This window comes from Pan troglodytes, chromosome 3, assembly GCF_028858775.2.
Source record: "Pan troglodytes isolate AG18354 chromosome 3, NHGRI_mPanTro3-v2.0_pri, whole genome shotgun sequence".
Classification (NCBI taxonomy): domain Eukaryota; kingdom Metazoa; phylum Chordata; class Mammalia; order Primates; family Hominidae; genus Pan; species Pan troglodytes.
The window spans coordinates 166,642,774-166,703,721 of record NC_072401.2 but is presented as its reverse complement, the minus strand read 5'-3'; the positions used below and the strand labels follow the sequence as shown (position 1 = coordinate 166,703,721).

The following is a 60,948-nucleotide window of genomic DNA, read 5'->3' as shown; positions in this document are numbered from 1 at the left end:
CCTTAAGTGATCTGCCTGCCTCGGCCTCCCAAAGTGCTGGGATCACAGGTATGAGCCACAACGCCCAGCCTAGTTTCTATGCAATTACTGCTGACTTCTAAATTTATATATCCAGCTAAGACTAATATTCGGAATTTGAGTGATACAGCCAATGAGACAGGAAAATCTGATTGTATCAGTTCCCTGGTTCAAGCTTCTCGTTGGCTTCCCATTCTTCTTAAGGTCCCAAAATGTACTAACAAATTTATGATCTACTTTCTTCCTATCATTCAAATTCTAATACTGGCCTTATTACAGATTAGTTCGTATAAAAAGAAGTTACATAAACTAGTATATGTAGGCCAAAGAAATCTCTATAGATATATACCAAAAATGTGTGCACGTGTACGGATAGGTGAGGTTACACTAATAATTTTTATTTATATGCCTATTATTTGATTTTTAGTAAGCATGTAAAATTACTAGTATAATAATCAAAAATAGTTACCCAAATGGAAACCAAAAGCGAAATGTGGCCAGGCACAATGGCTCCTGCCTGTAATCCCAGCACTTTAGGGGCGGGTGGTTCACTTGAGCTTAGGAGTTCGAGACCACCCTGGGCAGCCTGGGTAGAGACCGTCTCTACTAAAAACCCCAAAAAATTGCCAGGTGTGGTGGTGCAGGCCTGTGGTTCCAGCTATTTGGGAGGCTGAGGTGGGAGGATCGCTTGAGACTGGTGTGGTAGAGGGGCTCGGAGGTTGCAGTGAGCCGAGATCACGCCACTGCACTTCAGCCTGGGTGACAAAGCAAGACCCTGTTTCAAAAAAAAAGTGAAGTGTAATCCTGAAAAGTTTATAACATAATTCATATAGAAAACTAGGTATTAAACAATAGAAGAGGCTGGCCTGGGCGCGGTGGCTCATGCCTGTAATCCCAGAACTTTAGGAGGCTGAGGTGGGCAGATCACCTAAGGTCAGGAATTCGAGACCAGCCTGGCCAACATGGTGAAACCCCGTCTCTACTAAAAATACAAAAATTAGCTGGGCGTGGTGGCAGATGCCTGTAATCCCACTCACTAGGGATGCTGAGGCAGGAGGAATTGCTTCAACCCAGGAGGCGGAGGTTGCAGTGAGCCGAGATCAGGCCATTGTACTCCAGCCTGGATGACAACAGCAGTCTCAAAAAAAAAAAAAGAGGCACCATGTTTTTTCTTACACTATCTTATTAAAAGAATATATGATATTCATATATATGGTACCTATATTATATATATGTATATATATACCTGGTTGCCTAGTGGCTAGAAAAGATTTATATATGGATGGGTGCAGTGGCTCACGCCTGTAATCCTAGAGGCTGAAGTGGATGGATCACAAGGTCAGGAGTTCAAGACCAGCCTGCCCAAGATGGTAAAGCCCCATCTCTGCTAAAAATACAAAAATTAGCCAGGTGTGGTGGCAGGCAGCTGTAATCCCAGCTACTTGGGAGGCTGAGGCAGAGGTTGCAGTGAGAAGAGATCGCACCACTGCACTCTAGCCTGGGCAACAGAGTGAGACTAAAAAAAAAAAAAAAAAAGAAAAAAGTGTATATGTATATACACATGTATATATAGCCAATGCAGATCCTATTTGATAACAAATATTTAAAGGCGATCAAGTTTGCACTGGGTCCAATTCTAAGGAAATGGACAGTTACTAATATTTATAGCTCAATAGCTAGTTTCTCAAATCTTAAGAAATTTAAAACTAGTCAACATACACAATTTCACTGAGTTTTAGATGGGAGAGTAGGGATAAATATGTTCATTCAACTGTAAGTGGGCCCAGTCAAACTTCAGGTAGAAGTGGCAGTCATACAGAAACCTTAACTCAGAACATATGGATAAAGGGAAACATTTTTGCTTGTTCTTTTTATTTAAAGTACAAAGAATAGTACATAAAGTAAAACGTCCATCACCTAGACTTGACAATTATCGACATTTTGTCACATTTGCTTTGTTTATTTCTTTTTTTTTGGCTGGAGCTCTTTAATAAAAATCATAGAAATACAATTTCACCCCTAAATATTTTACTCTGGATAAGAGCATTTCCTCAATCACAATGCTGTCACACCTAGCAGAATATACAGCTCCCTGTTATCACCTAACACCCTGCCATACTCACATTTCCCTCGCTGAGTCAGAAATATCTTTTTTTGGGCTGGGCATAGTGGTTCATGCCTATATTCCTAGCACTCTGTTTGGGAGACCAAGGCAGGAAGGTCACTTGAGGCCAGGAGTTCAAAATGAGCTTGGTCAACGTAGTGAGACCCAGTCTCTACTAAAAAATAAAATAAAATAAAATAATAAATAAAAATTGCCTGGATGGGTGGGGCGTGGTGGCTCATGCTGTAATCCCAGTGCTTTGGGAGGTGGAGGAGGGAGTATCACTTGAGCCTAGGAGTTTGAGCCCAGGCTGAGCAACAAAGTGAGACCCTGTCTCTACAAAAAATTAAAAAATTTAAAGTTAACTGGGTAGCAGGCGCCTGTAATCCCAGCTACTTGGAAGGCTGAGGCAGGAGAATCGCTTGAACCCGGGAGGCAGAGGTTGCAGTGAGCTGAGATCGCGTCATTGCACTCCAGCCTGGGTGACAGAAGCAAAACTCCGTCTCAAAAAAAAAAAAAAAGTTAACCGGGCACGGTGGCATGTACATGCCTGGGGTCCCAGCTACTCGGGAGGCTGAGGTGGTAGGATTGCTTGAGCCTGGGAGGTTCAGGCTGCAGTGAACATGATCCTGTCACTGCGCTCCAGCCTGAGTAACAGAGCGAGACCCTGTCTCAAAAAAAAAAAAAAAAAAAAAAAATTGGCTAAGTGTGATGGCATGAGCCCACAATCCGAGCTATTTAGAGGCTGAGGTGAGAAGATCCCTTGAGCCCAGGAGTTCAAGGTTACGGTAAGCTATGATTGTGCCACTGCACTCTAGCCTGGGCAACAGGGTGAGACCTCATCTCTGAAAAAATCGAAAAATAAATAAAATAAAGTAGATAAGGGCTGGGCGCAGTGGTTTACATCAGTAATCCCATCATTTTAGGAGGCTGAGGCAGGTGGAACCACTTGAGCTCAGGAGTTCAAGAACAACCTGGGCAATATAGTGAGTCCCTGTCTCTATTTAAAAAAAAAAAAAAATATATATATATACACACACACACACACACACACACACACACACACACATATATAAATTAACTTTGGCGCATACACACACATATATAATTTCACCTTCATAACTTTCATGCAAAATAAAGTATTATGTCCATTTTACGCCCAAGTTTAAGCCCACTACCAGACATTAGCAGAACCTGGATATAAACCCAGATCCTTCTGGTTAAGTTAGTGTAGCATCCTAAGAGTTTATACATGGACCTGTGGACATCTCCTTTTTCATAGTCAGAGGGAAAAATAATACCTTATTACTTTCTGTGTAATAAAGCATTCCATTGACAAACCATTTAAGGGTTTGGTTTGTCAGTGATTGAAGGCACCCCTGGACATCTCTTTACCACTGGCTGAGTCATCTTAACTAGGATACTTTGTCTTGAAACTGTTTTCTTGGTTTTAAACTATTTTTTTTTTAACAGCACACTGCCTACATCTCAGAGTTGTTCTGAAAATACTGCAATTCCTGGGACATAGTTAGGGCTCAATAAATGTTAGCTGTCTTTTTAAGAAAACATTCTGAGTAAATATAGGTATACTATCCTGCCCAGTGATTCATCTTTTAGTCTCTGACATGGTATCTAATGGTAATGTCCATTAGTAACAAGATTTTCCAGTTCTCTCCAGTGTCATAATAAGTCACTGTATTCCAAAGTACTATGCACAATAGCAAAGAATACAGGAAGAAATGAAAATTTTGGGAGCAGAAACCTAATGTAGTGAGTGCCACCAGTAGGTGGCTTCTGGGGATAACAGAAAAAACTGTCAAAGCCCCACATGTTAAAGGCTAAAAATGCTTACCCTCTCCCTGTGGTGCCCACTCCATCCCTTTAAATTGTGCCCTGTGGTTTAACTAAGGGTTACAACCTGCTCCCTGCTTAGTATGTGTCAGGAATAGCACAATCCAACGTTTATACAGAGGAGACAAAATTGGTAAGTTTGTTCTGGTTCATCCCTTGCAAGCTCCATCTGCAGTTTCTGAAAAACAGAAATAATCACCCTTATACTCAGCAATGTGCCAGGTCCATGCACATGATAGGTAACCCCCACGACATTCCTGGGAGGGAGCCATTCTTAGCACTGTTTTATAGATAGTTGTTAGAGCAATATAAAGTTTTCTTCTTGGAAACTGTAAAAGAAAAAAGCTAGAGGGATTGTATTCATACATATGTTAATACAATAGCCTCTGCATCTTCCATTAAGAAAAAAACAAAAACAAAAAAAAACGACGACAACTAGTAAAATAGTAAAATAGTTCACCCTAACAGGTGGGTTTTCATTCACAAACTGTCCCTGTACAGATTCTGAGAGGTTGTGAATCTGGTCCTACATAGAAATAAGGCCGAAGAGGCCCAGTAAAAGTGTCACTGAAAGTACAGATGTGAGATTTCTCAGCCATGTTATAGAATGAGATCTCACCCATCTCATAGTCCAGGAAAATGCCAATGGCCCTGGCTTTCACCTCTAACAACAGAGGGGTTGGAAAAGCCCCTGGTGCATGATAGCCATCATCTTGCAGCTCAATTCTCCAACATTCCTGCTGGGCTGATGAGGGTCTCCTCGCCTTTGTGGGAAGAGAATCTTTGCAAATGCCAATAGCCCATTCTGACTTATCCCCCACTTCAATCTCCCAGAAATGCCTGCCAGAATGAAAATACGGAAAACCCAGAACAACTGGCTTGACTGTAAATCTTTTTGGGAAACCAGGAACCTTTTGTTTTCTCTTTGTAAATCTCACACGTTTTTTATCTTCAGATACAATCAGGTTAGGGTGTGCTGTTTCAGGGTCTAGAATTATTTCTACTTTAAACTTCTTTATAATTCTCTGCAGAGCAGAATATTGGGGAGGAAAACTGCAGCCATCTCTCTTTAAATGAATTGAAAAGATCGATGGGCTACTCTCATTTTCAGATTCGTAGAAAATTTTAATTTGTGACAGCAGTTCCAGTTCAGACAGCTCACTGAGCTCTACTACCTTACTTAACTGGCTTTTGAGTGTGGCACTGTAGTTTGAAAATGCTGTTATGTTTGCACTGAGTTTCTGTTGATTGTCCTTCTCTTCTTCAGCTAATCTGGAGAGAACTGCCTGTTGCTCACGGTCCAAAAACTGGTTGAGGTGCTCAAATTCAGAGGATAATTCCTGCCTTTGGTTTTCCACCATCTCTCTCAGTTCTAAGGGTTTTTTGCTTTGAGTGCTTATTAATTTTTGGAGGTCTGCCAATTGCTTTTTCAGGGGCTGGATGTAACTGCAGAATCTTTTCCTATAATGAATGGCAGCTTTCTCTATGGGCCTCACATGGTGGCCCTGGTGGTCAGGGGGCTGAGTGCACAGCGGACACAACACCATCAAGTCCTCCTTGCAGAAAACGCTCAGGGGCTGGTTGTGTTTCTCGCACAAGGTGGTCTCTTCCTGCTTCCTTTTATTACTCTTGGTGCTCTGGAGTAGCTTGGCAATTTCAATCATCCTTCCCAGCTGGGTGTTGCTCCTGAAGTGCCCCTCTTGACACTGGTGACGACAGACAGGGCAAGGGAACAATTCCTGTAGATCCAGCCAGGACTGTTGGATGCAGGAACGACAGAAGTTGTGCCCACATTCGATGGTGACGGGGTCACTCAGGTAATCCAGACAGATGGAGCACTTAGCTTCTGCTTGGAGTCCGGTCAGAGCTGCTGCCACTGCCATTGGGCTGTCGGTGAAGGTCTGGACCAAGGTGGGCTTTCTTCAAGAGGTTGAGTTCTGTGGGTACTCTTCAGTGAGAAGCAGATATGCTCTCAGATCTCACTGTCCTTCCTGGAGGCAGCTGATGACCTCACTACAGTCCCACTGATTTCTCACATTGGTGGCAGCCCTTGAAGTCCTTTGAATCTTCGGACCCTTTAATTCCAACTGCCAAAAGGAGTCCCACACACAGCCTGCCGGCAGTCACAGGTCAGCCAGACAACTGCTCTTCCAGCCTTTGGCTGCTCAGAGAAAATGGTGCCAAGCTAAGCAGCTGTTAGGAAAACAGCTGTTGCCTCAAATCATTGGTTGCTGTGGGTGAGAAGATATTTCTTTCTTAAGAACAAAACAAGATGAAACAAACCTGAATTTATTTCAGGTGGTCCTAACCTCCACCACATTCTAGCCAAACACAAATTATCCTCCCCTAGCCCCAGTCTTTGATTTCCGTGCCTTTATTATTGTGCCCTAGCTATTCCACATAGTTGGAACCACAATCCCCACATCCCATCTACTTACCAGTCATCCTAAGTGGGGTTGTGGGAACAGCTTAGGCCCTGAGGCATAGAGACCACCCAAATTAAAATACAGCCTTTGTTACCTATCTCTGTAACTTGGAGAAATTTGCTTTACATCCCAAATTCTTGGAATCAGGTAAATAATGACAATCTCCCTTTAAACTTTTGTCTTGATAAGTTATTTCTAGCCTGGGCAACGTAGACTGAGCCTGTCTCTACAAAAAATAAAAATAAAGAAATAAAAAAATAAAAAAAAAATTAGTTGGGCACGATGGTGCGCACCTGTAGTCCCAGCTACTTGGGAGGTTGAGGCAGGAGGAATCCTTGAGCCACAGAGGTCAAGGCTCCAGTGAGCTGTCATTGTGGCACTGCACTCCAGCCTGGGTGACAGAGTGAGACTTTGTCTCTAATTAGAAAAAAACAAAAAGTCTTTCTGATGGCTCAAAATCACATCTACCAAATTTACCTTGCTCTTACATCCTTGCTTCTCTACAGTTGAATAGGCCACAGAAGACCTATCTATTTGTGAAATGAAACCCAACGAGATAACACATTGAATATAAACAAAATTTGCAAAAATACTTTCAGTATTTACTATTAAAATGTCATGTCTAAATGCAAAATACCTACAAGATAAGAAAATAAAAAGACAAAAACTGAACATATTCCCAGTGTATGGGAACATGCTCTCCAAACGAGCATAGAAGCAACAGTTATGTAGACATTCCAACACTGTAGACTGTGAAGTAGAAACAAAGGCTGAGCTTGGTGGCTCACGCCTGTAATCCCAGCACTTTGGGAGGCCGAGGTGGGAGGATCACTTGAGTTCAGGAGTTCGAGACCAGCCTGGCCAACATGGCAAAACCTTGTCGCTACTAAAAATACAAAAAAAATTAGCCTGGCATGGGGGCACATGCCTGTAATAGCTACTTGGGAGGCTGAGACATGAGAATCGCTTGAACCCAGGAGGCGGCGGTTGCAGTGAGCTGAGATCGCGCCATTGCACTCCAGCCTGGGTGACTAGACTGCTATCTTTGAGATAGCTTTTGAAGCACACAAACAAAAAACAAAAAAATACTTAAAAAGTTTTTCCTTTGCCATTGTAATTCGACAATGCTAATCCTATAAAAATGCAGATGACTTGAACAAATTTTCAAACATATATACAAATATTTTTGTTGTTGTTGAGACAGGGTCTCTTTTGGTCACTCAGTGAGTGATCATGGCTCACTGAAGTCTAATTTCTTGTTATTTTTTCTAGAGGTCTCGCCATGTCACTCAGTCTGATCTCAAACTCCTGAATTCAAGAAATCCTCCTGTCTCACCCTCCCAAAATGCGAGGATTACAGGTGTGACCACTGCACCAGGCTGAAAATGTGATTTTCAGTACTAGTTTGAACTTAAAAAAGAGGAAGCATTGGAAAATGTCTAGTCAGTATTGGCAGAATAAACTATATTACATGTGTGTAACATACATTCTATACAAGGCAGTATCAAGCAGATTTTAAAGCAAAATAATAGCACCAAATATACTGATGCACACAATATATCCTAGGATAAAAAAAAGCAGGCATCTTCCTACTCCTTCCACCTATTTTTCACTCTGTTCACAGCTATCATCTCTTTCCCTTGGACCAAGGGGCCACCACATTCAGAATTTTGTATTTTAGAAAATGGATTGGCCGGGCGCAGTGGCTCACGCCTATAATCCCAGCACTTTGGGAGGCCAAGGCGGGCAGATGACCTGAGGTCAGGAGTTTGAGACCAGCCTGCCCCAAATGGTGAAACCCCGTCTGTACTAAAAATACAAAAAAATTAGCCAGGCATGGTGGTGGGCACCTATAATCCCAGCTACTTGGGAGGCTGAGGCAAGAGAATGGCTTGAACCTGGGAGGCAGAGGTTGCGTTGAGTCGAGATCGCATCATTGCACACCAGCCTGGGCGACAGAGCGAGACTCTGTCTCAAAAAAAAAAAAAAAAAAAAAACAAGAAAAAAAAGAGAGAGAGAGAGACAGAGAGAGAAAGAAAAAGAAAATGGACATGGTACATAGATTGTCTATTATGTGAGCATGCCCAGAAAGGTTTCGGAAACACTCTATTATCAATCCCTGTGGTCCAAGGCCTCAGTAATAAAAACACACTTTTATCAGACAGCATAGTCCATGGCATCAGAAATTACTCCCAGGATCTAGTGAAGGGACAGTCCTGAAGACAGACCTTTCTTTGGAATATGCAGGGATCCCTCAGCTCAAGTCTGCTGATTTCACCCTTACTGGAGGGTCTCAGGAATCACTTCTTTAAAAAAAAAAAAAATCATTTTTATTAACTTATTTATTTTTAATAGAGATGGGATCTTGCTGTATTGCCCAGGCTGATCTTGAACTCCTGGCCTCTCAAAGTGTTGGGATTACAGGTGTGAGCCACCTCGCCAAGCTGAAAATATATATATTTTAAAGAGATGGGGTCTCCCAGCCTGGCCAACATGGTGGAACCCTGTCTCTACTAAAAATACAAAAATTAGCTGGGTGTTGATGGGTGTAGATAACTGATGCCTGTAGTCCCAGCTACTCCAGAGGCTGAGGTGGGAAAGTCGCTTGAACCCAGGAGGCAGAAGTTGCAGTGAGCTGAGGTCGCACCACTTCATTCCAGCCTGAGCAATACAGTGAGACTCAAAAAAAAAAAAAAAAAAAAAGGGAGAGAGAGACAGCGTCTCATATGTTGTCCAGGCTTGTGTTGAACTCCTGGGCTCACGTGATCCACCTGCATCGGCCTCCCAAAGTGCTGAGATTACAGGCGTGAACCACCACGCCTAGCATACTTCTTGATCAAGCATAAATTTCTGGAGCAGAGTGCATTCTCTTGCCCTGAGGCATCTCTGGACAGCAGATCCAGAGTCCTGCAAAGCTCAGGTCCTGCCACTATTTTCTTTCCTTAGCTCCTCCTCTTTGTTCAGATTTCAGGCTTCCCCTCTGGCCTCATCTTCCAGCGTCAAGGTTCAGTATCAAACGCCTCTCCTTTGTAAAATGTAGTTATCGCCGGGCATGGTGGCTCACGCCTGTAATCCCAGCACTTTGGGAGGCCAAGGTGGGTGGATCACCTGAGGTTGGGAGCTGAGACCAGTCTAACCAGCATGGAGAAACCCTGTCTCTACTAAAAATACAAAACTAGCCAGGCATGGTGGTACATGCCTGTAATCTCAGCTACTCGGGAGGCTGAGGCAGGGGAATCACTTGAACCTGGGACATGGAGGTTGCGGTGAGCCAGGATCGTGCCACTGCACTCCAGCCTGGGCAACAAGAGTGAAACTCCTTCGCAAAAAAAAAAAAAAAAAAAGTAGTTATCTTACCAGGCACAGTGGCTCACGCGTGTAACATTAGTGCTTTGGGAGGCAGAACTGGGAGGATAGCTTGAGCCCAAGGAATTCAAGACCAGCTCTGGGCAGAGTGAGACCCCATTTCTACAAAAAAAAAAAATTTTTTTTTAATGGTTGAGTTTGATTCCTGGTGTTCCCTTATTAACTGTGTGGCCTTGGAGCTACTTAACCCCTCCTGGCCTTAGTCTGTCCTTTGTAAGCAAGCAATAGTGGTTAAATAAAGGAAGATCAAGTCCATAAACAGCCTGATGGGGACCTCAGGGCCTCGGATCAGGGCTCTAACCCCCCACCCCACCCCCAACTCTATACACAAACCATCCCTCACTGCTACATCCTGGAAGGTAATTCCACACTCGCCATCAGACCAGCATTTCTGGGAATGTTCCCAGACAGATATCAGTCACCTCATTTTCTGACTCCTTAGGATAGGGTGGGCTCTCAGCTTAACTTTTTTTAGTAAGCATTTCGGTGACTTAGGACAAAACTAGTAAATAAATCAGGAACCATAATAAATAAATGGCGTGCATTTTAAAATAACCTCATGCCGCAGGCGCGGTAGTTCATGCCTGCAATCCCAGCACTTTGGGAGGCTGAGGCAGGTGGAACACTTGAGATCAGGGGTTCGAGACCAACCTGGCCAACACGGTGAGACTAAAAATACAAAAATACTAAAAATGGGCCAGGCATGGTGGCTCACACCTATAATCCCAGCACTTTGGGAGGCCACGGCGGGCAGATCACGAGGTCAGAAGATCGAGACCATACTGGCCAACATGGTGAAACCCTGTTTCTACTGAAAATACAAAAAATTAGCTGGGCATGGTGGCACATGCCTGTAGTCCCAGCTACTGGGGAGGCTGAGGCAGGAGAATCACTTGAACCTGGGAGGCGGAGGTTGCAATGAGTTAAGATAGCCACTGCACTCCAGCCTGGGCAACAGAGCAAGACTCTGTCTCAAAAAAAAAAAAAATACACAAATTATCCTGGCTGGTGGACAGTGCCTGTAATTCCAGCTACTTGGAAGGCACAGGCAGGAGAATTGCTTGAGCCCAGGAGGCAGAGGTTGTAGTTAGCCAAGATCACCCCAGTGCACTCCAGCCTGGGTCACAGAGCGTGATTGCGTCTCAAAAAAATAAATGAAAATAAAAACATTAAATAACCTGATGCCGAATTCAGGTTCCCTTGTGAGGTGCAAGCTCCCTCTAGGCACAGAGCAGGTGCTCAAGAGGTCACGGGTTTCACTACACTCCAGCCTCCGGCACCCACAGAATGTCACTTCCCAGCTTACCTGGAGCAGGGGGAGCTCTGCGGCGGTCCTTTATCCGTGCAAAAGGCCACACACTAGATACTAACTAAACACACATGGAAAGTGCAGCTGTGAGGACTCCACCCAGCTAAGACCAGCTTCCACCTGGAAGTGGGAGGGGTAGGGGCAAGAGAGGGTGGGGGAGGCTTCCTCCCTGTAAGCACTTAAGTGTCCTTGGCCTTGATCTAAGAACTGTGGAGTCTTTTTTGTAATAACTGAATAGGGCAGGTTTGCATTTGCTCATGCAAATAACCAGAGCCCGCCTTATTTAGATGAGTGAAAAGGAACAGAGAAGTTGAGAAAGACTAAAGGAGATTTCAACCCAGAGACTGCAACTGGGCTACCTGCTGAAAGATATCCCTTACAAGCCTGAGCAACATGGTGAAACCCTGTCTCTATGAAAAATACAAAAAATTAGCTGGGTGTGGCGGCAGGCACCTGTAATCCCAGCTATTCGGGAGGCTGAGGCAGGGAGAATTGCTTGAACCCAGGAGGCAGAGGTTGCAGTGAGCCGAGATGGCGCTACTGCACTCCAGCCTGGGCGATAGAGTGAGACTGTCTCAAAAACCAAACAAAATAGGAATCTTGATTTCTCCTCAACTCTGAAGCCAGAAACCTGGCCGTCTCCCAGTCTTCTCCACCTCAATCAATGGAATCTTTGTTCACCTAATATTTGAAGCAGAAAATCAAGAAGACATCTCTGATTTCCCTCATTTCTTTTGCTCCCTACAAATCCACCATCAAGTCCTGGTGTCCTGCCCCACACTGTGTCCCTGAGCTCTGACACACCCTCCTTGGGGACACCTGGGAACCCTCACCTGGTTAGCTGACCCTGGCTGTCCTCCCTCATCCCCCGCCCCTCAGAATCCAGTGCTGTCACCTGGGATGCTAATTTGGGGGCTGTGTTTGGCTTCATGTGTGTCCTGTGAAGGCAGAAGACAGATTGACAACACTGGCCATACACAGATCCTCAAGAAGCCATGAGTCCTAAGGGGCAGGCAGAGAAAGAGTCATCTGTCCAAGAGACCAAAGAGACTGAGGGGCAGCTGTCCGGGGCCCGCAGCAGGGTCCCGCTCCTAGGGGATCAGGACAACTGTAAAGGGACTGATAAAAATGCGTGGGAGCATTTCAGAGGAGTATCAGGGGCAAAGGCCAGAGTGGCTGTAATGGGAGACAAGAGATAAACACTCATTATAATTCCTAAAGGTAATCAGCCCAGAGCCTGAAGTCAAAGTAAAAGAATAGATTATTTGGATTAATTTACATTTCTGAGGGTAAGTGATCCTTTCTCAATTCTGTCCTTCCCACCCATTAGCTGATTCCATTTGGTTTTGGCCCCACCCTATGATTATAAAGGAAATAATCAAAATACAGCAATTTTTCCTCCAAAGGAGTTTTAATGCCAAAATGAGTGAGAGTTCTGTCTTAAAAATGAAACTGAGTGGCCAGGCACGGTGGCTAACGCCTGTAATCCCAGCACTTTGGGAGGCTGAGTGGGGGGTGGATCGCCTGAGCTCAGGAGTTCAAGACCAGCCTGGGCAACACAGCGAAACCCCGTCTCTACTAAAAATACAGAAAATTAGCTGGGCGTGGTGGTGCACGCCCATAATCCCAGCTACTCGGGAGGCTGAGATAGGAGAATCCTGGGAGGCGGAGGTTGCAGTGAGCTGAGATCATGCCACTGCACTCCAGCCTGGGTGACAGAGCGAGACTCTCTCTCAAAAACAAACAAACAAAAAAGTGAAACTGAATGTTTTCAATCCTCTAAACTATAATTGAGTTTTAATATAGTATATTTTAAATGTTTAATATTTTCTGGGAAAAGAACAAATAAATAGAGATGAAGACCATCAGAGAATTGCAGAGTGCTGTGTTCTGGTTGTCTCTTGACATACTCCCTGTGTGCTCTCAGACACACCCCGGGGACTTACACTACCATTTGTCTGTAGAGGAGACCCAAGCCTATATCTCATCAATAGATTACTAATATCTTTCCCAATTCTAAATGATTTCAGTCATGCGGTGCCATTTATTAGCTCCTCAATCTTGAGCAAGTAATTTATAATCTCCTTGAATTTTATTTTTCTCACCTGTAATATGAGGACGTGCATGCATATATATTTGATCACAGTTAGCCCCTGGCATTGCTTATTAGTATTAAGAAAAGAATACATTGATCTGTAGATCTTGTTTAGAGCCTGAATTAAACAAACTAACTCTAAAACACACAAATTTTGAGACAGCCTGCGGAATTTGAAAGGAGAAAAGATATTTGATGATACTTAAATTACATTTAATTTTTAAAGGGTGATTATGATATTACTGTTACTTTTTTTTTTTTAATTTGAGATGGGGTCTCAGTATATTGCCCAGGCTGGTCTTGAACTCCTGCCTCAAGTGATCCTCCTGTTACTGGAGTGGGTCTCGATCCAGATCCCAAGAGAGGGTTCTTGGATCTTGTGGAAGAAAGAATTCAGGGCTAGTCCATAGAGTAAAGTAAAAGCAAGTTCATTAAGAAAGTAGAGGAATAAAAAATGGCTACTCCATAGACAGAGCACCCCAGGGCTGCTGGCTGCCCATTTTTATGGTTATTTCTTGATGATATGCTAAACAAGGGGTGGATTACTCATGTCTCCCCTTTTTAGACCATATAGGGTAACTTCCTGATGTTGCCATGGAATTTGTAAACTGTCATGGCACTAATGGGAGTGTAGCAGTGAGGACGACCAGAGGTCACTCTCATCGCCATCTTGGTTTTGGTGGGTTTTGGCCGGCTTCTTTACTGCAACCTGTTTTATCAGGAACGTCTTTATGACCTCTATCTTGTGCCGACCTCCTATCTCATCCTGTGACTCAGAACAAGTAAGTGTCTGGGAATGCAGCCCCGTAGACTTCAGCCTTATTTTACTTAGCCCCTACTCAAGATGGAGTTGCTCTGGTTCAGACACCTCTGACGCTCCCACCTCAACCTCCCAAAGTGCTGGGATTACAGGCGTGAGCCACCACATCTGGCCTATTACTGTTATTTTATTTTATTTCATTTTTTGAGACAGGGTCTCACTTTTGTCAACGAGGCTGGATGTGGTGGTGCAAACACCGTTTGCTGCGCCTCGACTTCCCAGGCTCAAGTGATCCTCCCATTTCAGCCCCCAAAGCAGCTGGGACTACAGGCTATATTACCATTATTTTTAAAAAGATTCTTTATCCTTTAGAGATATATGCTGAAGTATCTTTGGATCAAATGATATGATGTCTTCAAATGATATGATTAGCTTTAAAAGAGTCTAAGTATAGGAGGTCAGGACCAGCATGTACAGATAAAACAAGATTGGCCACATGTACATGACTGTTGAAATTGAGTGATTCAAGAGATCTTTGCTATTTTTTTATTTGTGCATATTATTGAAATTTCTTTTTATAAAATTGGGTTTATGTACTTGGTTTTATAGACAGGACCTCGCTCTGTCACCCAGGCTGGAGTGCAGTGGTGTGATCATGACTCACTGCAGTCTCTACCTCCTGGGCTCAAGTGATCCTCCTGCCTCAGCCACCCGAGTAGCTGGGACTACAGGTGCACACCACCACGCCAGGCTAATTTTTTTTCATTTTTCCTAGAGACAGGGGTCTCAGTGTACTGCCCAGGCTGGTCTGGAAGTCCTGGTCTCAAGTGAACCTCCTGCCTCAGCCTCCCAATGCTCTGGGATTACAGGCATGAGCCACTCTGCCTGGCTTTGACATTTCTTATAATTAAAAAAAAAAAAAAGCAAGTACAAGAAAAAATAAGAATATATGTAAATATATGGAATATATGGAATTAATATCTATATTATTTTTACACAAACATCATAGTATAAAAATATCTAAACACACAGAATATGAAATCATAATACTATCACCCAAAAATACAGTCAGCCCTCAGTATCTGCCAAGTTCTGCATCCCGGGATTCTTCTCTTTTCTTTTTTCTACACCATCGGGAAATTAAAGTCTGCATCCCAGGATTCAACAATCACTAATGGAATATTTTCCATCAACTGAGGCAGAACCCACCCATATTGAGGCAAACTGTAAGGGATTTGAGAATCCGTCTGAATTTTGTTATCCAAGGGAGTCCTGGAGCCAATCCTCTGCAGATACCGAAGGATGATTGTAATCATATTCTAAAGTATGTATATTGAGACATTCTTTTTGTTTTTTTTTTTTAAAGAGGGAGTGTCGCTGTGTCACCCAGGCTAGGGTGCAGTGGTGCTATCATGGCTCACTGCAGCCTCAAGCTCTTGGGTTCAAGCAATCCTCCCTCTTCAGCCTCCCAAGTAGCTGGTACTACAGGCATGGACCACCATTCTGGCTTTTTTTTTTTTTTTTTTTTTAATAGAGACAGTCTTGCTAAGTTTTCCAGGCTGGTCTTGAACTCCTGGGCTCAAGAGATCCTCCGGCCTCAGCAGCAGTATATTTTTTCAAAAAGTATATTATAAACCTTTTTCTAGAGAATACATTTAGTACTTTCTCTCTATATATTATATACATATAAAATACTCTATTTAGTACCTCTTAGGGTCATATAGCATCATGTAAGTACAGTATAATTTATTAAATTACTCTCAATATTTAGGCTGTTTTAAAATTTTGGGAAAAGTTCCTTGCAACTTCGGCAAGGATTTCCTTCCTTCCTTCCTTCCTTCCTTCCTTCCTTCTTCTTTTTTTTTTTCTTTTTTTCTTTTTTTTGAGTTGGAGTTTCATTCTCGTTGCCCAGGCTGGAGTGCAGTGGCGATTCTCCTGCCTCAGCCTCCCAAGTAGCTGGGATTACAGGCATGCGCCACCACGGCCAGCTAATTTTTGTATTTTTAGTAGAAACGAGGTTTCTCCATGTTGGTCAGGCTGGTCTTGAACTCTTGAGCTCAGGCAATGTGCCCACCTCGGCCTCCTGAAGTGCTAGGATTACAGGCGTGAGCCACCGCGCCTGGCGTGAGCTACAGTCTCGACACTGCACTCCAGCCTGTGCAACAGAGACCTGTCTCTAAGTTTTATATATAAATAGAATTTACCTATAAGGAAGAGACTTCCAAGGCAGCCTTGTTTACCTATGGTCCATTATGCACAACATTCAGTATAATCAGCAGCCCGAAAACCAAACAGACCCAAGGATAAAAAATGCAAATCAATGTTTGGAAGATCTTGAATTTTTGTGTCCAAAGAAATCTGTGTTATTTAATACCAAAATATCCCATTAGCTTTCTACATTCTTCCTGTGTTTCCAAAAAGGCAGGGAGGTGATGGGTGTTTTCCTTGTGTCCTGAATCCTTGTCAGTTAAATGATTTCTCTCAACCAGCTTACACTGGTAGGAAGTAAGCAGTAAGTCTAGATTCCAACCCATGTAATCCAAATAGTTGAATCCAAATAGTTTGCTTTCTTTACAGCTCCAGTCTGCCCAAGTAGAGTGATTTGGGGTGCCCAGGGTGTGGGAGGGAGGAAAAGAGAAAATGAGGCCTGGAGGGATGGGTGGTCATTAAGTGTGGGAGGGAAAAAATGCAGTTAACTTGATAGGAAGAGGGGCCTTCGGGGGCGGGGAGCCAGCAGAGGGCCGGACATGCCATCTTCTCACCTACAGAAATGAAATAGGGCCAGCTAGGCAGCCAGTCTTCCCACTCCCTCTGAGTGTCCTATTTGTATCTTTTCCCCTCCAGGGTCAAAGATCTTTACTTTAAAACACAGCACTTTCTTCAGTGCCCTGGGCTGTGTCTTGTGGCATTCCTTTCATTAGTTTCGATTGTTTATAAACAATTACAAGATACTATGTTTCAATTGTTTCAATTGTTTATAAAGAATTACAATTTCAATTAGTTTCAATTGTTTATAAACAATTACAAGATACTATGTTGAGTAAAAGATACTATGCTGAGTACAAGATACTATGCTAACTAAGGCTTTGGTCAAGCGGATGGATAGCTTCGGCCTCTGCTTTCACTGAGGAGGGCATTTATAAATCTAGTCACAGGACAGACACTGCAAGAGCCATTTTACTAGGTGTCCTGAGTGTTTTTTTGTTGTTGTTGTTTGTTTGTTTGTTTTCAGACAGGGTCTCACTCTATCGCCTCACCTGCGTGCTGGAATACAGTGGCACAATTAGGGCTCATTGCAGCCTCTTCCAAATCCCAGTCTCTAGTGATCCCCCGACCTCAGCCTCCCGAGTAGCTGAGACTACAGGCATGGGCCACCATGCCTGGCTAATTTTTTCCATGTTTTTGTAGAGGCAGGGGTCTCACTATGTTGCCCAGGGTGATCTCTCTAACTCCTGGGCTCAAGAGATTTCCCTGTGGCCTCCTAAAGTGTTGAGATTATAGGCATGAACCATTGCACCCAGCAGTCCTGGGTGTTCTGATACCGCAGAACAGTGGACTACAGGAGCAGATGACAGGCTTACCTCCCCTAGTGTGACCCAGCTTCCTGGGGAAATGGCTAAGATCAAGCTAAGGCCTCAATCTAAGTCAGCGGTAACCAATCTTTTGGCTTCCCTGGGCCACATTGGAAGAATTGTCTTGGGACACACATAAAATACATTAACACTAACAAACAGCTGATGACCTTAAAAAAAATGCAAAAATGGGCCGGGCACGGTGGCTCACGCCTGTAATCCCAGCACTTTGGGAAGCTGAGGCAGGCAGATCACAAGGTCATGAGTTCAAGACCACCATGACCAACATGGTGAAACCCCATCTCTACTAAAAATACAAAAATTAGCCAGGTGTGGTGGCAGCATGCCTGTAATCCCAGACACTCAGGAGGCTGAGGTAGGAGAATCGCTTGAACCTGGGAGGTGGAGGTTGCAGTAAGGAAAGACGCAGAGGACGCGGAGGCTGCAGTGAGCTGAGACTGCGCCACTGAACTCCAGCCTGGGTGACAGAGCTAGACTCTCTCAAAAAATAAATAAATAAATGAATGCAAAAAATCTCATGTTTTAAGAAAGTTTACAAATTTATGTTGGGCTGCACTCAAAGCTGTTTTGGGACGCATGCAGCCTGTGGATTGTGGGTTGGACAAGCTTGGTCTAAGTAGTGATCATCTGGGTAAAGGAGACTAGATTTGCACAGCATGTATAATGGTAACTTTGTGCCGTTTTACCAACATCTCCCCACTCTCCCGCCTCCCAGCCCCTAGTGACCACCATTCTCTCTGCTTCTATGTATTCAATCTTTTTAGATTTCACATATATGTGAGATCACACCATAGTTTTATTTATTTATTTTTTGTTTTGCTTTTGAGACGGAGTCTCGCTCTGTCACTCAGGCTGGAGTGCAGTGGCGTGGTCTCGGCTCACTGCAACCTCTGCCTCCCAGGTTCAAGCGATTCTCCTGCCTCAGTCTCCGGAGTAGCTGGGACTACAGGCGCATACCACCACGCCTGGCTAATTTTTGTATTTTTAGTAGAGACGGGGTTTCACCATGTTGGCCAGGATGGTCTCGATCTCTTGATCTCGTGATCCACCCTCCTCAGCCTCCCCAAGTGCAGGGATTACAGGTGTGAGGCACCACGCCCAGCCACCATAGTTTTATTTCTGTGTCTGGCTTATTTCATTCAGCCTAATGTCCTCCAGGTCCACCCATGTTGTCACAAATGACAATATCTCCTTTTTTTTTTTTTTTTTTTTTTTTGGCTGTAAGTTTATTCAGTGCAAAATAATCTTCTCCAATTTTACTGAGGTGGCTGACCACGTCCACGACCAAATCCACCTCTAAACGAATTCGGTTGCTGACCCAGCCCCAGCCTCAGCTTTCTTGTTGGCACCAGGGGGCACAGCACTCCATCGGTAGGTATCTCTGTCGGCTTTCCCTCTTGTGAGTCTTGCAGGTCGCTCAACCTACAGATCTTTAGGCTGAGGCCTGCCACTCTCTGGACGGCTGCGGCGTAGAGTGGCAGGCCCAATCTCTTGGGGGTAGATGAAGGTAATCATGGAGATACTGGAGGTAATCATGGAGATACCTTACCTCATTGGTAAGGTACCAGTAGAAATGTCTCCAGGCCTGGTGGCTCATGCCTGTAATCCCAACATTTTGGGAGGCTGAGGTGGGCAGATCACCTAAGATTGGGAGTTCGAGACCAGCCTGACCAACATGGAGAAACCCCGTCTCTACTAAAAATACAAAATTAGCCAGGCTTGGTGGCCAATGTCTGTAATCCCAGCTACTCCGGAGGCTGAGGCAGGAGAATCGCTTGAACCTGGGAGGTGGAGGTTGTGATGAGCTGAGATCGCGCCACTGCACTCCAGCTTGGGCAACAGAGTGAGACTCCATCTCAAAATAAAGAAATAAATAAAATAAAAATAAATAAATACGTAATTTAAAAATCCCATATTTCCATCAATCAGCATTCAACATTCATCAGGATTTCAGTAATTCCTGTTTTCTCCTCCCTTTAATTGCTGTCAATGGGGGGAAGTACCCACTCCAACAAATATGGGTATAATCTTAAATAACCTTTATTATATTTAACAAAACAAGCAATGCTTCCTCCTTGGTATCATTTTATACTTAATATGTATTGAAAATTCCCCAAGTGCCTCATAAAATGTCTTTTTGGCTGGGCACCGTGGCTTATGCCTGTAATCCCAGCACTTTGGGAGGCTGAGTTGGGTGGATCACCTGAGGTCAGGAGTTCAAGACCAGCCTGGGCAACATGGTGAAACCCCATCTCTACTAAAAATACAAAAATTAGCTGGGCGTGGTGGCACATGCCTGTAATCCCAGCTACTTGGGAGGCTGAGGCAGGAGAATCGCTTGAGCCTGGGAGGCAGAGGTTGCAGTGAGCCTAGATTGTGCCATTGCACTCCAGCCTAGGTGACAGAGCAAGACTCCATCTCAAAACAAAATAAAATAAAACAAAATAAAATAAATTTAATGTCTTTTTAAAGTTGGTTTGTTCAAATCTGGATTGAAAGAAGTTTTATGTTTTACATTTAGAAATTTTATTGGTTTCAACTAAAAATATAACATTGCCTTGTTGAGGAGAGTAGGTAACTGTCCTATATTATTTCACACATTTATGTGTCATTTCCTGCGTCACTTAACTTATTCCTTGACCCCCATATTTTCTGTAAACTGAGAGCTAGTTACAAAGGCTTGCTAAATTCAGATTCAACTTTTTTTTTTTTTTTTTTTGAGACAGAGTCTTGCTCTGTCACCCAGGCTGGAGTGCAGTGGCATGATCTCGGCTCACTGTAAGCTCCACCTCCCGGGTTCACGCCATTCTCCTGCCTCAGCCTCCTGAGTAGCTGGGACTACAGGCGCGCGCCACCATGCCCAGCTAATTTTTTATTGTATTTTTTTAGTAGAGACGGGGTTTCACCGTGTTAGCCAGGATGGTCTCAATCTCCTGACCTCGTGATCCACCCGCCTCAGCCTCCCAAAGTGCTGGGATTACAGGCGTGAGCCACCGCAACAAGAATAATTCACAGATGATGTAGTGTGTAGTTGACTCTTGAACAACATGGGTACAAGCTGAGCAGATCCACTTACACAGATTTTATTCTGCGTCTGCTACCTGAGACCAACTTCTCCTTTTCTTCCTCAGCCTACTCAACGTGAACATGATGAGGATGAAGACCTTTATGATCTACTTTCACTTAATGAATAGTAAATATATTTTTCCTATGATTTCTTTCCTTTTTTCTTTTTTGAGACAGGGTTTCGCTCTGTCACCCAGACTGGAGTGCAGTGGCGCAATTATAGTTCACTGCAGCGTTGGCCTCCTGGGCTCAAGTGATCCTCCTGCCTCAGCCTCCCAAGTAGCTGGGACGACAGGTGCTCACCATGCCTGGCTAATTTTTAAAATTTTTTGTAGAGGTAGCATCCCACTATGTTGTTCAGGTTGGTCTCAAATTCCTGGGCTCAAGTGACCTCCCATAGTGCTGGGATTACAGGTGTGAGCCTCTGTATCCAGCCTTCAGCATTTTTTTTTTTTTTTAATTTTTTGCCTTCCTGAGCTGTAAACATCCATTTTTAATAAGGGTTTAACTTTCTCATACCAGAAGCAGGGCTTGGTTGCCCTTAATACTGTTGCCAGTTTTCTACTTCTGTTCCTCAATGTATTTGATCCAGGTATCTGCCTTATACAACAGCCTCCTGGTGACCACCGCCCTAATGGGATATGTAGATAAAACCTACTTGACTCACTCCACTGACCTGCACAACCCACAGAGACTGTACAAATTTGCTGCAAGGACTACCTCTCATACAGTGTGACCCCACAGAACTCATGTCGGCTTATCCCAAATCCACCAACTAGAATGTCCCTTGGGAAATGCACTGGACCGCAGTAAAGGCCTTGGCCCATTGGTCTCTCTCTCTCTCTGGCTCCTCAACTGCTAGGTGAGCAGCACTGCCCCTGCAGCCTTCTCATCAGCCCTCAACAGTACCATCTTCTCTCATGGACCTGTAATAAAACTGTTTCTGTTATTTAACGTGTTTTTGTTGCATTGCCTCCTCTGTGTCAAACTCTACCAACACATGGACCTAACTTTTCTCCTGGTCAGGGCTCTCCTACAGAGTGGCTGTCTTGGCATGAATAAGCTGGAAATAGGTCCGACAAGAGCCACAAGGGTGTTTGCCAGTATAAACAAGTTTCCTATGAGAGGGACTCCTGGTCACAGATTGGACACTTAGGCATTAGGCCATCCACCAGGATAAAGAAATATCCCATCAAAGGCACCCTGTAAATATCCACTACCAAATCCCCTGGAGTTGAGGTAGGACAGGGCTGGAGCGTATAGCCACTCTCTGGAGAAACCCCAAGATCAAAGTAGAGGAAATATACTTCCTCTCTGAACTTACTCCAGTATTTTTCTTCACTCACTACTTGTCACTGGCTTCCTTGCTATTACAGCTTGACAGTCCCTTCCCCATACACTTTCTCAAGCCATTCACTCTGAAATGAAATTTGATGAGGATGCTATTTCCAAGCCTACTCCCTCAACTGTTTGCTCAGATTCCACATTCTCCAAGATACCTACCCTGACCACCCACTTCACATAGCTAACTCTCCTTCATGCACAGCACTCTCATACAGGTGACATTGACCTACTTTTCCCTGTCACCACAGTATCTGATCAGCGTCTAACAAACTATAGCGATTCTTTGTGTTTATTATTTTATTGTTTCCTTTCTCCCCTCCAGGAAGTATGCCGCTTAAGGATGGAAACCTTTGTTTTGCTCATCTAATACAATTCCAAATTGAAGGCAGACATTGAGCATCCCTAATCAAAAAACATAAAATCCAAAATGCTCCATAATCTGAAACATTGAGTGCTGCCATGACACCCAAGTGGAAAATTCCACACCGACACCTTTGCTTTCTGAGGGTTCAATGTACACAAACTTTGTTTCATGCATATTATTAAAATAATTACCTGCAAGCTATGTGTATAAAATGAATTTTTTGTTTCAAATTGGGTCCCATCCCCAAGATATCTCATTGTGCATAAGCAAATATTCCAAAATCCCCCCCAAAATCAGAAAGCTGAAACACTTCTGGTTCCAAGCATTTTGGATAAGGGATACTAAACTAAGCTTTGATTACTCAGTAAAATAAACAAAGTTCAAACACTAGGGCTATAAAAGATCATAATCCTTTGATTATGAAAAACAGTGGTATCCAAGCATCAAGAATCAGACTGATATCAGACTTGTCAAAACCATCAAGTTTTAAAAATTAAAATGATTCCAAATATTCTCTTTAACTGTCACCTAAATATGAGCAAAGTCATTTGCAAACTAGTAGTCTGCTAAACTTTATAACGCTGCAACATTTGGGTTGATGGCACCCCAAAATGAAAAGATAAAGAGGAAAACAGAGGCTTAAACCAAGAAATAATCCAAGAGCAGACGTCAATTCCTAGAATGGTAGTGACTGGAAGTGTACTGGCTTAGTGTAGTTGGTCTAGATTGGCAGGTGATATACAGAAAGAAAAAAATTGCTGTTAGAGATTATTTATGGATTGTGCATAGGTAAGTATATGTGGGGAAAGGATTTAAACAAAGTGAAATCCTCATTACCCATAAAAATAAGTCAATTGTTTCAACTGAGACACACGAAAGAACAGAAACAAATTATGAGAAATATGGAGGTAAACAGAAGAATCCACTAAAAAGAAAGGTATGTGGCAAGCATGATATTCAAATAATGTATGCAACTTTAAATAATTGGCTTAACTAAAAAAAAAATTATAGGCAATTTGAAAACATTTTATTGGACATGTTAAGTAACATAATTCTAAAATATTTTATCTTAGAAATCAAAGCACCTGACAATTGATATTCATAGAATATATGAAAGTGGCATTATGAACATCTTATAGTTGCCAAAAATTTAGGAGAAAAATCGACTCTGGTTTTCAGTGGTAAAACTTAAAGAGTCCAGAAATGAGATTAAATTTACTGGCTAAGTTACCTACAAAAACTGAAACAGACTCATTTACCAGTTCCTTATCTTTCAGAATCTGATACTGAGCAGACTTTAAGAGGTTTGGAATCTGTTCCAGTATAGAAATAAGGCCAAACGGCTTCTGTGAAACAATCGTTAAAAGTATAGAGAATAGACCTATCATTCATATTATAAAAGGAAAGATCACCCAATTCATAGTCCAGAAAAATACCAATCTTACTGGGTTTTACTACTGGGAGAAGCTGGGTTGTCTTAGGACCTGACGCAACATAACCACTCTTCATGTATCGCCCAATTGCCCAGAATCCGCCCAGAACTGATGGCTGATCCTGCCAGTTCCTAAGAAGACAGTCTTGACACACACCCAATATCCATTTAGGTTTGTTTCCCACTTCTACTTCCCAGTAATGTCGGCCAGAACTAAATCTCTGAGAGCCTAGGACAGCAGGGCAGACATAAAATCTCCTTGGGTCATAACAAATGTTTCGTTTTTTTCTTTCATATCGCACAGCTTTTCTATCCTCAGAGACAAGAAGTTGAGGGTGTGCTGTGTCAAGATCTAGAATCACATCTACTTGAAACGGCTTGATAATTCTGTCCAAGCCAGAATATTGAGGAGGAAGACTGAAACCATATTTTGTTAATCTAAATGAAAAGAGTTCAGGGCGTTTTAGGTTTTGATACTTGTGTTGCATACTCTTAACATGTGTCAGTAATTCCAGGTTTGACTGCACAGACTTGCCCTCTACCTCCCTCAGTAGATGTTTTAACGTGGAAACATAATCTGAAAGTTCTACAAGGTTTTCATTTAGTTTTGCTAAAATGTTCATCTCTTCATCTTGTATCTGCCTAAGAATCATCTCTTGTTCATTCTGTAAAAACAATCTTATTTGCTCAAACTCAGAATTTATTTCTTCCCTCTTATATTCTACCTTCTTTTTCAGCTCCACTGATTTGCTGCCTTGCAGAATTATCACTTTTTCAACTCGTTCTATATTATTCTTCAAGGGCTCAAGGCTACCTTCTAGAATTTCTCTGTGATAAGAGGCAGCTTTCTTAATAGGGCAAATGTAGTGCTTCTGGTGTTTAGTGGAGAAACTGCACTGTGTACATAAGATCTCTAGATCTTTAACACAGAAGAGGGTCAGAAACTGATTGTGTTTTTCACACACGGCATTCTCTTTCCGCCTCTTTCTCTTGCTCCTCCTAATCTGGAGTTGTTTAGCAATTTCAGTCAAATTACGGAGCTGGGGGTTCCTCCTGAAGCTCTTGTATGGAAAGCAAAAACGGCAGACAGGACAGGGAAAGGTATCATCTAGATCCTTCCAGGATACATTGAGGCAGGAGCGACAGAAGTTGTGCCCACAGTTGATGGTCACTGGGTCTTTCAAGTACTCCAGACAGATGGGACAGCTAGACTCCTCTTGGAGGTTCACCAGGGCTGTCACAAACTCCATCGAGCTGCGAACAAAGGTAATGCATAAGGTAACCTCCCTTTGATCAGTCCTGCCTCTGTAGAGTGCAAACCCAGTGAGAAGTGGATACCCCTCCCAGACCTTGTAGATTGATCAGGTTTAGGTTTCACTAGCCTAGCATGCTGATGGTACCCACTGAAGTCTTGTTTAGTCCCCTGCTCCTTAGCTTGGAGGATAATAATTCAAAGCTTACAGCTCTATTATACATGAGCCCGTCTGAATCTAAGTGTAATGATTTTCTTCTTCAATAAACTAGCCACAGGTTATAATACAGCGGTCATCCCTGTGGATGAGAAAAGATTTTTAATTTCAAAATTTCCTGGATTTGGAATCACAATATAATAACTGGTTCAGGCAAGAATAATCACTAACTGTAAAAACTACTGGGTAAAATTTTATGGGGGAATGATATTCACATTCTCAAAATTTTACTCTAGGATTATATTTTAATTACAAAGAGAAAAATAAGTACCTTTGTAATGTAGAGAATACCACCTTAACCAATGATGGGGCAAACTGATGACCTGCAATGGGGAGCAAAGCATTACCATCTATGGAGAACTTTTGCAGAATATATATATATAAAATACATAAAATTCTACTATATGTAATTGTGCATTATATATAAAATTCTATTATATATAACATACAATTGCTATTATTTTTTGAGATGGAGTTTCGCTGCCACCCAGGCTGGAGTGCAATGGCACGATCTTGGCTCACTGCAACCTCTGCCTGCCAGGTTCAAGTGATTCTCCAGCCTCAGCCTCCCAAGGAGCTGGGATTAAGGCGCCCACCACCACGCCTGGCTAATTTTCGTAGTTTTGGTAGAGACGGGGTTTCATGCTGGCCTCAGACTCCTGACCTCATGTGATCTGCCCTCCTCGGCCTCCCCAAAGTGCTGGAATTACAGGTGTGAGCCACCGCACCTGGCCTATAATATAAAACTATATATAAAAATGTATGTATGTATATATAACAATGAAGAAATCCAAATCATACAAGATTCAACACGAAAATGGTTCTCAACAGCACAAATGACAACAGTGCTGGGAAAAAAAGCAGGCTTTTTTTTTTTTTTTTTTTGAGACAGGGTCTTTCTGTGTCACCCAAGCTAGAGTGCAGTGGTATGACCATGGTTCTTTGCAGCCTCAGCCTGCAGAGTAACCACGACCACAGGCTTGTGCCACCAGGCCCAGCTAATTTTTAAAATATTTTGTAGAGATGGGGGTCTGTGTTGGCCAGGGTGGTTTTGAACAATCCTCCCACTTTGGCCTCCCAAAGTGCTGGGATTATAGGTGTGAGCCACTATGCCCAGCCTGTTTCCTTATATATGAGGGGAAAAAAATGTAATTCATTCTCTTAGCTTGAATTCTAGACTGGGAAAAAAAAGTTGCAATAAGGTAGATAGTATAGGACAAATTGAAAAAATGGAGTATGTACTATTTATTAGATATTAGTAATACATCAAAGTTAAGCTTCCTGAATTTCCTAACTGCACCATAGCTGCAAAAGAAAATGTCCTCATTCTTAGGAAATACATGCTTAAATATTTACTGGTGAAGGGGTCATGATCTTTATAAACACCTCTCTTTTCCTTCGGGTCACCTCACAAATCCTATCTGCTGCTCATCAATCTGACTGCCTCCCACCCCACCCTCTAGTCTCTCACTATCCCATCTCTTTACTTTCCTAGAACTCAATCATAATCTGAGATTCTTTTCTTCAGGTATTTGTTTCTCTTTTGGCCTTAGCTGGTGAATGAGATAGACTGGAAGTAGGTACTTAGTCTACCTTATTCATAGGGAGGTAGTAGAAAATCAGTAAAGATCTTCAAGAAAGTGAATCATGAACAAGTGGATACATGAATGAATAAAATCCAAAAATAATACAAATAGAGAATAATGTCAATGTTACAAAAGATAAAATTTAGGTTGGGAAACTGTTCAAAATTAAAAGAGAGCCCCACTGCACTCAGCCCATTTCAGAATTATTCTAATATGAATAGAATCATTCATCTTAGATTTAATGAAACAGGAGCTAGGCACATTGGCTCACACCTGTAATCCCAGCACTTTGGGAGGCCAAGGCAGGCAGATCATGAGGTCAAGAGATGGAAACCATCCTGGCCAACACGGTGAAACCCCATCTTTACTAAAAATAGAAAAACTAATCAGGCATGGTGGTGCTTGTCTGTAGTCCCAGCTACTTGGAAGACTGAGGTGGGAGAATCATTTGAATCTAGGAGATGAGGTTTCAGTGAGCCAAGATCACAGCACTGCACTCCAGCCTGGGTGACAGAGCATGTCTCAAAAAAAAAAAAAAAAAAAAAAAGAACGAAAAGAATTAATGGAACAGGTTATATGTAGTTGTCACACATTTTAACATCTATTCCTCACCCATTTCAATCCAACACACTTCAGTAGCACACACAGCTACATCAGGCTTAGGGTCCTGAAGGAACTGTGAAAAGTAAGTTGGGCTGAACTTGTCCTGCCTTCCTAGATACACCTGCAAGTAATCCCAGTCTATAGGTAAATTCATTCCTTTTCCCTTTGACTCCAAGTTACTTACCAGATCTTCTGACCACTGTCATCCATGTGAGTGCTCTTAAATAGCTGTGCTAGGTCAGTGTGTGGATGGTAGAAATGGACTGGTGAAAAGTGCATTCTCTAACATACACTGACTCACAGCTGTATCTTCCTCTGATCTAGTAGGGTTCAGAATTTGTTTAACCATTCTATGTAAATGTCTCATCTTTGCAAACACTATTTCCTTTACCTAGAGGATCCTTTCCTCACCTTTTCCCCAAGACTGATCTCTCATGATGTTCGGAAACAGCTCAAAAGTCTCATTCTCTGGTAAGGTTTACTATGTGTCAGGAACAATGCTTTCCACACAATAACCGATCTCCTTAATTAAACCCTCACAACAACACAGGAGATCTGTCACAGGCCCTGAGTGTACCTCTCTGGTCTCCCGGATAGGCCAAAAATTCCACTATGACCACTCTATCTAGGATATTTCTCATGGCTGTGTTTGCAGGAAGCATCCTTGAAAGAAGATGTAAAGTGTCAATTTGGGACAAAGAACAGGTTTGCTAAAAAAATAGATTCCCAAGCTTGGGGTTCACTGGCTATGATGCAAACCTATATTGTGTACGACATCTACCATAGTCCCTCCGCACCACCTCTGTGGGACTTGGGAGGCGTGGGGAACCAACACCAGCATGATGCTCATGCTGCCAGCTGTGCCAGGAGTAATGCAGTTCTTTGTCTCCAATCCAAGAGTGTTATGTCTTCTGAAAGTATCCATTAAATATTAACAGGATAACTTAATAGCTTGCAAGTAAGGTAAAACCCCAAACCCTGAAAGTTTGGTTATTATCTTCAATTACAAACATGGAATTTAAATGTGTAATGATTTGGCCAGGTGTGGTGGCTCACACCTGTAATCCCATCACTTTGGGAGGCCGAGGTGGGTGGATCACCTGAGGTCAGGAGTTCGAGACCAGCCTGGCCAACATGGTGAAACCCCATCTCTACTAAAAATACAAAAAATTAGCCAGGCATGGTGGCAGGTGCCTGTAATCCCAGCTACTTGGGAGGCTGAGGCAAGAAAATTGCTTGAGCCCAGGAGGCGGTGGCTCATGCCTGTAATCCCAGCAATTTGTGAGGCCAAGGCAGGCAGATCACGAGATCAAGAGATGGAGACCATCCTGGCCAACACGGTGAATCCCCATCTCTACTAAAAAATATAAAAACTAGCTGGGCATGGTGGCACATGCCTGTAGTCCCAGCTACTCAGGAGACTGAGGCAGGAGAATTGCTTGAACCCGGGAGGCAGAGGTTGCAGTGAGCCAAGATCCCGCCACTGCACTCCAGCCTGGCAACAAAGCGAGACTTAGCAAAAACAAAACAAAACAAAACAAAAAAAGTATAATGATTTGATAGGCGTATCCAAAGTCCTAATACAAACTGGTGTGACTACTGGTGTGATACTAAATCACTAAGCATGCTATCCGTTTTTTTGTTTGTTTGTTTTGTTTCGTTTTGAGACAGTTTTGCTCTCATTGCCCAGGCTGGAGTGCAATGGTGCAGTCTCGGCTCACTGCAACCTCCGCCTCCTGGGTTCAAGCGATTCTCCTGCCTCAGCCTCAAGGAGCTGGGACTACAGGCACACACCACCACGCCTGGCTAATTTTTGTATTTTTAGTAGAGATGGGGGTCTCACCATGTTGGCCAGGCTGGTCTCGAACTCCTGACCTCAGGTGATCCACCCACCTCAGCCTCCCAAAGTGCTGGGAACTGGGATTACAGGCGTAAGCCACTGTGCCCAGTCTTTTTTTTTTTTTTTTGAGACAGAGTCTCACTCTTGTCTCCCAGGCTGGAATGCAATGGCACGATCTCGGCTCACTGCAACCTCTGTCTCCCAGGTTCAAGCGATTCCCCTGCCTCAGCCTCCCCAGTACCTGGAATTACAGGTGCCTGCCACCATGCCCGGCTAATTTTTGTATTTTTAGTAGAGACGGGGTTTCGCCATGTTGGCTGGGCTGGTCATGAACTCCTGACCTCAAGTGATCTGCCTGCCTCAGTGTCTCAAAGTGAGACAGATGAGAAAGTCTCTACAGATGTGAGCCACCACGCCCGGCCTAAGCACACCATCTTTTCTTCTATTCACATTAGTCCATAGCCTTGAAAACCTTTATGAAAGTGTTTCATATAGTGTTCTGTTTAACCCACCTGGATGGACATCCACAAATTGTCACTATATCAAATAATCTAATGAGGGGGAAATTAAGATTTTTTAAACTTAAAAAAACAAACAAACATGTAAGATGATGTAAACAGATATCACACAAATTATTAGGTAGCGGTCTCTAATGAGATGGGTGTTTCACTCCAACATTCACTTACCTACATCTATATGTCATTGATCAACTAACTTAATTTCTCTGAGTTTGTTTCTATTTCAGAAAGCTGAAAGCATTAAATGAAAAAAAAAAAATGTAAGGATGTTACAGTGCCTGACCCAGAACAGATGCTCACCAAGTGGTATTGTGCAGAAGAATGAGCACAGCAGGCCTAAGACTGCCACCCTTAGAAGGTTGCTTGCAAGGCTGCTACTTGGCTCTTGTCTGGCAACTTTGATTTCCAGAATTTATAAGGAACTTATGAGGAAATGGATCCTGCCATTCCCTTATAAGAATGGCTCACTATTGGTCGGGTGCGTGGCTCATACCTGTAATCCCAGTACTTTGGGAGGCCAAGGCGGGCAGATCACCTGAGGTCAGGAGTTCAAGACCAGCCTAGCCAACATGATGAAACCCTGTCTCTACCAAAAATACAAAAACTAGCTGGGTGTGGTGGCGCATGCCTGTAATCCCAGCTACTTGGGAGGCTAAGGCAGGAAAATCGCTTGAACCCAGGAGGCGGAGGTTGCAGTGAGCCAAGATAGTACCATTGCACTCCAGTCTGGGCAACAGGAGCAAAACTCTGTCTAAAAAAAAAAAGAAAGAAAAAAAGAAAAAAGAGTGGCTTACTACACCTACAGTGTTTATACAAACAATGAGGTTTATGATGAATAGCTGCTTTCCTTCTGAGAAACTAGAATTTTGATATAAGCTAGGAAGGAGCCTGCATGATCTCTTCTCAATAAAAATTCCGGAAAGACAAATCTTCAATGAGCATCTTTGGTATATAACAGTTCACTCATTTATCACTTTGTCTCCAGAGAAATTAAGCAGGTCCTGTGTGACATCACGTAGAGAGGACTTTTGGAAGCTTATGCTTGGTTTCATCCAGACTTCATCCCACACACCATTTTCCTTTGCTGATTTTGCTTTGTATCCTTTCACTATAATAAACCATAATTGTTGGCCAGGCACGGTGGTATGCATCTGTAATCCCAGCACTTTGGGAGGCTGAGGCAAGAGGATCAATTGAGGCCAGACATTCAAGACCAGTCTGGGCAACAGAGCAAGACCTCATCTCTACAAAACTTTATGAAAATCAGCCAGGCATGGTGGCATGTCCCTATAGTCCCAGCACTGAGAAGGCTGGGGTGAGAGGATTCCTTGAGCCCAGGAGTTCAAGGCTTCAGTGAGTCATGATTGTGCCATTATACTCCAGTCTGGATGACAGAGCGAGATACCTCAAAAAAATTGTTATAACCTCAAATAATACTATGCTGAGTCCTGTGGTCATTTTAGCAAATCACCAAACCTAGGGGTGGTCTTGGGGATACTAATACAGGTATTATTACAAAATCTTATAAAATTTCCAAGTGAAAAGAGCATTTAGAAATCTAGCCAAACTGCCTACATTTATGTCATTAACTGTCGTAGTATATATAGTATAGTACTATTTTGGTCTAAAAGCTACTATATCTCTCACTGCTCCTAATTAGAAAAGGTGTTAACTGTTCATAGCAGTAGTCGGGCAGAAAATGTCATGTACATTCCAATTTTGAAGAGACAGTAAGGTATTATTACATCTTAAAAATTATAATATTTTTCAATCATAAGGAATTAAAATAAAATAATAATGTGTCCTTTAACTCTTCCCACCTTCCAATTTAACATTTTCGTAAATAACAATGTCATTGCAAAAGCTCCTAATCCTTGTTTTAACACACCATGTTTAATGGATGCTTTGGGGCTGAGTAAATTTGAAAAGGAAGTTTTAAGCATTCTGAACAAAGCTGTACAGCCAATACATTGCAAAATATGACTGGAATTTTTTAAATTATAAGAAAGAACCACATTGCTGTAAAAAAGGGTATTTCATGGACGGGCGCAGTGGCTCACGCCTGTAATCCCAGCACTTTGGGAGGCCGAGGGGGGTGGATCATGAGGTCTGGAGTTCGAGACCAGCCTGACCAACATGGTGAAACCCCGTCTCTACTAACAATACAAAAATTAGCCAGGTGTAGTGGCGTGCGCCTGTAATCCCAGCTCCTCAGAAAGGCTGGGGCAGGAGAATTGCTTGAACCCAGGAGGTGGAGGTTGCAGTGAGCCGAGATCATGCCACTGCACTCCATCCTGGGCGACAGAGTGAGAGTCATCTTAAAAAAAAAAAAAAAAGTGTATTTCATTTAAAATAAAATGGTGCAGGGAACATTCCTGCATAAATCCTGGAACTCAATGGTTCGTCCTTCCCCACACACTCCAGCTTCCCCTAACCCATCTTCCAGACTCGCAATGAAGTTTAAAGAACAGCATTATAAGCCACTCTTCTCAGTCCAAGCTATAAACATTAGCCTACTATAGTAACTATCTTCTGATACCTGAAGACAAGGCCCCTGTCTCCCAGCATCTATGGGAGAGTTGGGGCCTGACTTCCTTAAGTGCCAGTGAGCAAACCTGGGTGTGTTTCACATGACCCAACCACCCCTTTCCCACTTTTTGTAATTTTTCACTTCCCTGACTCTACTGAGCACCAACTCACTACCTTTATTCCCCAGTACCCCTTTGAAGCACTTGGTCACCTCTGTACAAATCACAGTTGAGTTCTGTTCATGCTGAATTCTCCCTATTGCAATAGTACAGTACTGATTAAAATCTGTCCCTATGACTACCCAGTGTCTGGCTTTATTTTTGACATGCTCTATCCCCTCAATCAATTCCATAACTCTATAGTTTCCAAACACAAATCTAATACTATAACCTTCCGATTTCCAATGGAATGGCTTTTCTTACTCTTAAGTATTACAAGACTCACCAACATCTGGAGTTTACTCTTTTCCTGGCTCCACATATCTATCATACTGCAGATTACAGTTGAGATTTTTACATTTATTTTTGTCAACCTTTGGTTAAGGACACTGGAGAGTACAGTTCACGGTCTGAATTCTTCCTTATTTTCCTCACAACTGAATTACCAACTCTGATTCTTATGCTGGTGTACAATGTGTGTTCAATAATTATTAGGCTAATAAATCAAATCTGCAGTAGATTCCCTACTCTCAAAATTCAACCTCTACTGCTTGAGATCTTGTCACATTAAAAAAAAAATCCGGGCATGGTGGGGCGTGCCTGTGGTCCCAGCTACTCGGGAGGCTGAGGTGCGAGGATCGCTTGAGCCCGGAGGCAGAGGTTGCAGTGAATGGAGATCGCGCCACTGCACTCCAGCCTTGGCGACAGAGTGAGATCCTGTCTCAAAAAGTAAAATAAATAAGATAATAGAGGTTGAATTTTTCTTTTTTTTTTTTTTTGTAGAGACAGGGGTCTCACTATGTTGCCCAGGCACGAGCGTGAGCTAGAACTCCTGGGTTCAAGCGATCCTCCCGCATCGGCCTCCTCATGGGGTTACAGGTGTGAGCCACCGCGCCTGGCTCCTACTCTGATTCTTGTGCTGGTTCATAGTGTGGGCTCAGTGAATATAAATCAAACCTGTGGGAGATTCCCAGATCTCAAGATTCAACCTCTATTACTTTAGATGATACGAAACGTAAGTGAGCCTAAACTTTCTCATCCGTAGCAGTTTCCTGACAGTCAGATCCTTGTGAGGACGGAAGGAGACAAAATCCGCCAGAGAAGTGCTGGCGCTGTAGGGTGGGAGGTCCTTCCTTAACGCTCCCACCATAATTTTTGGAGATCACGTGGCCACTTCCCAAACTGGTGTTCAGATCAGAATCTTCTTTAAAGTTCAATCATCGGGGTCCCACCGCCTCCGCAGCGAAAACAGAATCCGGCCGAGCACGGTGGCTCACGCCTGTAATCCCAGCACTTTGGAAGGCCGAGGCGGGCGGACCACCTGAGGTCGGAAGTTCGACACCAGCCTGGCCAACATGGAGAAACCTCGTCTCTACTAAAAATACAAAAATTAGTTGGGTGTGGTGGCGAGCGCCTGTAATCTCAGCTACTCAGGAGGCTGAGACAGGAGAATCGCTTGAATCCGGGAGGCGGAGGTTGCAGTGAGCCGAGATTGCGCCACTGCACTCCAGCGTGGGTGACAGAGCGAGACTCCGTCTCAAAAACAAAAAAAAGGATCCACAGTCTGAGCTCAGTCGTGGATAGGTCGCGACCCCGAGGTTTGGGCACAGCTGATACTCAGGAAGCCCCTGCCCAGTTAAGTAAGCCTCCCGCCAGGCCCTACTGCGCCTTTCCTGCGGCCCTCCCAGCTTACCTGGAGCAGTTGGACCGGCGGCTCAGGCCTGATGCTGTGCAGGACCCATGGAACCCCGCGGGGCGCAGAGCGGAAACCCTCACAAAACCCCGGGCGCCTTGGTTTTCGAGTTGTAGGCATACAATTGACCCGCGCGATGGTTGGCTGCTCCACCGGAAGTGGGCGGGAAAGGCCTGAGCATGCTCAATGCCGCAGGGTGCAGGGAGCGTGAGAAGATTCTGAGGAGAGCCTAGGGCGGTTCCCTCCGTGGTGGGGTCCCTGATGGCTTCAGTGGGTCATTTAAATCACAATGGCAATCTTTTCAGATTTTTCATTCCTATGAGCAACTTTTTTTTTTTTTCCTTTTTTTTTGAGACAGGGTCTGGTGCGGTCTCGGCTCACTGTAGTCTCGACCATCCGGGCTCAAACGATCCTCCCACTTCACAGGCGTGCGCCACCACGCCCAGCTGATTGTTGTATTTTTTGGTGGAGACTGGGTTTCGCCACCTTCCCCCGGCTGGTCTCGAACTCATGGGCTCAAGCGATCCGCCTGCCTCGCTGTGAGCCACCGCGCCCGGCCAGGGTGGTTAGTTTTAAAATGCAAGAGGAATAATCAGCTCTTTGGATCAGTTTGCGTCTCTTGTTGAGATTAGGCCCCACCCTACCAACTAAGACTCACCAAGGTCTCGCCTGAGGAATTGATATTTAAAGTAGATTTTAAGGGACAAGTATGAGTTTGTTGGACAAACTTGACGGTAAAATCTTCAAGGCTGAAGGATTAGTAATTGTGAGGAGCCTCTTAAGTCTTATAACTTGGTAAATGAGACACTGAAAAAGGCTAATATTTGCAGAAGAAATCATAGAATTGGCATAGCATTTTTTTTTTTTTTTTTGAGACGGAGTCTCGCTTTGTTGCCCAGGCTGGAGTGCAGTGGCACGATCTCGGCTCACTGCAAGCTCTGCCTCTCGGGTTCACGCTGTTCTCCTGCCTCAGCCCCCCGAGTGGCTAGGACTACAGGCGCCCGACACCACGCCCGGCTAATTTTTTATATTTTTTAGTAGAGACGGGGTTTCACCGTGTTAGCCAGGATGGTCTCGATCTCCTGACCTCGTGATCCACCCGTCTCGGCCTCCCAAAGTGCTGGGATTACAGGCGTGGGCCATCCCGCCCGGCCGGCGCACTTTTCTGTTTAAAATTTAGGGCTACTTGGCCAGGCGCGGTGGTTCACACATGTAATCCCAGCACTTTGGGAGGCCAAGGCGGGCGGATCAGCTGAGGTCAGGAGTTCGAGACCAACCTGGCTAAAGTGGCAAAACCCCGTCTCTCTAAAAATATAAAAAATTAGCCGGGCATGGTGGTGCATGCCTGTAATCCCAGCTACTCGGGAGGCTGAGGCAGGAGAAGAGCTTGGACCCGGGAGGCGGAGGTTGCAGTGAGCCAAGATCGGGCCACTGCACTCCAGCCTGGGCAACAGAGTGAGACTCAGTCTCAAAATAAAAATAAAAAATAAATAAATAAAATAACTTAGAGCTACCTTCCCAGAAAAATACCCTCTTGTGATGAAGTCTGAGATTTGATGGAAGAGTGGGAAGTAGGAACAGGGAACAATAAGTGAAATCTTCAAATCTTCACACCTTAGTGCAGAAGATGCAATCAGAGAGGATGATAAAGGCTGTGGTTGGGAGGACACTGATCTGGAGTCTGACCAATGGGATGAAGGAAAGGAAACTCTAAAGGCTTAAGGCTGAATGGGGCCAGATTCCACCATAAAATTAAACCAAAGGCTGGGCGGGTGGCTCACGCCTGTAATCCCAGCACTTTGGAAGACCAAATGGAGAGGATTGCTTGAGGCTCGGAGTTCAAGACCAGCCTGAGTGACAGAGCGAGACTGACTCAAAACAGAAACAGAAAAGATGGATTGTATTGTGCTCCTGCCCTGGATGGAGGACCACGAATCTGTTCTGCAAGGACATAAGGAGCTCATGGTCCTCTGTGAACCCCTGACTAGTGCACACAGGGCATCTCTGAGCCTCTGCTGGGAACAGAATATCTCAGTAAGAATCACCTTAGGGGTACAGGTGAGGGAGACTCAGTAAAAGGCATGGAGCCTTCAGCAGGACCTAAGCTGGGGGTAGCCACATGGGAAAGAACCTTGCTGACTCATGTATTTTAATTTTTAGCAATACTTATGTACTTTAGAAACACATAAATTTTAATATATATTTAAAATTTCACATAATTATAAACATTTTTATTGTATTATAGTAGCATGATATGTATATATTATATGTAAATATTTTACATATGTATATATTACCTATAAAAATTACATATTTTATTTAATGAAAATTAAATTTTTTCTTATGGTATTATGTTAACATATGTATGTACACATAAACATGTGCAGTTCACTTTTTAACTCTTAAATCTTCAATGAGGAAGTTCTTTTATCATATGGGAATTGAAGAGTTATACTTCTTGGAAGGAGCTTCACGCCAATTTACTTGTGGTCCCTCTAATTTTGTCAAAGGTGCTCTCTGTAAACAGAATATCTATCATTACAGTCAGCAGAAACATGAGAAACAAAAAATCTTTGGAATATCTTGAATTTGTGCCACATAAAACTCCTATTAAAAAATCTATATTCATATTTATCCTTACATTAAATTAAAAGACATTGAGAGGCACTATTAGCAATCATTTTTGTATAATCATCAGACATCTACCTTTCCAAATTGAATTATAATATTTGATAAAAGTATGTGCTTGAAATTAGAACCTAGTTAGGTGACTATTTTGTATTTGATTAGTTTGACTTTTAAATCTACATAGATCCCCAAGTTTCTCCTGCACGTTTTTATTTTCTTGCTTTTCTTGGTTGAAGAAACATGGTGGATATTCCTATAGTTGCCAAGAGTTTGGATTTTACTAATTGATCTCTTTTTTTTTTTTTTTTGAGACAGAGTTTCATTCTTGTTGCCCAGGCTGGAGTGCAATCGGCTCACTGCAAACTCCACCTTCTGGGTTCAAGCAATTCTTCTGCCTCAGCCTCCTGAGTAGCTGGGATTACAGGTATGCACCACCACGCCTGGCTAATATTTTTTGTTTGTTTGTTTGTTTGTTTGTTTGTTTTAGTAGAGAAGGGGTTTCTCCATGTTGGTCAGGCTGGTCTCGAACTCCCGACCTCAGGTGATCTGCCCGCCTTGGCCTCCCAAAGTGCTGGGATTACAGGCATGAGCCACTGCACCCGGCCTGGCTTTTACTAATTGACTGCTGAGATGGTCCTTAGTAGTTTTCTCTGTCCCTGCATATCTTCTAATAGGTTATTTGACAGAGAGGCTTCTTTACATTTGAGTTCAGTTTTTTTGGTGAAACTATTTCTCAGTGTTGTGTTCTTTCTTCAGGAGGACTATAATGTCTGTTTTACTCACTTTTTATGATGTTAGTTAACACGGTGATTTGCCTAAATCTATTAATAAATTTGGGGTTGCAAAGTTGTGATGGTTTTGTCTTCTAAATCATTTTCATTATTAGTGAAATATAGCTTTAGTAGTAACTTTTCTTATCTTTTGAAAAACCTGAAGTACTGTTCACGGCAGGAAGGAAAAAAATCTGCTTGATTGAACATCCTTTTAAACTGGGACTATCGTCTTGTCCACAGAAACAATAGAGTACCTTGCTCTTGGAGCTCTTTCTTACCTAAAGTACTCCACAGTCAACCTTCAACTGGGGCGGACTGCTGAATACAGGAGGAGAGGGTGACAGGATGATCAATAATTGGTTGGGGTCAGTGGCTCTTGAAGCTTCTTCAGAGCCTGCAGGGAAGGAGGCAAGAGTAATCTTGAGGAGGCGGTGTCTTTAGATACCTCTAAAGATACTCCCCATCTGCCATTTCATCCATTTCACTTTCCATGATTTCAGTTACATGAGGTCAACCATGGTCTGAAAATATTAAATAGAAAATTCCTAAATATAAGTTTTAAGTGGCTTGTCTTTTTTTTTCTTTTTCTTTCTTTCTTTTTTTTTTTTTTTAGTAGAGACGGGGTTTCACTATGTTGGCCACACTGGTCTCAAACTCCCAACCTCGGGTGATTCGCCTGCCTTGGCCTCCGAAAGTGCTGGGATTACAGATATGAGCCACCGTGCCCAGCCGGCTTGTCACTTTTGAGTAGCATGATGAAATTTCCTGCCATCCTGCTCCATGCTGCCCAGGACAAAATCATCCCTTCATCCAGTGTATCCATGCTGCAGATGTTCCCCACCCACGAGTCACTTCCTGGCTTTCTCAACCTAACCGTCACAATATCACAGTACTTGGATTCAAGTAACCCTTATCTTATTTAATAATGGCCCCAGTGTGCAAAAGTAGTGATGCTGGCAATTGATATATGCCAAAGAGAAGACTTAAAGTGCTTCCTTTAAATGAAAAGATGAGAGTTCTCCATTTAATAAATAAGGAAAAAATCAAATGCCGAAGTTGCTAAGATTTGCAGTACAATGAGAGATTTGGAGAGAAAGACCACATTCACATAACTTTTATTGAATGTATTGTTATATTGTTCTATTTTATTATTATTGTTGCTAAGCTCTTACTGTGTCCAATTTATAAATTGAACTTTTTTCTTTCTTTTTGTTTTTTGTTTTTTTGAGTCTCACTCTGTCGCCCAGGCTGGAGTGCAATGGCGCGATCACAGCTTACCACAACCTCCGCCTCCCAGATCCAAGCGATTCTCCTGCCTCAGCCTCCTGAGTAGCTGGGATTACAGGTGCCTGCCACCACACCCAGCTAATTTTTGTATTTTTAGTAGAGACGAGGTTTCCCCATGTTGGCCTCAAACTCTGGTCTCAAACTCTGACCTCAGGTGATCCGCCTGCCTTGGCCTCCCAAAGTGCTGGGATTACAGGCATGAGCCACCGCGCCCAGCCAAATTTTTTCATAGGTAAGTATGAATAGGGAAAAACATAGTGTGCATATATAGGATTTGATACTATCCTCAGTTTGGGTGTCTTGAGACATATCCTCTGTGGCTAAATGGGGGCTACTGGCTTTCAGGAAGAAGAAGGAGAATTGAGGAGTCACCAGCTTCTAATTTTTTTTGGCTCCTAGAGAACAAGCCTTTCTAAGGGAGATTCCTAAGGCAGAAACTCTCATGGCACAATGGCCTTTGCAGCCTCCCTGGCTGAGCTCCAAGCAGAGGCCAGCTGCCCCATCTGCCTGGATTATCTTACAGACCCAGTCTCCACTCACTGTGGGCACAACTTCTGTGGCTCCTGCATCCACCAGGGCTGCAAAGACCTACAGGACGTCTTCCCTTGTCCTGTCTGCCTCCACCACTGCCCTGACAGGAACCTCAAGAGCAACATGCAATTGCACCACATGACTGATATTGTCCAGCAGCTTCCCACCATGAGGAGCAAGAGGAAAGGGCAGGAAAAGGAGCCCCTGTCTGAGAAACACAGTCAGGGTCTGGCCCTATTCCTTGAGAAGGGCCTGGAGCCTTTCTGTCCTTGGTGCAGGGTCTCTGACCACCAGGATCAGCCCCTGATGCCCACTGAGGAAGCTGCAGCTATGCACAGGAGGAAGTTCAAAAGCTACCTTGAGCCTCTGAAAAAGCAAGCTGAAGTTGCTGAAATGGGGTGTGAAATGCACATTTCAGAAACTTTTGAAGTGATGGGGAAGGCGGAAAAGTGGAGGAGGGACATATTCTTTGAATTTGAACAATTAAAGTATTTCTTGAGAAAAGAGCACATTGTAAGTTGTGCCAGGCTTCTTATTGATGAGAAGGATGTTGGGAAAAACAAAACAGGCCTGGCGCCTGTAATCCCAGCACTTTGGGAGGCCGAGGAGGGCGGATCACCTGAGGTTGGGAGTTCAAGACCAGCCTGACCAACATGGAAAAACCCCGTCTCTACTAAAAATACAAAATTAGCAGGGTGTGGTGGTGCATGCCTGTAATCCCACTGTAATCCCAGCTACTCAGGAGGCCAAGGCAGGAGAATCGCTTGAACCCGGGAGGCGGAGTTTGCAGTGAGCCGAGATCACGCCATTGCACTCCAGCCTAGGCAAGAAGAGCGAAACTCTGTCTCAAAAAACAAAACAAAACAAAACAAAAAACCCCAACCAACTGAAAACAAAAGCTAAGTTTCAGACCATATTTTCACATTAAAAAATATGCTTTGTGTCTGGGCAGGATGTTGGGTGACCATAGTCCCAGCTACTCAGAAGGCTGAGGCGGGAGGATCATTTGAGCACAGGAATTAGAGCCCAGCGTAGGCAATTTAGAAAGACCCTGTCCCCCACCCTCCAAAAATGCTTTATGAAATAACAGGGAAGTATTTGCAAGCTTACCCAGGGTTTCTGAGAGGTATTGAAACTATCCATAGTAGGTATGAAAATCTGAAGACCCCTGCAGTGTTGTTCTATGACATAAAGAATGAGCCAGGCATGGTGGCTCACACCTGTAATCCCAGCACTTTGGGAGGCCGAGGCGGGTGGATCACGTGAGGTCAGGAGTTCAAGACCAGCCTGGCCAACATGGTGAAACCCCGTCTCTACTAAAAATACAAAAAATTAGCCAGGCATGGTGGCGGACACTTGTAGTCCCAGCTACTTGGGAGGCTGAGGCAGGAGAATCGCTTGAACCTGGGAGGCGGAGGTTGCGGTGAGCTGAGATTGCACCATTGCACTCCAGCCTGGGTGACAGAGTGAGACGCTGTTTCAAATAAATAAATAAATAAATAAATGAATGAATGAATAAACACAATTTACATCTGAGCAAAGACTTGAAGAAAAAGTGAGAGGATTCTAGGCAAAAACTTGAGAGAAACATGGTCCACCCAGAGGGAGCAACGAAGAGCAAAGCTCTTCAGACTGAAGCCTGTGTGGCCTATTAGAGACCTGGGAAGGAGACCTCAAGGCTATTGAAGAGCAATCAAGGGAAAGAGACACAGCTGAGCTGAAGAAGTAGTGGGGACCAAACTGTACTGCCTGGGAGACCGCTGTAGTGAGGTGGACATTTGTTCTGATCCTCTTTTTCTCTTGCATAAATTATACATGTGCTACTTTTATAACTACTAAATCATTGTCATTGTTTACAATCTTTTCATAAGCTAGCACTTATCAAAAATGAACTGTGGGCAGGGCGCGGTTGCTCACGCCTGTAATCCCAGCACTTTGGGAGGCCGAGGCGGACGGATCATGAGGTCAGAGATGGAGACCATCCTAGCTAACACAGCGAAACCCTGTCTCTACTAAAAATACAAAAAAATTAGCCGGGGGTGGTGGCAGGTGCCTGTAGTCCCAGCTACTCTGGAGGCTGAGGAAGGAGAATGGAGAATGGCGTGAATCCGGGAAGCGGAGCTTGCAGTGAGCCGAGATCGCACCACTGCACTCCAGCCTGGGTGACAGAGCTACACTCTGTCTCAAAAAAAAAAAAAAAAAAAAAAAAAAGAACTGTATAATTTAGAAGAGAGGTAAGGTAGGAAAAATTAACATGGCACAGATGAAAGTTTCCAAGACAACTGTGGTGGTGAACTCCTTTGATGTGTCTTTCCTGATGATAACTGATTTTAAGGATACATTCTCAAAATGATGAATATTTAGAGTACCTAAAAATTTACCTTATGTCTTGAATCCGTTCCCACCCCTTTTAGATGTGTGTGGACAAAAAGTGTTGTAACCTGTACTTACCCCATGGGACATGTTCTCTAGACTGTCAGTCATCCTAGAGACCTGCACAGCTACTTACTCACACAGCTACTTTGCTCTAAGAAGAGAAGCCAATGGCAGAGCTCCCAACCATATATACTTGTGGGTTTGAATCTACTACCTGCTAGGTTGATCTCACGCCTGGCTGGAAGATGACTAAAATATTAACGCTGTGAAGATTAGTGAGCCAATACGGAGTAAGTACTTAAAACAGTGCCTGCCCCAAAGTAAGAACAAAATATATGTTATCGAAACATTTTATTTGTTGGTGTGTGTGTGTGTGGGGGGGGTGTGTGTGTAGAGACAGGGTCTTGCCATCTTTCCTAGGTTGGTCTTGCCATCAGGCGATCCTCCTGACATCAGGCGATCCTCATGCTTCAGCTTCCCAAAGTGTTGGGATTACAGGCATGAGCCATTGCTCCCAGCCCAAAATACACATTAGTTACCACTTTTTTTTTTTTTTTTTTTTTTTTTTGAGACGGAGTCTCACTCTGTCACCCAGGCTGGAGTGCAGTGGTGTGATCTTGGCTCATTGCAGCCTCCGCCTCCTGGGTTCAAGCAATTCTCCTGCCACAGCCTCTTGAGTAGCTGGGATTACAGACGCCTACCACCACACCCGGCTAATTTTTGCATGTTAGTAGAGACGGGGTTTCATCATGTTGGCTGAGCTGGTCTCAAACTCCTGGCCTCAAGTGATCTGCCTGCCTTGGTCTCGCAAAATCCTGGGATCATAAGTGTGAGCCACTGTGCCCAGCCAAGTTACTACTATTTTGAATGCTGAAAATTTCCTTCGCTTCTATTGTGGCACAGAAAGTAAATCATACAGAAACCTGATTATACTACCCATAACAGTGTGTTAACAAACAAACAAACTTTGTTTGTTAACAAAGAAAAAACAAAAAGTAAGACCACAGTTACTTCCAGATTAAATATATCTTCTGGTCCAAGAAAACGAAATTATTGCCTCTTTCTCCGTCCCTCTCAAAAAGAGCTGATTTGTCATTTTCTTCTATCACTGATCTAAAACTATTTTCTACTTTTATAATGATCTGGTGTCCAAGGGCATTGAAACAGTTTGTCTAAATTTAGTTTTCTTGATCTCTCAGCAATTTGATATTGCTGACTGGTCTCAGACTGTACCTTGTCGGTTTGTTTAAGATATTACTACTTTTTCCCCATTCAGTATCCTTAGATGGGGGTGATTCCCAGGTTTCTTTCTCTGGCTCTCCTTTCAGGTGACATCATTGGCTCTTTGTCCTAGACAGAACAGGCTCCACCAGATAGTTCACTCTTCATGACACTGCGCTGATATTCAAGGGAGACTTTGCTGGGGGGAACTCATTTAGGCTTTCCCATGAGTTTAGAGTCCCTGCTATCAGAAAACTGCACCCTGGTGCAATGGCTCATGTCTGTAATCCCAGCACTTTTGGGAGGCCAAGGTGGGAGGATCACTTGAACCCAGGAATTTGAGACCAGCCTGGACAACATGGCCAGACCCCATTTCTACCAAAAATGCAAAAATTAGCCTGGTGTGGGGCCGGGCACGGTGGCTCACGCCTGTAATCCCAGCACTTTGGGAGGCCGAGGCAGGCAGATCACGAGATCAGGAGATTGAGACCATCCTGGCTAACACGGTGAAACCCCGTCTCTACTAAAAATACAGAAAAAAATTAGCTGGGCATGGTGGCAGGCGCCTGTAGTCCCCGCTACTTGGGAGGCTGAAGCAGGAGAATGGCATGAACCCAGGAGGTGGAGCTTGCAGTGAGCCAAGATTGTGCCACTGCACTCCAGCCTGGGCAACAGAGCGAGACTCCGTCTCAAAAAAAAAAAAAAAAAAAGAAAAGAAAATTAGCCTCGTGTGATCCTGCATGCCTGCAGTCCCAGCTACTTGGGAGGCTGAGATGGGAGGATCACTTGGGCCCAGGAAGTGGAGGTTGCAGTGAGCAGAGATGGTGCTACTGCACTCCAGCCTGGGTGACAGAGTGAGAACTTGTCTCAATAATAATAATAATAATAATAAAGAGAAAACTGACAGTCCAGAGAATAGAGGTAGCAAACTCTATGGTTTTTTGACTAACTACAGGTGTTATATCTGTCCTATCAGGGAGTAGGAAAAAGGTTTTCATCTGGTCAACAACACTAAAATTGGGGTTCTAATGAATATCATCTCATAGAAGTAGAATGGATCCCCATCCAAAATTTGGTTCAGATATTGAGACTGATGATGCCACACACACCCCAAAAGAGTATGTAAAAAAATCTAACTGTCTGATTAGGCTTTTAGGGAGGAGTAGGACAAGTTTTTCTATCTGGCTTGAAATGGCTTGCGAGCAGGGAAACCAGCTGGTGGTTTTTATTTTGTTTACAGGGTGGGGGTGAAACTGAGTGTTTCCATGTGTGTGAAGGGGCTTGTGTGGATTGACTGCTCACCTTCACCAAGAGAGAGCACCTGAGTTTTCCTATTATGGTGCTCAGATGTGGGGCAGAAGGGAAAAGACAAGGAGTGGTAAAATTTAAAAGCTGGCAGCAGTCACACATCATAGGATGTATTCAGATTCTTTTTTTTTTTTTTTGAGACTGAGTCTTGCTCTATCGCCCAGGCTAGAGTGCAGTGGCGCAATCAGTGAATCCTCTGTCTCCTGAGTTCCGATTCTCCTGCCTCAGCCTCCCGAGTAGCTGGGACTACAGGCATGTGCTGCCATGCCTGGCTAATTTTTTTATTTTTAGTGGAGATGGGGTTTCACCATGTTGGCCAGGCTGGTCTCGAACTACTGACCTCAGGTGATCCACCTGCCCCCATCTCTCAATCTGCTGGGATTACAGGCATGAGCCACTGTGCCTGGCCGGGGTTCTCTATTCTAATCATAGAAATGTGTTTGTTGAGACACTAAAAAATTATGATATAGATGAACTTGATATAATACACAGTGTCACCATAGGATACTGTGAAAAGCAAATTGCCCTCTCATCCCACACCCAGGTTTCTCTCCAGAGTTGCCATTCATAAGTTTCTTCCATATCATTCCGGGAAAATCTTATGGATATATCAGTATACAAGCAAAGAAACCCTTTTCAGTTTGTTTTCACACCAATGGGAGCAAGTTATATTCAGCGTTCTGCATTTTATTTTACTTCCCACCTGTGCCAGAGGGAGGAATCCTGGCTTATCAGCCGGCCTGGACGTGGAGCAGAAGGAGAAGAGAGAGGGGTGAGGATTAAAAGATGTCAGCAAACATAAAAAATGGAGTCACACTCTTTATTAGAAGTACCCGCCAAGAATAAAGCAAGAGAATATATCATACTCTACAGTCTTTCAGGTAGGATACCATTGATCTTTGACTATTTTGATTGTAAGAGATGTTGATAAAGGTTGAAAGCAGAAATAAAGCATACATTTTTCTATAAACATGTCAGTCAGTGAAAACAAGTATGATCCATTATTCAAATTAGAAAATAAACTACAAAATGAACCCTCTACCAACTCATTGGTCAGAGAAAGCCCAATCTGTTTGCCTGGGGCTAGATCCCATATGCTGCTTGTTTCAGTAAGTTGCTGGAATTGCCAACATCCATTCTTTTTTTTTGTTTTTTTGAGACGGAGTTTCGCTCTTGTTGCCAAGGCTGGAGTGCAGTGGTATGATCTCAGCTTACTGCAACCTCTGTCTCCTGGGTTCAAGCCATTCTCCTGCCTCAGCCTCCCAAGTAGCTGGGACTACAGGCACGCACCACCATGCCTGGCTAATTTTTGTGTTTTTATTAGAGATGGGGTTTTTACCATGTTGTTCAGGCCGGTCTGGAACTCCTGACCTCAAAGTGATCCACCCGCCTCAGCCTCCCACGGTGCTGGGATTACAGGTGTGAGCCACTGCACCTGGCGCCAACATCCAATCTTGGTGATGGTGCTGTGTGAGCCTTTCTGAATGAAGACTCTTTACACACACCAAAGGATCATACAGCTGTGCCTCTTTATTCTACCTGCCAAAATTCCGGCCAGTATTAAATCCCTCAGACCCAAGACTGTGGAGAGTAAATAGCTTTGAAATTATTAGTACAGTTAAGATTCCTTGCTGCAGATGTCACACTTTCTCTATTTTCAAGGATAATAAATTTAGGGTGGGCTGGGCATGGTGGCTCATGCCAGTAGTCCCAGCACTTTGAGAGGCTGAGGCAGGAGGAATACTTGAGGCCACGAGTTTGAGACTAACGTGAGCAATGTTCCAAAACCTTATCTCTACGAAGATACATGCACGTGTATATTCACTGCAGCACTATTCACAATAGCAAAGACATGGAACCAACCCAAATGCCCATCCATGGTAGACTGGAGAAAGAAAATGTGGTACATATACACCATGGAATACTATGCAGCCATAAAAAGAATGAGATCATGTTCTTTGCAGGGACATGGATGGAGCAGGAAGCCATTATCCTGAGCAAACCAATGCAGGAACAGAAAACCAAACACCTCATGTTCTCACTTATAAGGGGGAACTGAACAATGAGAACACAGGGACACAGGGAGGGGAACAATACACACTGGGGCCTGGAAGCCAGTGGGGTAGGGAAGAGCATTAGGACAAATAGCTAATGCATGCTGGGCTTAATACCTAGGTGATGGGTTGATAGGTGCAGCAAACCACCATGGCACATGTTTACCTCTGTAGCAAACCTGCACATTCTGCACATGTACCCTGGAACTTAAAAATAAACACTTCTCAGTATTTTTCATAAAGCACATCTTTTCATGAGAAAATGTGGTCTGAAATTTGGCTTTTGTTTTTAGTTTTTCTTCAACATCCTCCTCTTCAATAAGAATTAAACTGGCACGAAGTGCAACTTGTTTCTTTGACAAGAAACACTTCACTTGTTCAAATTCAGAGAATACATCCTTGTTTCACTTTTCCCCTTTAACTTCAAGACTCTGAAGTGTGCATTTCACACCCCGTTTTAGCACCTTCAACTTACTTGTTCAGGGATGAATGTAGCTTTCGAGCTTCCTCCTGTGCCTGGCTGCCGCTTGCTCAATGGGCAAGAGAAAGTAACCCCCATAGCCAGAGCTGACCGACACAACAGCTCCAGATCCTTCTCACAGAACAGGGCCAGACTCTGACTGTGCTTCCCACACAGGGGCTACTCTTCCTGCCCTTCCCTCTTGCTCCTCATGGGGGCGGAAACTGCTGGACAATATCAGTCATGTGGCACAATTGGGTGTTGCTCCTGAGGTTCTGGTCAGGGAAGTAGTGAGGACAAATGGGACAGGGGAAGATGTCCTGTAAGTCCTCCCAGCACTGTGGATGCAGAAGTGACAGGAGTGACAGAAGCTCTGCCCACAGAGTGGTCACTGTGTCTGTCAGGTAATCCAGGCAGATGTAGCAGCTGACCTTGGCTTGGAGTCGGCCCCAGGACACTGTAGAGACCCCTGTGCTGGGAAGGATGTGTCTGAGGTTTCTTTCTTAAGGAAAGCCTTGTTTTCTTCATGTAAGGAACTTGAGAAACTGATAACTCAACTTTCTCCTTTCTGGAAGTCAGTACCTATGGAGCTGGACCTTCTGAAGGGTCCTTCTGCCTCCTTTCCTTCAATTCCAGAGACAACTTCTAAGAAGAGCCCCTCTGTAGCCAGTTAGTAACTGTCTTCCGCTGTGTTCACTGGTCCTCAGGAATTGAAGGTCCACTGTGAGTCCTCTTGCTCGGGAAAGAGTCACCACTGAAAGTCCTCTATTGCTTATGGGGAGAAGATGATTCTCATTTTAAAAGGATGTTCAATCAGGTGTGTATTCTTCCTTCTAAGTTCTAAGCCTGGCTCCTGAGCTTATAACCCTGTGGAGAGTTTTCTTTCTACTTTCCAACTGGACAGACTCCAGATGCAATTAGTCTCTGGCCAATGACAGGGTCGGATGAGCATTTTCCACCTTCCTCTCTGATTCCATTTTCGGCCTGGGAAAAGGGGTGGGCAGGGCGTGAGGGGATTAGGAGTTGAAGATTGGATTTTTCTCTCAGTACTCCATTGAAACTCCTCTAAGTTAATCAGTGATTTTGTACTGGGTTAATTGAATATTGGGAAAGTTCTCATCATGTTTTTTTTTTTTAAATTTATATTTTCAGGGAGGTAGATGCAAAATTTCTTGGCTAGTGTTGGCTTCTTTCTTCTCAGCCATTTTAATTCTTTTATGCCCCTTGAAAGAAGTATTTTCTTTTTCTCTTTTTTTGAGACGGAGTCTTGCTCTGTCGCCCAGGCTGGAGTGCAGTGGCGCGATCTCGGCTCACTGCAAGCTCCGCCTCCTGGGTTCACGCCATTCTCCTGCCTCAGCCTCCCAAGTAGCTGGGACTACAGGCACCCGCCACCACGCCCGGCTAATTTTTTTGTATTTTTAGTAGAGACGGGGTTTCACCTTGTCAGCCAGGATGGTCTCGATCTCTTGACTTCGTGATCTGCCCGCCGCGGCCTGTCAAAGTGCTGGGATTACAGGCGGGAGCCACCGCGCCCGGCCGAAAGAAGTATTTTCAGAATCAGTCCTTGCCTCTGTTTTGTGGATTCTCAAACTCATTCCAGTAGTTTTCAGCCTCCACAGCCACAGACACACGAACAACCTGCCAGTAGAGACATTTATACTTTATCTGCTCATTCTGTAGGTAGTTGCTTTGTAGAAGTGTGGAGAAAAGATAGGCTATGCCCGGGCAGCGCCAGGCAGGTGTAGGAGCAGGCTTCCCTAGGTGAGATGATTCCAAAGTTACCTTTTAGGTATCTGGGCTGTAGTTTAAAGCAGTCTCCACTGGTGACTCCGGCAGGTTGTGAGATCCTTAGTAAAATCATTCATAGCCCATGGTTTCAGCTACTAGGGACAATGTCCACCTCAGATCCCATCGCACTCAGGACCTTTACGTTAATACGTACACTGTCTACCCGTTGTCCCATTCCTTGAGAGCTCATTCACTCCTATATCTCTGCAAGAGATTCTTTGACTGCCAGCTGTCTGTGGGCTCTGACTACAAGCCTAGAACACAAAGATAACAGCACATTTCTCACCAGCAGGGAGCTGCAGGGCCGGGCAAAGAGAGAAGAGCAATGAAATAAAAGTTTGGCCCCCCCTTCATGAGAAGACTATCTACTCAGAGAAGAGAATAAGAAAACATATATATATATAGACACACACATATATATTTGGAATTAAAGTAAAATTATTTAAAGAATAATTAAATAAATAATAAAATTGTTTAAAGAATTAAAAAAAAATATATATATATTTTTGTTAGGAACACAAATACCAATCTTTCCACTGCAGAAGGCTCCACTGTAAAAGGTTTCAAGGAGTAAATTTGTGTGCTGTATAGCAGAGAATACCCTACTTGGCACAAAAGTTACACAGTGACCTGCTGTCATCCATTTACCTTCCAAAAGTTAATTGCTGTTATTGGCTTCTTGTAAATGTTCCCAAATGGAGTATGCATGTACAAGGAAACATTTATATGAGTCTCAGGATTATGTACAGAAGAGTCTGCTTTTTAAAAATCTCCAAATAGGAGCTACCTGCATGTTCTTTAACTGCCTATTTATTATTTATTTTGTCCTATATTAATATATATAAGTATACTTCAGGCTATTTTAAAATGGATTACAAAATTTGAAGAAACTCTTCTATGGGGAATACTATATGTGAGATGGATGGGTCCTGAACATACTGTAGGATATCTTGTCTTCCAGATTAGTGTTTCCCACAGTGTAGTCAGCCCTGTGGTTTTTTCCCATAGAAGAGCTAGCATTTACTGATTTACTCACCATGATACATGCATTGGGCCGAGTGCTTCACCTAAACATTCACTGGAACCGACACATCAGAACTGAAAGGTAGTTATGAGTGTCTCTTCATAAGGAAGAAGAAAGTGAGGCCTAGAATGGGTCATTCATCCAATGTCGCAGATTCTTCTATCACTTCTCCATCTTCCCACAGCACCCTCAATATTTTTTTATGTCACCATCAAATAACTTCTCACATCGTTCATCCTATTAGCCACTGACTCCACAGTTCTTATTTGAGATTACATCTCCAGTTAATATTATAAATCTGGTAGATTTTCTCATGCAATTTCTGGCTTTTGAACATTAGGAAACAAATATAGGCCGGGCATGGTGGCTCATGCCTGTAATCCCAGCACTTTGGGAGGCCAAGGCAGGCAAATCACCTGAGCTCAGAAGTGAGACCAGCTAGGGCAGCATGGTGAAACCTAAAGAAATACAAGAAATTAGCCAGGTGTGTCAGTGTACACCTGTGGTTCCAGCTACTTGGGGAACTGAGGTGTACCACATCTCTCTCTCATGAGCCTGCATCATCCACTATCCACTCTGCTGGCCTCAAATCTGCCTCCCAAACCAAACCATTTTCATCCTCATGGACTGTTGTGAGGCACGCTTGCAGGATCACTCCACAGGCCCACTGGTCTGGTGAGGTCCCCTCCCACCCCCCAAACCCCACCTAAGGTTCCTGCCCCTTCCCTGAGTCCAGGCTCATCTCTACTCCAGGGGGACCTTGTTATCGGTGACCCAGCCCTATATTTCTATGAGATTTACCTTTCAGAAACTCTATCAGGTTCTCGCAGTGAATATCAGAAAAACATCCTTTGTGCTTCTCACAGAGGCAAGTAGAAGTACCCTTTTTACAGCCGGGCGCGGTGGCTCACGCCTGTAATCTCAGCACTTTGGGAGGCCGAGGCGGGTGGATCACGAGGTCAGGAGATCGAGACCATCCTGGCTAACACGGTGAAACCCCGTCTCTACTAAAAATACAAAAAATTAGCCGGGCGTCGTGGTGGGCGCCTGTAGTCCCAGCTACTCCGGAGGCTGAGGCAGGAGAATGGCGTGAACCAAGGAGGCGGAGGTTGCAGTGAGCAGAGATTGCACCACTGCACTCCAGCCTGCGCGACAGAGCGAGACTCTGTCTCAAAAAAAAAAAAAAAAAAAGTACCCTTTTTACTTTTTCTTGTATTTTCCATAAATTTTATTTTAAGATAAATTTTAGATGCACAGCAAAATTGGGCAGAATGTACAGATACATCCCACATGTGCCCTTCCCCTAGATAAGCACAGCCTCTGCCACTAACAGCATCCCATCCAGAGTGGCATACTTCTTACAACTGATGAATCTACATTGAATCATCATTATCACACAAGGTCCATAGTTTACACAGGATTTCACTTTTACATTTTGTGGCAGATGAAAAATGTATGGTGTGTATTCACTATCATAGCACCACACAGAGTAATTCACTGCATTTAGCATATCTCTGTGCTCTTCCTGTTCATCTCTCCCACCCTCCAACCCCGTCAACCACTAATTCTTTTACTGTCTTCATAGTTTTTCCATTTTAAGAATTTTATGCCTTTCGGCCAGAACCACCATCTTCCAATAATTCGCCAAAATGACGAACACAAAGGGAAAGAGGAGAGGCACCCGATATATGTTCTCTAGGACCTTTAGAAAACATGGAGTTGTTCCTTTGGCCACGTATATGCGAATCTATAAGAAAGATGATATTGTAGACACCAAGGGAATGGGTACTGTTCAAAAGGAATGCCCCACAAGTGTTACCATGGCAAAACTGGAAGAGTCTACAATGTTACCCAGCATGCCGTTGGCATTGTTATAAACAAACAAGTTAATGGCAAGATTCTTGCCAAGAGAATTAATGTGCGTATTGAGCACATTAAACACTGTGAGCTGAGATAGCTTCCTGAAACACGTGAAGGAAAATGATCAGAAAAAGAAAGAAGCCAAAGACAAAGTTACCTGGGTTTAACTAAAGCGCCAGCCTGCTCCACCCAGAGAAGCACACTTTGTGAGAACCAACGGGAAGGAGCCTGAGCTGCTGGAACCTATTCCCTATGAATTCATGGCATAATAGGTGTTAAAACAAAAAATAAATAAAAGACCTCTGGGCTGTAAAAAAAAAAAAAAAAAAAGAATGTTACGTTGTAGGAATCATACAATATTAGCCTTTTCATAACATCTACCCACAAAAACCTCTTTGAATACATAGTCTGGAGCAATGAGTGCATTGCTCTCAACACATGCAGAAATGGGAGAGACCTTTAGAGAACTGTCTCCCACAGTCATGTCTTCTCTGCCACCTGAAATTTGTATGATACAGAAAATGTTTTATTGTATGCAAAATTGATTAGACTTAAGGGATCACAATTTCATACACTTTAGTTTTAGATTTCCAGAACACTTAATAGTTTATCCTCACATCTGTTAATTTCTACAATATCTCTTGCTATTGAAACAAAATAATTTTTGAAAAGAAGATAAAACAAAATGAGAAGACTAAACTTATAAAAGTACTTTATAAAACTTATGGATGCTAAATTCAGTGACAACTGTATAAATTACAGGAAGAAAATGAAGCAATGTCACAGTTCAGCCATCATAATCTGTCATTATGCAGATTCTAAGAGGTTTTGAATCATGCCCCATACAGAAATAAGGCTTCAGTACTTCTGAAAATGCATCAGTGAAGGAATGGATGTGAGACCTGTCATTCAAATTGTAAAAGGAGATCTCGCCCAACTTGTAGTCCAGATAAATGCCAATTCCTCTGGGCTTCTCCTTTAGCGGAAGGATGACAGGAACAGCGCCTCAGGCCACACACTCACCATTCTGCAGCTGGATAGCCCAGCACATGCTCTGTCCTGACAGGGGCCACTTTCCCTTCCTGGGCAGGGATTCCTTACACACCCCCACGGTCCACATTGGCTTGTCATCCACTTGCACCTCCCAGTAATGCCGGCCACACTCAAATCCCTCAGAACCCAGGACCACTGGATGGGACAACAATCTCTTTGGATTCCAGTGAACTCTCTGACTTTCCTTCACAAATGTCACACATTTCTTATCCTCAGAGACACGCAGATGAGGATGTGCACTTTCAGGGTCCAGAGTAACTTCTCTAAACTTCTCTATGATTTTCTGAAGAGCCGAGTACTGCAGGGGAAGCCTGTTTCCTTCCTTCTGGAGCTGCACAGAGTGGACAGCTGGGGTCTGCAGGCCTTACACCTGTGCAGGACGGTCCTTACATCCATCAGCAGTTTCACATCTGCCATCACACTCATCTCGGCCACCTGCGTAAGCAGACCTTTCAGGGTGGAAATGTGTTCTGAAAATGCCCTTATGTTTGCACCGAGTTTCTTCTGAATGTCCTTCTTTTCCTCAGCTAATCTACAGAAAGCTGCCTGCTTTTCATGGTCAACAAACTTCATTAGGTGCTTCAACTGAGAGGATAATTCCTGCCTTTGGCTTTCCGTCTTCTCTCTCAGCTCCAACAACTTTCTGTCCTGGGTGGCTCGCAGCTTCCTAACTTCAGGGGCTCAAGGTAACTGTGGAGCCTTTCCCTGCGATGGGAGGCAGCCTCCTCTATGTGGCTCACGTGGTGGCCTTGGTGGTCATGGGTCTGAGTGCACAGGGGACGCAACACCACCAGGTCCTCCTCGCAGAAAACACTCAGGGGCTGGTTGTGCTTCTCCCACAGGGGCATCTTGTCCTGCCTGACGTCATTGCCTCTGGCTCTCTGGAGTAGCTTGGCAATGTCAATCATCCTTCCCAGCTGGGTGTTGCTCCTGAAGTTTCCCTCTGGGCATTGGTGACTACAGACAGGGCAAGGGAACAATTCCTGTAGATCCAGCCAAGACTGTTGGATGCAGGAACGACAGAAGTTGTGTTCACATTCAATGGGAACGGGGTCGCTCAGGTAATCCAGACAGATGGAGCACCTGGCCTCTTCCTGGAGTCCTGCCAGGGCTGCTGCCTCCGCCATCAGGCTGTGAATGAAGGTCTGGACAGAGAAGCTACTCTGCCCTCAGATCTCCCTGACCTTCCTGTCCTGAAGGTCTCCCTGTCTGTTGAAGTCAGTCGTTGACGTCCTCTGGGGTCACCAGCCTCAGCTGCTGAGAGCAGCTCTGCCTTCACCTGTGGCAGGTCACAGAGCAGTTGGGCAAGTAGCTGCGAAGCAATTCTCTTGTTCAGAAAGCAAACACGACTCTAAAGTGCCTGTGAGGTCCTGGGGATGAGAAAATATTTCTTCATTTACAAAAGGCTGCCATTTTCCTGGTACCCACAGAGCCCAACCTGCTGAAGAGGGCCCACCTGAGAGCAGAACTTCCTTCTTTTTGTGCTCTGCTCAATGCCACATTTGAGGCAACCACTGATTCTTCTCTTCACTCTCAGCCATCTACCCACATTCAAATAAACCACAGAGGGTTGCATGGTTTTGTGGAAATGACATCATATTGTGAACTAGATGCTGTGTCCTTGGGTTAGATTCTAGTCTTAGTCACATCCTCCATGAGGTACCTGAGAAAGTAACTTAACGTATTGGACTCAAGCAGAATCAACTACAGAAGGATAAAAATGCCAACTTCAATCATTGAAATCCTGTGAAAAACCTACAATAGCATCTGGAACTTTTAGGGTTAAACCACAGATATTTCTGATAGTACTAGATTCATAATAGCCCAATGTTTACTTGGTCCATCTGAGCTTTTCGTTTGCTGTATATATCAATTGTGCACATATACGGCTAGAAGTTTGGTGAGATTTGACTAACTCTGATGGGTGTCAAGTAAGAAAACTGTGATTTTTCACATAATGCTCAGAATGAAATTGGAAGTCAGGATTTCAATGTGAAGTAGGCTGGGAAACACACATTTAGAGACACATGACTTGTCTTTAAAATAATGTGTGAACTACCGTCTAGTAAAGGATTTGTACAAATGAGACCTTGAGAAGGACTGGCACTTACCCTTAGAAGCAGGTACTGATTCTGAAATGGAAGCTGAGAGCCTGAGAGGCTTACTAGAGCTTTCAGTGGACTGTCAGTGTAGAGAAAAATTCAGAGCACCCCACAGAGAACATGTTATGGTTAAATCCCGATATTTAAATTGGAATGAGTGAACAGCTACATACTAGGAGGAAGAATGAATCAAAATAATGCCAGCCCTTAAAGACTGTTGATTCAATTATCTCAAAACCCTTGGAGGCATAAGGGCATTCTGGGTTTGACAGCTGGAGGCCAAAAACTAAAGGTGCAGTGTGTCAGGAAGGTTCATACAGAGCTGCTGAGAATGTAAATCAGCTGGGCTTGGGAGCTCATGCCTGTAATTCCACCATTTTGAAAGGCCAAGAAGGACAGATCGCTTGAGCTCAGGAGTTCAAGACTAACCAGGTCAACATAACAAATCCCCGTCTGTATAAAAAATATAAAAGTTTTCTGGGGACCATGACTCAAGCCTGCAATCCCAGCACTTTCAGAGGCTGAGGCGGGTGGATCACCTCAGGTCAGGAGGTCAAGACCAGCGTGGCAAACATGGTGAAACCCCGTCTCTACTCAAAATACAACAATTAGCAGGGCATGGTGGTGGGTGCCTGTAATCCCAACTGCTCGGGAGGCTGAGGCAGGAGAATCACTTGGACCTGGGAAGTGGAGGTTGCAGTGAGCCAAGATCACGCCACTGCACTCCAGCCTGTGCGACAGAGCAAGACTCCATCTCAAAAAAAATAAAATAAAATAAAATAAAAATAAATAAATAAATTAGCCAGGTGTGGTGGGAAGGCAGAGGTTGCACTGAGTGGAGATCATGCCACTGCACTTCAGCCTGGGCAACAGAGGAAGATTCATTAAAAAAAAAAAAAAAAAAAAAGTAAATCCTAGAAACCAGTACACAATTGGAAAAACAAAGCAGATCATTTTACATAACCCGGACACATCGGAGTGGAGAACAGCAGAGATTTTTCTTTGTGCCTCATCGGATTGGCAAGGTTAAAATGATTGCAGACTCAGGGCAGTGAAGCAGGAAGGAGAGGAACCCTGGTGGGGTGAGAGCAGAGGCTGAGCTAGGCTTCCTGGGCCAAAATCCTAGCTCCTTTGTTTGTGGCTATGTGACACTTGACTAGCCAGGAAGGATTAATTCAGGAGAGAAGATGTTCCTTGCAGTAGAAAGGTACTCAGTGGTGTCTAATATCATACCCCGGGATGTCCACACTCAGGATCCCACTGACATGGAGCCCACCTTCGGTCATCCTCAATACCACCCTTCACAGACTACCAACTTGTCCCGCGGGATGCCTACACCTGCCCCTGACTGCCCACCCCACCTGCCCCCACTGGGGCCGCCTCTGATCCACTGTCCAGGCACAAGGCTCTGCTCATGCCCCTCTCCCACAGATCTGCTGCTCCCATCTGAGGACAGTGTGCCCCCACCTACGTCTCCTGGCCCCAGCTCTCTGCAGCTCCCACCTTCCCTAACGTTCTCCCAGCACCTTTGTACAAGCAGATCTCCTGTGCTGTCGCCAGCTCTCAGCTCATCTGTCACTTCCTCCTGACCCAAGCATCCCCTGCTCTCCATGAGAACTCACCTCCCTGACACAGTGTTATAGAGCAGCAGGGAGAGTACCATGAGCTCTCCTACTAACCCTGCAACTGTAGTAAATATGCCCGTTTGGATATCTGCAGTCCCAGTAACTGCGACCTCCATTTTCTCCCGGTCCCGATTCTGTAGTGTCAATCCTTGGGAACCATAATAAACGGCATCTATTTAAAAATAGCCAGATGCCAGTTTGGATTCCTTCACAAGTTGCCGGCTCTCGTTAGGCAGAGCAGGCACCCAGGGAGTCAGGGGTCTTTCTAGGCTCCATCTTCCCCAGGTACTGAGTCCTACTCCCGACTTAACCTGGAGCAGATGATTCAGAATGGTCTTGGACACGGACCTCCAAGAGCGTCGACCGAGGACACTCTTGCACCAGACTGAGGTCAGCGCTGAGACCCAGATTTATATGCACCAGCAGCAAGGTGGCACTTAGGGCCCCGTCCACCGAGGACTTGCGGCCCTGCCCCTGAGGAGCCTGGGCAGGGCCAGGCTGTAAATGAGCTCCTGATGGGTGAGTGGGAATCTGTTGTGATTAAATTTCAGCAGGTAGATGCGGGTGGCGCGAATATACATGATCTAATTTACGCCTTGTTAATCCTCCTTAATTCGCTCAAAGCACTTTAATGCCATCTTTGCAGATTCGGACCCAGGACCTCTGAAAGGCTCAATGGGGCCTCTCCAAGCGCCACCCAGCTGTGTGCAGATTTGGAGCACAGCAGTTTCACCCTCTCTCCCCGATGCAATTTCTAGCACTGCAGGACGAGGAGTGAACTTTGGCCTTCAGTTCTGAAGGCCTGGGCTGAGTCCACCTCCTGCTCCCTGCCCCTCACAACAAGCTGAACCTACTCCAGTGGCTGCAGAATTCCCCAACTAGCAGGGGGAGATATAGAGAGACCAACTCAGGGCCCTCCTGTATCTAGAAAGAGTAACTGAAAAGCCCCAAGCCAAGGAGTTATGCAGCTGTTGACGGTTTCCGTTCCGGGAATCACTGTCTCCAAGAAATGACCTGGGCACAACGAAGCCTTGGGAGAAAAAGAGACCCCAGAACACCCGCAATGAAGCAGGAAGTCCCAGGGTCAGGAGGCAGCAGGGCCCGATGCGGAGGCCTGGCCTGACCTGGTAGGTGCGGCCGCCATTAGAATGACCTGCACTCTTTCCCATGCTCCGCCCCACCCCCATCCTGAGGCAGATCCCAGGTCCCATTTGAGTCAATTTTCCACATGACCGTCTCCTCCCACCTGCACTGCATGGCCCCTTCAGGGATTTGCTCCACTTCACTCTACCTCACGCCTTTCCACTCCCTGCACATGATGGTTTCAAATTGCAATTTTAATCATGCTCCTTCATACACTGGAGCAGCTTTTACAGCTCTTGGAAAGAATCAAGCTCTTTACCATGTCCCCAAAGGACCTAACAGTCTGGTACTCCCTAATCTCCATCTCACCCTTCACCTCTATTTCCACACTCAGCACAGGGAACTCTCCTGCCACGGGACCTTTGCATGGGGAGCTTTTGTCCATGAGAATTCTCATGCCCCAAACACATTGTTTACTCCCTTATTTCCACCCACTCTTTCTTTATATCCCAACCTAATGTTACTTTCTCTGGAAAGCATTCTCTGCACTCTGAAATCTGTGACATCTTACAGTTTATTTCTGGCAGAATTTTATTAAACAAATTTGGATTCTTAAATGATTGCTTTTTAGCAATGATTTAGCAATCATTCACACACAACCTTGTAAAAACGAATATTTAATTTTATACTACAAATGTATAAAAAAGATTAATCTTATAAAATATAAATATTTAAATATCAGGTGGGCAGATTACTCAGACTGACTGAGTAAACATCTTGAGCTTGACAAATCTGTAAATGGCTCAATTTTTGTATGGGGCTTCACAAATCTCTCTGCTTTCAACTTTCACTGAGCAGTGAAAATGGTTTGGAAAATCTATGAAAAGTAAATTTCATTTTTATAAAATAAACCTTCTCACTGGAGTGTAAGGAGATTTTTTTGAATATATTTTGGCTGAGATATGGAGCATTCTACAGGCAGAAGTTTGCAGATCTGCAGCTTCCTAAGAGACTCACATGGCTGAGCATGTCGGATGGAAGCCCACATTGCTGAATCTGGTGTCTTTATAGGTGTTGCTGTAGCCAGAAAGCCAGGCCCATCTGTCCCGTCTGTAAATCCCTATGTGATCAGAGTCAAGAGTTAGGCCCTCAATAAAACACGTACTTACTTTGCCCGATGCTGCATTCTGAGGTCCGGCTCTTCTACTCAACACTCCCCAGCCCATGCCTAGCCTGTTCATGTTACAGATTCCTGGCAAGGAGAAGTCCTTAAGGTCACAAATCTCAATGAGTGGTGGATGGAAGGTGGCCAGACATGAACTATCTTAGGGGCTTTATCCACACAGTGACAGTTCTTCCCATAGTGAACCTAGAGTGAGAGGCAGGGAGAAAACCTGTTCTGGAAGTCGAGGGTGTTGAAGGAGGCTCATTCAGCGCATGAGATGAATAAGATGTGTGCCCTGCACAGAACTACACATGCTGCTTCATTGCACGCACCCTCACAGCAGTTATGGTTCCAATTCAGAGATGAGAAAATTGATGGCTAGAGATGTTAAGGGATGGAGAGTGAGATTGCAACCTCTTCAAATCCTACTTAGTTCCCAAAAACACAGTCACAGTGTGTCCTGCCTCCAGTTCAGGCACAATGAAGAACTCTGTGGTGGGGCTCTCTCGCAGCACATTGTTTCTGTGAGCAGGAGCCTGAGGTCATGTCCTGCACTCTACCTCTTCTACTTCCTCCAGAACCTGTGATCTTTTTTTTTTTTTTTTTTTTTTTTTGAGACGGAGTCTCCCTGTCGCCCAGGCTGGATTGCAGTGGCACGATCTCGGCTCACTGCAGGCTCCGCCCCCCGGGGTTCACGCCATTCTCCTGCCTCAGCCTCCTGAGTAGCTGGGACTACAGGCGCCGGCCACCTCGCCCGGCTAATTTTTTGTATTTTTAGTAGAGACGGGGTTTCACTGTGTTAGCCAGGATGGTCTGGATCTCCTGACCTCGTGATCCGCCCACCTCGGCCTCCCAAAGTGCTGGGATTACAGGCGTGAGCCACCATGCCCGGCACCTGTGATCTTTTGTAGGTCCACACAACTTGTCCCCATCACTACCTTCACAGGTAGCCCATGTTAAGAGATGGAGAGTGACATCGCAACCTACACAAATCCTACTCAGCTCTCAAAAGTGCAGCCAGAATATTTTCGGCCTCTCACTCAAGGGCAACGAAGAGCTCTGCGATGGGGCTTTCTGGGAGCACCTCTTTTCTGTGAGCAGGAGGCTGAGGTTACATACTGTACTCTATCCTCTTCTCCAGAAACTTGTAAATTTTTGCAGTTCCACTTGACTTGCCCCCATCACTACCCACACAATAGCCTACAATATAAACCTAAAAATGTGTGACACCTCAGAACACTATTTTCTGGAGAAGACAAGGGCACCTTCTGATCCTCCATCCACAAGGAGGCTGAGAAAAACAATATTTGGTTTTACTAGTCTGCCTTCTGTTTTCGTGAAGAAAGGAACCATGGTTTTTATGTTCTTGTTCCAAAGAACTGGTCACAAGCTTAATATCTTAAATTAATAGAAGGTGGTTTAAAATAGTTTTGTATATAAAGTAGATCATTTTCTTCATGTAAACAAAGCGTTCTGTGTAATAGAAACCAGCAGGAATTTAAGAGTTGTTTTAGGCAGTGTTCTGCTGCTACACCAAACAAAAAACATCAAACAACTAAAACGCAATATACTGTTATTGGACAATACTGGCATATTGTAGACAAGCAAAAACAAATAATTTCTGGCCAATCACTTCTAATATACTAGATGTTTAGTACTATAAATGAAAACAACAGTCCTGTCTTTCAGGAATTTAAAAACAATTCTTAATCAACTTGTACTTAAATTATTCACAGATGACATATTGATAAGCCACATAAAGTGGTAAAAAGTGTAGCCGTCAAGCACCCATCATGACAGAGAGTAATACTTTATATTTTGCAAGGCTACATACATATTTCATAATTTGTCAAGTACCTTAGTGTGACTACCTGGATAAAACAGAATGGGAGTAAAGAATGCAGATTAAAGGGAAAACTCAAAGTCCAGAAGTTAAAGTTGCATAAGCTAATAATAAAAATGGGCCAAGCAAAGTGACCCATACCTGTAATCCCAGCACTTTGAGAGGCCGAGGCAGGAGGATCATGCTTGAGCCCAGGAGTTCAAGACCAGCCTGGGTAACACAGCGAGTCTATCTATCTATCTATCTATCTATCTATCTATCTATCTATCATCTATCTATCTATCATCTAATATCTATATATCTGTATGTCTATAAAATATATGGCAGTGCACCATACATTTTCTTTTCATATATAAAATGTTAACATATGGTAAACTGCCAAAGTCGCCAAAACAATCAACCTAGTAAAAATAAACCATGCCAATAAACAAAACCAGTGTGAGTAACTTCTGTGAATAGCCACCATGGATATAATATCACATATTGTATGGGAAGTTAGTTTGATAACCTAACATCTTAATTGGTGGTTTACCTACAAATTGCACATTTTAAATAAGTATTTTAAAACTCCGATGATACAGGTATGTACATATGATCAGTTTTTTCTCTATCTCATCCCTGCCTCAGGCAATACTGTTCCTTA

The 60,948-nt window shown here is 44.0% G+C and overlaps 2 protein-coding genes across 3 annotated transcripts; both read right to left on the bottom strand.

Annotated features, from left to right (window-relative positions):
* Positions 1-4,449: 4,449 nt before the first annotated feature.
* TRIM75 (tripartite motif containing 75) lies at positions 4,450-6,282 on the bottom strand. The gene has a single exon (XM_016952474.2). The coding sequence runs from the start codon at positions 5,854-5,856 to the stop codon at positions 4,450-4,452; it is 1,407 nt and encodes a 468-aa protein (XP_016807963.1). The 5' UTR covers positions 5,857-6,282.
* A 17,019-nt stretch (positions 6,283-23,301) lies between these two features.
* On the bottom strand, positions 23,302-34,303 carry TRIM60 (tripartite motif containing 60). 2 transcript variants are annotated; one of them, XM_054683976.2, is made up of 3 exons: positions 34,125-34,303; positions 25,469-25,520; positions 23,302-24,982 (listed from the first exon to the last, which is right to left on the bottom strand). In XM_054683976.2, the coding sequence occupies exon 3, from the start codon at positions 24,976-24,978 to the stop codon at positions 23,563-23,565; it is 1,416 nt and encodes a 471-aa protein (XP_054539951.1). In that variant the 5' UTR covers positions 24,979-24,982; positions 25,469-25,520; positions 34,125-34,303; the 3' UTR covers positions 23,302-23,562. The 2 variants fall into 2 exon arrangements, with proteins under 2 accessions (XP_054539951.1, XP_016806579.2); XM_016951090.4 differs by lacking the exon at positions 25,469-25,520 and having other exon boundaries at positions 23,306-24,982; positions 34,125-34,260.
* Between the last annotated feature and the right edge of the window lie 26,645 nt (positions 34,304-60,948).

Excerpts from the sequence above, each read along its gene's own strand:
- TRIM75 (XM_016952474.2), bottom strand. The coding sequence starts at position 5,856 with ATGGCAGTGGCAGCAGCTCTGACCGGACTCCAAGCAGAAGCTAAGTGC.
- TRIM60 (XM_054683976.2), bottom strand. The coding sequence starts at position 24,978 with ATGGAGTTTGTGACAGCCCTGGTGAACCTCCAAGAGGAGTCTAGCTGT.